This window comes from Rana temporaria, chromosome 7, assembly GCF_905171775.1.
Source record: "Rana temporaria chromosome 7, aRanTem1.1, whole genome shotgun sequence".
Taxonomy (NCBI): Eukaryota; Metazoa; Chordata; class Amphibia; order Anura; family Ranidae; genus Rana; species Rana temporaria.
The window spans coordinates 18,909,903-18,981,991 of record NC_053495.1 but is presented as its reverse complement, the minus strand read 5'-3'; the positions used below and the strand labels follow the sequence as shown (position 1 = coordinate 18,981,991).

Here is a 72,089-nt window from a genome sequence, read left to right as displayed (position 1 = left end):
TACGTCGTTTTCGCCGTAAGGCTGCTCCTGCTATTAGGAGGCGCAGCCAATGTTAAGTATGGACGTCGTTCCCGCGTCACGATTTCAAAAATTTGACGTCGTTTGCGTAAGTCGTCCGTGAATGGCGCTGGACGCCATTTACGTTCACGTCGATACCAATGACGTCCTTGCGACGTCAATTACCGCAATGCACGTCGGGAAATTTTAGGGACGGCGCATGCGCAGTACATTCGGCTCGGGAGCGCGCCTAATTTAAATTATCCACGCCCCCTACGGGATCATTTGAATTACGCGCGCTTACGCCTGCCCCTTTTGCGCTACGCCGCCGCAACTTTACAGGCAAGTGCTTTGTGAATCAAGCACTTGCCTGTAAAACTTGCGGCCGCGTAACATAAATGTCATACGTTACGCCTTAACTGTGTTAAGTTTGCATGTTCAGGGAGTGCTTGTGTGGGTTACCTCCAGGTACTTTTTTTAGCCATGATGGCCTCCTAACCTCCTAAGCGCTTTGAGTTCCCACTGAGAAAAACGCTATAGAAATACAAATTACATAGGTTAAACATATGCAGCCCAAGCCCTTCAATTACAAGAAATATTTCTCCCTTGTAATAATGGCCATATGCAACCGCAATTACTGTACAAGTTTATCTTTATCAATATAGGTGTCCACAAGACTAGAGCAGAATGAGATGACCACGGGGAGAAGAGAAGACTGATAAAGCAATGTATGAAAATGCCGTCTGACAAACCATCTCCTGGAACCACAGCGCCTGTTCTGCTACAGTGGCATATGATCAATATTGTTTATATGGGAAAATTGCGCTTAGTGATCTAATTGTAATTGATAATAGGTGACATAACAGCAGCACTCATAATTATGTACACACCATAAAAGCAAATAAATAAAGAAAAAATGTTGCGCTGTCAAAATAGTGATATATATTATAAAGTCTTTCCTCAATGTACTATCAGAGTATATGAACTCGTAATGCCTTGTAAACACGATCAGAATTTACGATGGAAAAAGTCAGACGTACTTTTTCCATCAGATATTCCGATCGTGTGTAGCCCCATCTGAGTTTTTTCATCGGAAATTCCGATGAATTCCATCGACGTTTAGATAAAGAACATGTTCTATATTACGTGCAATGTGGAATCTTCCTTCAAGAGAAGAGAAAATACATAAAAAGACTTACCGCATTTATCTGTCTATAGCGCGCACCGGCGTATAGCGCGCACCCCTAATCTAGAAGGAAAATTCCTGAAAAAAAAAATGAATTGCTTACAGTTTTGGTGTCTTGCCCGGCGTCCATCGGCGGCCTTGTTCAGTCCGGCGTCCGTATGCGGCCGTGCGCGGGGTCTGTCCAGCCTTCCTCGGGGCGTCTGTCCAGGTGTCCGTCTGCGGCTTCCTCGTGGCGTCCATCCAGGTGTCCGTCTGCGGCTTCCTCGCGGGGTTCGTCCAGGTGTCCGTCTGCGGCTTTCTCGTGGCGTCCATCCAGGTGTCCGTCTGCGGCTTCCTCGCGGGGTTCGTCCAGGTGTCCGTCCAGTCCTCCATCCGCACGTTGCCCGTGGTTGCGGCGGTGTTCGTTTTTGAATTAGGTGCCGAGCTGAGAGGAGCCGGATTTCCTGTTTGTTCGGCTTCTCTCGGCTCCTCTCGCGTGGCTGCGGGCGTTGCCGAGTGCGTAGTACACTCGGCTCGGCTCAGCTCCAGGCTGCGGCGCTCAGCGCCTAATTAAAAAAACAAACACCGCTGCAACAGTATCGGCGTATATCGCGCACCCACGATTTTCCCCTGATTTTCCCCTGCGTTCCCCCACGTTCCCGCTGAAAAAAATCCGCGGATATAATCCTAATCTCCGTGCAACACGAATAACCTTTCCATCTACCCTCTTTTTTTGTCCTAGCCTAATGTTACTCTCCCATTTGCCCTATGTTAATCCTAACCCACCCAACTTCCTTAGAATTTCCAATCTACCCTAACCTATCCGTTTTTCAACTGTCCCACTGTAATCCTAGCCCTGCCACCTGCCCTATCCTGATCCTAACCCTCCTATCTACCCCTCGACTATTGCTAACCTTCTATTTACCCAAACCTAAAATATACCCTTCCATCTGCCCTAGTCTAAACTTTTATCTACTCTAGTCTAATCCCAACCTTTCTATCTGCTGTAACCTAATCCCAACCTTTCTATCTGCTGTAACCTAATCCTAACCTTTCTATCTGCCCTGGTCTAATTTTACTTTCAAAGTATTTTATTTTCAAGAAATAAGAAATAATATAAAGACAATAAATCACAATAAATCTTAAAGCGGGAGTTCACCCATAAATGCTGTTTTTGCTGTTTTTACCCTTAGATTGAGGCTCATTTAGTCTAGGGGAATCGGCTAGTTGTTTTAAAATCCGAGCATTACTTACCGTTGTAGAGGGCGATCTTCTCCGTCGCTTCCGGGTATGGGGCTTCGGGACTGGGCGTTCCTTCTTGATTGACAGGCTTCCAAAAGGCTTCCGACGGTCGCATCCATCGCGTCAAGATGTTCCAAAAGTAGCCGAACGTCGGTGCGCAGGCGCAGCATAGAGCCGCACCGACGTTCGGCTTCTTTCGGCTACTCGTGACGCGATGGATGCGACCGTCGGAAGCCTGTCGGAAGACTGTCAATCAAGAAGGAACGCCCAGTCCCGAAGCCCCATACCCGTAAGTGGCGGAGAAGATTGCCCTCTACAACGGTAAGTAATGCTCGGATTTTAAAACAACTAGCCGATTCCCCTAGACAAAATGAGCATCCATCTAAGGGTAAAAACAGCATTTATGGGTGAACTCCCGCTTTAAGTAACAGAAAAATATCCAATATAACACATCTGTAATTCGCCAAAAAAATAGCTTATAAATATAATAAAACTAAAGGATAAACCTGTAAATAGGATCCTTAAACACGTTGCCCTGGTCGAATTTTAACCCACCTGTCCCAGCCCAATCCTAATTTACCATCTGACCTTGCTTACTTACCCTTTTAGCTACCAAAACCTAATCCATTCCTCACCATCTCCAGTAGCCTAATCCTAACCTGCCCATTTACTCTAAACCTAATCCTGGGTCTTCCATCTGTTCTAGCCTTTATTGTAGCCCTGTTATATAATTCCCACCAGCAATTTAGGTCTTCTTTTCCAAGGAAGGAACATCATTTACACACAAGGTGGGGTTTTTAATCACTTCATCATAAGCTGTGTGCTTTTAATGTTTGTAAAAACGAGTCTCTTCATAAGAATACTTTACTTTGTAATCCAATGCAAAGCATTATAACATTCACTTTAATAACTCTTCATAAACTAGATACACATACAAACAAAGACACGTACTATTAGCTTTCAGGGTTGAATAAGGAAATAGCACAATTTAATCTAATCAAATATCTGGAAAGCTTATAAAATGAACTTTGAATATCTTGGCTGGAGAATGATTACCAAAAATGTTTAAGAAGTTCCCATTTTACAGACAAGCTAAAAAAAGTTTTTGTTCAGTTTTCTTTTTTTATTGTAAGTCTAAATTTTCATAAACTGAAGTTACATTTTTATCTGTAAGACATTTTTAAGAAATTATTTAGGTAGATTCAAATCCTTCGCCTAACGGAGTCACCGGTAGCGGCGGAGACGATCGCGTGCGCTCCCCTCTGAGCCTGGGTGCCGAGTGAGGGGAAGATTACCTCCACTCGACTCCATAGCATTAGAGGGCGGAAGCAATGTCAAACGTCATTTCTGCCCAATGCTCCTTTTTATTTTTTTCAAATGAAATTTTTTGCTTTTTAGTGTAAATATGAGGTCTCAGGTGTTTTTGAGAGACAGAGAGAGAGAGCCAGAGAGAGAGAGACCCCTAACCTTGTCCCTGTCTGCAGTCCCTCCTGTTCCCACCTGTCCCAGTCCCTTGTCTGTAGGTAGGTGTGTGTGATGTCCAGTACCTTCCATGCCAGCAGTAGGAAGTTCATAATTGCCGTGTGGCGATGAGCAAGGCCCCATCATCCTGCTCACACCCTGAGGATGCCGCTGTTTGCTGCTTCGCTCCTGCTCCACTGGACCGGTACTCTCCATGACAAGGGGCTCAAGGGCAGCTGCCTCTTTTGCCCCACGTTAAAGACAGCCTTTTTTGGGATGGCTTGGCCCCCTATGTGTGTATGGGCCATCCTCCCCTGATGGTGGCCCTGCATACTGATACTGTAAGGGCTTACCTTGGTTGGAGTCCATAATGCAGAGTTGCAGGGATGGACTGGGACAAGATTTTGGCCCTGGACTTCATCCAGACTGGCCCATTTGACAGGTCTCTCCCATGGCGGCCGGACAACTCCCGCACCCCCCCGGCCACCCAAGCCCCATCTCCCCCTTCACTAGCCACTAGCCATTCTACTTTATTAGAGTAGGACGGCTGGTACAGGTACTCTTATAGGCAGTACCAGTGGGGAAGCTAGACATTATTTCACCCGGGGCAAAGAATCAGTTCAGTGCCCCCCCTTATGGGACAAGATTAGGCAGAAGTGAGAAACTCCCAGGCCATAGCTGTTAAGTCAGCTGTCTGTCCCCTCCCCCATGCTCCTCTATTGTCCCCCCTTCTCCTCTGGTCCTCCCCTTGCGTCTCTGTTCCCCCCCAGGTGAGCACTGCGGGGAGGGAGAGGAGGTGAGCGCTGCAGGAAGGGAGAGACAGAGGAACGGAGGGGGGAGGCGGTCCCCTGTCACTGAAGCCGGCCCACTGAGCCATCGGCCCACCGGGAAACTCCCTGTAGTCCCAATGGCCAGTCCATCCCTGCAGAGTTGTATGCTCTACCCTTGCAAATATACACAGCCCACGGTAACAAGGTAAGAAGCTACCTGGGCTGTGAGTCTGTGCACGGGGGCTTGACAGGAATTTGCCAAAGGATAGTCGGAGTAAAGCCGTAGTCAGGGATTCCAGAATTTAGAATAAACGATCAACATAGCCAGGGTCAGAAGCCAGAGTCAGTCTTGTAGCTGTAACTAGAACACAGGAATACAGGCACACAGGAACCTTTGGCAATGATAGAAACAGAATAATGAACTGACAAATCCCTCAGAGTGAGGCAGTGTTTAATGCCCTAGTTGATTAGGTAACCTGCCTCAGCTGAACCAGGAGAGACAGGCGCAGATTGCAAGGAGATCCAGACAAAGGCAATCAGCACATCATTCAAAACTAGCCTTTGCTGGAAAGCAGGCAGAATACCAAAGAACCAAAGCAGCAACAGAGAGGTCCTGGGTTCAATACCGCCCAGAGCCACCTGGGGCGAGACCACGCCCGGCCGCCTGCATGGCACAGCAGGAACTGTGACAGAACTGCACATCTTTTTGCAAACAGTTCTGTGACACAGCAAAAGGAGCAGGGCCAATGACAGTGGCTCTGTACACATGATAACTTTTCCCAACCATAGTATCACTGAATGTAAACAAAGGTTGCTGTTAGCAGCCATGCCTCATTTACTGGCTGGTAAATGAGACACTAGTGAGTACCAGTGCAATCCAGTAACAGTGCCAACAATAATAAAATCTATCCCTCCAATGTCATTACCCCTCTACTGTATATCAAACCCACCCTGTCTCTGATCTGACCTTTATATTAATCTCAGATATGTGGGTACAGTGAGAATGTGTAGCCCTATAGGCTTTTGGGTGATCTGAGAATGGTCTAAACAAGTGGTTCTTAACCACCAGGACATGGCCCACTGCCAGCTGTGGCCTCCCTCCTCCTGGACCGCCAGTTAGCTACTAATCCCCTAATATCCCCTAATATCTCGCATTGCCTTCCAGCTCCCATAGCAACACTTAACATTCCATTGATGCCCTCAGTGCCCCTCAACTTTTCACAGTGCTTCCTAGCTTACCTCAAAGCCTCCAGTCCCCTATGGTACCTCCAACAGCCTCCTGGCTAAATTGTTTCTCACACTCAGAGTCTTTATATATGTGAATGTGGGTTTATCAAGTAGAATGACACCTAGTTTGAGACACCTTAACCACTTAAAGACCTCAGGTGTTTTTCAGATTTGGTGTTTGCAAGACTAAAACATTTTTTTCTGCTAGAAAATTACTTAAAACCCCCAAACATTATATATATTTTTTTTCTAACACCCTAGAGAATAAAATGGCGGTCATTGCAATACTTTTTGTCACACCGTATTTGCGCAGCAGTCTTACAAGCGCACTTTTTTTGGAAAAAATTCACTTTTTTGAATTAAAAAATAAGACAACAATAAATTTGGCCCAATTTTTTTATATATTGTGAAAGATAATGTTACGCCGAGTAAAATGATACCCAACATGTCACGCTTTAAAATTGCGCCCGCTCGTGGCATGGCGTCAAACTTTTACCCTTAAAAATCTAGATAGGCGACGTTTAAAAAATTCTATAAGTTGCATTTTTTGAGCTACAGAGTAGCTCTAGGGCTATAATTATTGCTCTCGCTCTAACGATCGCGGCGATACCTCACTTGTGTGATTTGAACACCGTTTTCATATGCGGGCGCTACTCACGTATGCGTTCGCTTCTGCGCGCGAGCTCGTCAGGACGGGGCGCTTTAAAAAAAATTTTTTTTTGTTTTCTTATTTCATTTTATTGATTTTATTATTTTTTACACTAAAATATAAAAAAAAAAAAAAATGATCACTTTTATTCCTATTACAAGGAATGTAAACATCCCTTGTAATAGAAAAAAGCATGACAGGTCCTCTTATATATGAGATCTGGGGTCAAAAAGACCTCAGATCTCATAATTAGGCTTAAATGCAAAAAAAAAAAAAAAAAAAGGAAAATTTGTCATTTAAAAAAATGACAGAAAAAAAATTGTCTCTTTAAGAGGCTGGGCGGGACTGACGTTTTGACGTCACTTCCGCCCAGCAGAGCTATGAGGACGGGTGGGGGCCATCTTGCCCTCACTCAAGTCCTCACTCTCCTGGCGGCAGCATCGGATCTCCTCCGCCGCTACCGACGGCTCCGGTAAGCGGCGGAGGGCGCGGAAAAGCGGCGGGAGGGGGGGGGCCCCTCTCCCGCCACCGATAACGGCGATCTCGCGGCGAATCCGCCGCGGAGACCGCCGTTATCGTTTACACGGCCGCCAGCTGAAAACATGGATATCTCAGTTGTGGCAGCAGCTGCTGCCGTTACTGAGATATCCATGTTTAAAAAGAGGACGTATATATACAGTGGGGGGTCCTTAAGTGGTTTTTAAACAAGACCCCAAACTAGGTGTCATTCTACCAGATAAATACACATTCACCTATAGAAAGGCTCTGAGTGTGAGAAGCAAAATAGCCCCGAGCCAAATAAGGCATAATGACCCAAGTATTGTTATGATAAGCACTCTTTGCTCTTTTTTTTATGTAAAAGGCATGTACCTATGCAGAAAAAACTCAGAAAAATGTGTCCATTTGTGACACACAAGCACAAATCCTGTTTAGATAACTGGGGGGAAAATAATGAATTTCAGGAATTTTGTAGTTGTTCAACTGAATTTGTGACTTATTATTTACAATGTCTTTGTGGTTTACTATATGTAGAATACATTATAAGGACGATTAGAAGATGATTTGGGACCCATAGGAGACCCATAGAGTCCCTAGGCTCTGCATGTTGAAACATAATAAATGGAACTGTGATCTAAAGGTACAAGTGACTGAGGCAATTCCCCAGGGAGGATCCTTTGGTGAGAGATTCCAGAAATTATGTCATAGAGAGCTATTCTGGATCTTCGCTCTGGATACCCTTCACCCCAAGGGGTTAAATGAGGAACTAGAGTTCCGTACTATCCTCTAACTATGTCCTTAGTGGACAACAGCTATGTATAGCCCCTATCCTTATAGCCCATTTTGGGTTAATATTACATTGTAAATACACATGATAATGAATATGTTACATAGTATCCACAATACTATAGGAGATATTATGTTTTATATAAGTCCTTTTGGACTCTGTGTGTAAATTGTATAGTGGATCCGCTTTTTAAATTCTTTAACTATTTGTTATGGATTTACTGTTTTTATTGCTTTTTTATTGATTAAATTATGTTTACTTGTCAATATAATAATACAATAGGCTAAAATAGCCATCATAAGACAATATAGGGATATTTCAAAAATCACTACTTTAATTCAAATTAATTTATGAATGTGATGGCTTGCATGATTTTTTTTTTATATAATTCTTTATTCATGTATATATATATATATATATATATATATATATATATATATATATATATATATATATATATATTTATTTATTTATTTATTATATATATATATATATATATATATATATATATATATATATATATATATATATATATATATATATATATATATATATATGCACTTTACTGCTGCTAGTGCACAGAGATAGATCCATAGCAAATAAAGGGTTAATTCTATAGAAGTTGCTGTTCTGTCTCCCCCATTCTAATTCTGAGACAGCATAAAGATTTAAATCAATTTCTGATCCCCGTTGGGGCGATTAACATTAATATTTATCTTGTCTGGTGATGTAGACTAGCTATTGCTGTCCTGCTAAATTATATTGCCGACCATACTCAATATGGAATAAACTCCCCCAGCCAATCTGATCCTTTTTAAAGCCTTCTGTCATCCATAGGGTCAGGTTTGAGAAAGAAGGGTTGTACTTTGAAACATGTTACGACCCCCTTGCCACCTAGAGGTTACCACAAGGCAGCAGGCAGGGGCGGAGGACGCTGTCTATTGGCAGACTTCTGACAGTTGTCAGAGTCGGTCCCTCTGATGCCGGCCAGGAAAAAAGGAGCCGCCGCCCCTTCAGTACAGCCTTGTTAGGTTTCCATTCTGGTGCCCTCTACTTCCCAAGCTGATCTACAAGAATCTTTACTGTAAGTGTGCTATTTTTTTGGCTAATAAGCTGATTACTTTTATTCTGATGTGAATCCTGCGCTCCTGTCTTCTTGTCTGTAGAACTGCATTGGGTCATCCAGGATCCTCTCTGGAAGCTGCCTGACCTTACTACTCCAGGACCTTACTACTCCATGAACTTTGGTTTCTCTTATGACCCGATTGAAACTTATTGGTGCCATTTATATTGGATATTGAAAACTGGGACTTGTAGTGCGCTGTGGTGGTTTGTGCATTTTCTAATTTATTGAGCCATTTTGGACAAATGGACCTTCAGGCACGATAACGCCATTGCACTGTTGTTGCCCAACCTTTACAGACGAATAATTCTACACAAGAGGCAGTGCTAAGTAAATGTTTGCTATTTCTATAATATTGGCAGGAACTTAATGATCCTTAATCCCTTTCATTGCTAGTTATAAATCCTGCCATAGAATCGAATCCTTGCATACATATTGTGTAACACCCTAGCCAAAACCTTTGGCATTGGTAAACTTTTTAACCACATCGATATTAATTACTGGGAATACATTTTTCCAGTGAAGGGCTTGTCCAGTTGATAGCCCTTATATATGTGGATGTTGAAGGCTTCTGCAGGCAAGTGATCAAGATGAAGCATCACTTTGGTTTCATGCTGCTCCTTTGCTGTGGATGGCGTCTGTCTCATGCAGCCAAGACAAGTGAGTATAACAAGCAAAAGTATGTAGATACATTGAACAGGACGAATGGTAATGGGGGGGTTTGCTCCACTATGATAATCAGATGGGATGTACAATGGGATGTAGGCACAGTGTGGAGAGGGGGGTGCAGAAGTAGATGTAGGCACAATGGTGAGATGGGTAGTACAAGGGGGTGTAGGCACAGTAGTAGAGAATAAGAGGGGGTGTGCAGGCACAGTGGTGAGAAGAGATCAGTGTTGCCAACCTACCAGATTGAAATTTACTGACGCAACACCCAAAATTTACTGGAACAGCCAAGTTTATACTGGCATTTCCAAAAGTTACAGTTTTAAGTGCAAATTTGAGTATTTAGGCTACAAACAAATACAATATGCAATTAGCAATATGATTTAAGGTAGATAATAATGCAAAAAACATATTTCTTATTTTATTTTTGATAAAGTAAGTAAGTAGCTCAGGGACTGGAGAATGGAGGGCAAGAAATTAGAATGGGCGGCACACAGACATAAAATTGACTCTCCAGTAGTGACACTGACAGCAGTATGCAGCAGCACAGATGATGATAAGAGCTTCCCGACACAAAACGTCCCAGTGACAGTCTCTCTCCAAGCCTAGTGGTCCCTCCAGTCCACTCCATTCTAAACAGCACTGATGGTCCGGGTATCAGCCTGCCTTGCTCCCATACTGCAGACAAGGCTCTGGCCACTACGGCTTGGCTCCATTGCACTATGACATCACACAACATACCAAGGCACACCTCCACCAGAGCCACCTGATCACACTGTAGCAAGCAGTCGGATGGTCTCAGCCAACTCCAGACCAAGCCGAGCGTCACAGCCATATTTTTTACTGGCATTTTTTACTGGCAGGAGAAAATTGCCTGTTTTTTACTGGCTGCCAGTAAAAATACTGACGGTTGGCAACACTGGAAGGGATGTGCAGGCAGAGTGGTGACATGGGATTTGCAGGGCAATGCAGGCGAGGGGGTTAGAGGGAGTGTACAGGCATGGTGGCAGGAGACCCAACCCAAAGGTTGTTGTCAGTAAATCGTAAATTTAATAAAGGAGGGAAAGCTTGAGAGAGCGCAAACAGCTATATCGGCTTAAACCTGTCAACTAGGAGTACCAGTATGTACTAATATAAGTTTGTTTCTAAGTTTGTCTGCCTTGGAAGATAAGGTTTGAGATATCACTGGAACCTCGATTGTCAAGGAACCAGAGATCTGAAGGAGTCCAGACAGCGCAGTCTGTGATTGTGAGAAAGTTCTAGAAGAGATTACGTCCTAGTCAAAAGTGTGAGATCCAGTGTATTTTGGGGTTATCCTGATCCAGACCTCACCATTCTTCCCATATTACCATGTGCAATAAACTTGTTCTATATTTTATAATTTATTACAGTGAATGATGTCCATAATTCTGAGCAAACAACTGCAACTGAGATGCCAAGTAAGTAACATTTCTAATGTATCTGAAGATCAATATTCATGTGCAAATACTGAAGATCAGGTTAAAGTGATTGTCTCTTCTTTTGTTAAAAATAATAAACATATCATATTTACCTGCTCTGTGTAATGGTTTTGCACAGAGCAGCCCTGATCCTCTTCTTCTCGGGTCCCTCTTCGGCGCTCTTGGCCCTTTCCTCCTGTTAAGTGCTCCCACAGCAAACAGCTTTCTATTCAGCTTTCCATTCAGACACAGAGCTCAGGCCTGGCCCGCCCCCTCTCTCTCCTCATTAGCTCACTGAATTTGATTAACAGCAGTGGGAGCCAATGACAATGCGCTGCCATCTCAGACAATAAAGAGGGAGAGCCGAGACACTCCTGCAACATCGCTGGATGGAGATGTGGCTCAGCTAAGTATTGGGGGGGGAGTTGAGGGGGGATGCTGCACACCCTGTTAAGTGGGCAGGTAATTCCTGGGGAGGGAATGTCTTGCCTGGGGAGGAAGGGCAGGGCCAGGCTCAGCAGAGTGGTGGAGCAGACAGGCAGGAGGATTGGATGGCACCCCGGAAATGGAAGGAAAGCATACCAAATTTTTAGCCATGATGACATTGGCTTCTTCTTCTTCTTTAACATCTGCATCCTCAATGGGCTCATGTTTGAGGTAGGAGTATCCCCTCACCCGCAGAAATTCCATGAACCCCTTCCCCAGCCTGCATTTTGTTGGAGGGGGGGTCTATGCGGTGTCCTGCACAAGGTTCCCCACAGCACACTGTGGCATGTGTGCAGATTGCTAATGTGTCCATCCTAGGGTGACCACGTGTCCCAGATTGCCCGGGACAGTCTCGCATTTTGCAGGTCTGTCCTGGGCACATTCATTCCAGGACAATACAGTGTCCCGGAATGAAACTGGCACAGCCACCCCCGCGGGCCAATCTGATGCCCCCAAAAAAGGCCGCCACATCACCGCTTTACTCACTGACAGTACTTGTCCTGGCCGGGAATGCCTGGAAGAGCACAATCCTGCCCTCTACTTGTGATTGGAGAAATCATAAATCCCGCCTCTTGTGTCCAATCACTGTGCTGTGATTTGTTACAGCACAAGCTGATTTTTGGGAAGGGAGGGTGTCCCTGAATGGTAGTTTGGAAATGTGGTCACCCTAGTCCATCCACGTTCCTGGCTCCTAAGCGTCCCCACGCTGGAGAGTAGCATTGGCCAGCTTGAGTGTCAGATCTTCTGCCTCTACTCACACATTACTGACCTGGCACATCTGATCCTCATAACTTATATTATATGATTACTGCCTCAATCCTCTCATTGTATATATATATATATATAAATATATATATGCCATCTTGTAAAATTGGGCACACAGCCAGACAGGACATGGGATGGCGGAGGAGGACATGGTATGAAGCAGATGGGACTGGAGGAAAAGGAGGTCATGGGATGGAGGCAATGGGACTGGAGGAGGACATGGAATGAAGGTGATGGGATTGGAGGAGGACATGGGATGGAGGAGATGGGATTGGAGGAGGACAGGGGATGGAGGAGATGGGATTGGAGGAGGACAGGGGATGGAGGAGATGGGATTGGAGGAGGACAGGGGATGGAGGAGATGGGATTGGAGGAGGACAGGGGATGGAGGAGATGGGATTGGAGGAGGACAAGGGATGGAGGAGATGGGATTGGAGGAGGAGGACATGAGATTGAGAAAGAGGACACAGGATGGGTGGAGATGGGACTGCAGGATGAGGATGTGGGGTGGAAGAGATAGGACTGGAGGAGGAAGAGGGCATGGGATGGAGAACATGGAATGGAGGAAACAGGACTGGAGGAGGAAGAGGACATGGTATGGAGGAGGAGGAGGAAATGGGATGGGGGAGATGGGACTGGAGGAAAAGTAGGAGGATAGGACATGGGACTGGAGGAGGAGGACATGGGATGGAAGAGATGGGACTGGAGGAGGAGGAGGAGGAGGAGGAGGAGGACATTGGATGGAAGAGATGGAATTGGAGGAGGAGATGGGACTAGAGAAAGAGGACATGGGATAGACAGATAGACAGAGGATATATTAAGTTTTAAGTGTGTTAAAATGGGCTGTAAAATTTCTGAAGGCTGCCCTTGGAGTGGAAAAATGTTAGAAACCATTGCAAAGTTTTTATTCCTGCCAGCATCCGTGCTGGGGAGACGTCACATCCTTTCTTCCATACTGACACCACAAGTGACAGGATGTCGCCAAAACAGGAAGTGAGGATAATTCCCTTCATCAGACAAAAAAAAAAATTCAAGAATGCTGACCCTTTTCACCACCAAAACTGAACAAAAAAGATTTGGCTGGAGTTGGTATTTTAGTATATTTTTACATGTTTGACATGTGATCTTTATATGAAGATTTACAGATAAAAAGCTAACATTTTAGTAGAATTAACATTTTAGAAAATTGTTTGCTTTTGTCAATGACTTAAATACAGACCATAGAATTACATCAAATGTTTTTTTTTTTTTATCTCTGCAGATACAACTTTTTCACTTCCTGTTGAAACCCGGAGATGTATTTCCAGACCAGGTTCAGTATTTTCCATGTTACCATAATAACAATAAAAATCGAGGTTGAAGATGGGTCAGCACTAGTAATAAGGAAATCTACAACTACATTATTTTAAAAGAAAAAGAAAACTATAAAAACAGATTTCACAAAACAGTTCACATCACCACTCCACATTTCCCGAGTCCTCCTATCACCATATACCAGGGGCGGACTGACCATTTGGTCACTCGGGCACTGCCCGAGGACACAATGCCACTAGGGGGCCCCATCAGGGTTGCCAGCCTCAGTAAAACTAGGGACAGTATGTAAAAATCGGTGTTTTTAAAAAAAATCCCAAGATTATAGCTGCCCCGCCTCTAAAGTACCTTTTCAGTGCGTGTGTGTGTGTATACTGTGTGTATATATTGTGTGTCTGTATACTGTGTATGTATACTGTATGTGTGTGTATACTGTGTGGCCCCATAATCTCCTATTTCCTGGGGCCCCATAATCTCCTATTGCCCGAGGGCCCCATGAGTTGTCAGTCCTCCCCTGCCCACAAGTGCTTATTTTTTTTCCACTACTATTCTGTTTGTGTGTTAATCAGTATATTGTGGATAATAATTAAATAATCCCATCTCAGGTAGTCCAAGATATAATTTATAAGTCATCCTATGCCCCTAGTGGACATAGGATGATTTTAGACATAAGATGGTTCGGGGGTGTCCCGGGTGAGTCTGTCACATTTCTCCCCCATCAAACGTCGACTAACAAGGTCCCAGACCTCCACCTGGTCTGGACATGTGTTAGTCGGACAAAGTGAACTCACATAGTCTGTCCGCATGACCTCCAATTTTGGCTGCAAGGAGTAGTTGACACCAGTAGGTGTGGGGTAGAGGTCATTGACTCTCTGTTCGGCTGCCAGCTCTTCAGCTGGGTGGTTTTTTTTTTGAAGCTGTAGAGACACTGTATGTGCTAGGCAGGGGCCAGCGGCGCTCTGCCCTTTTGCCAGCACTTCTGCTGGGGACTCCACATCATCCGCTCCAGCTAACCGTTGGGGAAGGAGGCTGGATTCCACCATACCCAAACTGTGTAGCTGCCATTGGGGAGGTGATCTGGCTGCTTCCTTTTCCGTTCCCTCATCTGGCTGCTGGGACAACATGTCTGTGGTAACAGTATGTGTCCCAGCATGATGAATGAATCTCACTCTTACAATTAACCCGTTGAGTTCAGAATCAACAACCTGTAAATAGTTCTTACAGATATCCTGGAATATATTGTGGATATTAATTAAATAATCCCATCTCAGGTAGTCCAAGGTATCATTTCTAAGTCATCCTATGCCCCTAGTGGACATAGGATGATTTTAGACATAAGATGGTTCGGGGATGTCCCAGGTGAGTCTGTCACAGACCCGTTCTGGATATTCATGGTGTGCTGGTGAAATACTTTTGCTTGGAAACGCATTAAAAAAAAGGGCAAAAATGGATATGCATTTTTATTGTGTTTTTGCTACAGAGCAATGTGAAAGCAGCCTGGAAGGCATAAAACACAGAGAAGCCAGCTTGCTCAATAGCAGTGAAAATATAATTAAAGGGGTTGTAAAGGTAATTTTTTTCCCCTAAATAGCTTCCTTTACCTTAGTGCAGTCCTCCTTCACTTACCTCATCCTTTCATTTTGCTTTTAAATGTAATTATTTCTTCTGAGAAATCCTCACTTCCTGTTCTTCTGTCTGTAACTCCACACAGTAATGCGAGGCTTTCTCCCTAATGTGGAGAACGCCTCTTGAGGAGGAGGGGGCGAGCAGGAGTGTCAGGACGCCCACTAACACACAGCTCCTTTCTCTATCTGCAAAGTTGAGAGTGTCCTGACTTGCCTGCTCGCCCCCCTCAAGAGGCTTTCTCCACACCAGGGAGAAAGCCTTGCATTACTGTGTGGAGTTACAGACAGAAGAACAGGAAGTGAGGATTTCTCAGAAGAAATAAGGACATTTAAAATCAAAATGGAAGGATGAGGTAAGTGAAGGAGGACTGCACTAAGGTAAAGGAAGCTATTTAGAGAAAATATTTTTTACCTTTACAACCCCTTTAATGTCATGCAATTGAGTACTTGAAACTGTAGCAAAAAATTTAATTTTACTACTAAAATGCAAGTCTACTTTGCACTTTCCTTTTGTAAAATCCCTATGAATTGGTAGCTCTTGAGCTGGTCATACACATGGGAATTTTGAATCAATTTCAACCACTTTTCATCAACTTGTCAATTGTGAAGTCAAAACTGAGCTTCAATACACCTTATTGTAAGATCGAATTGTAAATGGCGGCACTTTTTGTGAAAGCGGTCCATCCAAAACAGTTATTTTATGTCTTTGATTGCTTTGTAATTTTAAAAACAAAAATGTAATTGGAAGTTCAATTGTTCTATCAAATTTTTTACATGTAAAAAGAAAGGGCAAAGGTTAACACTGAACCAAAATTCTCTAATATTTTTTTTCCTCTTTTTAAGGAAATGGGCAAAGGACGTTCATAGCTGTGCTTATGGCCAGTGGTTTTTCAAATTCAATAGCTGATCTGTATATTGTCACATGCGATAAAGCTGCTACGGTAACAGTCACAGTTCCTTATTCAAGTTTTAGCAAGACGGTTAATGTTTCAAGGAACAGCAGTGCTGGGGTGACCTTGAGCTCCTCTTATACGGTGACTGAAGCATACGTGACTAACAAGGCTGTGCTGGTGACTTCAGATGTTGAAGTGTCCGTCTTTCTATATCACCATGCTTCTGGTCATGGTGATGCCATGGCTCTTCTTCCATTAGAAGACCTGGGGACTGAATATTTCATACCTAGTTTATCGCAATCTGGATCATATAAAGAGTTTGCTGTGGCCAATGGTCTTCAAGAGAATGTTCAGTTGACTATAACAGTTTCAGGACATATCGCATATAATGGAGCAAATTACTATACTGGTCATAACATCTCCGTGACACTTGGAAGGCAGCAAGTTATCCAGTTTTATAGCTCCACTGACCTTACTGGAACCAGAGTCCTGTCTACTGCTCCAGTTGCTGTTTTTAGTGGTCATAATTACTATTATGGTCCCTCTGGAAGTTATGACCCAATCTTTGAACAGATCCATCCTGTGCGGAATTGGGGAACATTCTTTGCCATCTTCCCATTGTTTAACCACACTCGAGACATTGTAGATATAATATCTGCAAATGCAGATACTGTGGTGAATGTCACAGATCTAGGGAAGACAACCCAGCACAGTCTACAGAGAGGATCCCGTGTTCAGCTAACTTTAAAAAATGAGATTACAGTGAAGTCTTCCAAACCCATCATGATCTCTTATGTCTTCCAAGAGTCAAAGTCATGGACCTTTGTGTCAGCCTACAACCCTTTTTTGACCACTGTTCCTCCATCGTTACTGGGATTAAACTACTATCAATTTTATACAAAAAATATCTACTACAGCTTCCTCATGATCATATCCCAAACTTCCTCTGTCTCTGGGTTCTACCTGGACCAGAAGCCCCTTAGCTCATACAGTTATTGGGTGAAGGAGTCTGGCGGATTCTGGGCCTGGGAGGTCTCTTTGGGTAAAAGTGAAGGAAGACATGAAATATTCCACAAGTACTTCACGTTTACGATCTATGTTTATGGTGTTGAAAGTTATACGTCTTTTGGATATTCAATGGGCCAGGAGACCCTCCATCCAGGTAAGATATATATTTTTTGCCAGATACTTGATTCAGGGACAACTAGACATGTGCGTTCCCGTTCGTAACAAATGGATTTTCGTACGAATTTGTTAGTATTCGTACATTCGGATCAATTTGAACATCCAAAAAGCTGAAAGAACCAAAATACGAAAATTATGGAATTACGAATAAGCAAAATAACGAACAAGCGAAAATACGAACGTACGATTGGACAAACTTACTAAATTCCGAAACACCGAAACAGCAAAAGAACGAAAATGACATCTATAACTAACAATTTGCATTCCGTATTTTAAATCCTTTGTCTGTTCGTATTTTCATCCGTATGTTCGTATTTTCATTTGTGTGTTTTGTAAATCCGTTTCTTTGTCTAGCTAGCTATGGCTAAGCACTGAGCTACAGTGCGAAACGCGTCAGCTCTTGTTCTAATTTTTGCTGTGGCATGTATTTTTTGTGACCTATTTTAATAGATGGAAAGTTTTTGGAGTGCAGCTGTCCAAGTTCCCTTTCGTATTTTTGCATTTCCATTGCATTGCCGGCACCCATGATTTGGATTCAGTGAGGAGGCTGTTTGGCTACATCTGAGTGGTTATTTTTTCTTTCTACCGTTTCTTTGTCTGTTCGTAAATTTGTATACTCATATCGTTCTTTCGAATGGGCGCTGGGCAGTGTAGTTAGTGAGTGATTATCTTACTTAATATCTTAGCCAATCAGCTTATCTCTTTTGTGCTGAGTCACATTGGACAGTGTAAAGCCTCGTACACACGATCGGACTTCAAACAAACTTTTCTGTGGATTTTTGTCCGAAGGGAGTTGGCCGGACTTTTGAAACCTAAAAAAGTTTGTCCGATGGAGCATACACACGGTCGGAAAACGCTCATTTCGAAGTTTGTTGGCAAAAAGTCCGACCGTGTGTACAGGGCTTAAGAGAAAGTCTATCTTCATATGGATTAGCCGCGTGTTGAAAATGAAACTAAAATACGAGATTGCGAATGACGGCGCCGCAATGTATTTACAAAAGTACAAAATTCCCAATCCATTAAACGAAAATTATTATCTAACAAAATTACGAATTTCGAATCAACGAAAATAAATTTGACAGAATTACAAATCATTCAGTATAAACGAAAATAAAACTGTTACGAAAATACGAACGGGTCCGAATAGGAAAACTTGCGTCTTCTAATATAATTTTTTTTTGCTTTCCAGCATCACTACAATGTCTCTCACGTGGAGCTGAGTACAGACTTCCATATAATTTATTGGCTGCAGCCAACCTTAAAGTACTCGATATTCACCTTGAAGATCCTCAGTGCCAAGGACACCTGGAAGGGAGGGAAGTACTTTTAAAAATACCATTCACTCAATGTGGATCCACTCTTCAGGTGAGAATTTGAACCCCCTGCAATAACTGAATTATGCGCATAGAGAGGGAAGCTAACGAAAGACACATCTGTGTCTATGTGAGGCGTACGTTCGGGAATTCGCGTATCTAGCTAATTTGCATACTCAACGGGGAAAACGACAGAGGCGACACCTAGCGGCGAAAAAAAAAATGCATTTAAGATCCGACAGCGTAAGAGCCTTACGCCTGTCGGATCTAATGGATATCTATGCGTAACTGATTCTAAGAATCAGTCGCATAGATACGACGGCCCAGATTAGGACTTACGACGGCGTACATGGCGTTGCTCTGTCGTAAGCCCTTTGAGAATCTGGGCCTTTATTTTTACATGTGTCACATAGGGCATGCTGCAAAGTGCACATACACTATATTACCAAAATTATTGGGACGCCTGTCTTTACATGCACATGAACTTTTTTTTTCATAAAATATTTATTAGGAATAAGAGAAGAAAATATATTTTAGAACCACTAGAAGCAGTACATAAATGAAAACATATTTTGTAACCTCTACATACGTTATTGAAGAGAACATAAGATCATAAGTATAGAACATTTGACGGTGCGTCTTGTCAAGAATGAGCAGCCGGTCCATCGTTAACTAGAAAGGCACCTCAATTTAATCATTTGGGGAGTCGTCTAAGGGGGACACAAGTATCTCTGGGAGATGGATGGGGATGAACTGTTTAGCGAGTGGATCCCATATTCCATGGCTTTGGGATGGGGATTTTGTATTATTTTAGAGAACCATTTCCATCAATGGGTGAAATAAATTAGGATGTTGAGGAACTAATGTGTATACTTGGGTATTTATGGTGAGCGAGTTGATGCTGAGATTTAGGGCGGGGTTGGCGTATGCCAACAGGAGTAGGGGAACCTGGAATGTGGTAAAAAAAGAACCAGTGTGCATCCATATAACATAATGTAGTCAGTATTATAAGTGAGGACATTGTATGTCAGAGGGGATATTAGATAGACAAGAATGGTGATGTGGGGAAGAGGGTATAGTAGGAAAGGTAGGAGGAAAGGGAAGGGGTGAAGGACCATCTCTCGCTCCCTACAACGGATTATATGGGGAGAGAGGCTGGTCGTCTCTATTTTAGGCAGTGGAAGTGATAGGTTAGGCGTTTATAGGAAATGGAGATCTTTAAACCATAGGATCCATATAGGTATTTATTGACTTCAGATAACTATGAGGTCCCGTTAAGGGCTTGGGATGGCGGATTGCTTAGTTTGCTTAATTCTGCAGTGGTTTGGAAGTGGGTCCAACAGGCCCATTTGGTAGAAAATTTGGTGGGGGTGTCTAATCAAGCGTTTCATCGCCGCTATTTTATTTATCTTTGCTAACCATTCTTTGATTGACGGAGATTGGGGGGAGCCCCAATGAAATGGAACACATTGTTTTGCAGCATTGACCATGTGCATTACTAGTGATTTGAAATATATGCTATGTGGGAGAGTGGAGTGATGAGGGGAATAGTCTAGATCAGGGGTGCCCAACCTTTTGAAGAGCGAGGGCCACTTAAGCAACTTGGTAACCAGTCACGGGCCACAATGATCGGCCACAGGTCACGGCTATTCTATAGGCTATTCTATAGGCCCTCCAATCTGCCAAGATGGAAGGGGACAAATTCCCTTTTTTTTTTTAGAGGATCGGATTGGAGGTAGGCGGACTTAAACAGACAAAAGTCTGTTTACATCTGCCGCTTTGTAGAGGTGATTTAAGGGTCCGATTGGGTCGGGCCGATCGTGTGAAAAGGGCACAAGACTGCTTTCACACTGATGTGCTGTGGTTTACCCTCACTGCGGGTGCAGCGTAGTGCACCTATGTCTATCATGCAGGTTAGCTGAACTGTGCCGTAGGCTAAGCCTGTGGCCAAAGCCGGCGCTGAACAGGAAGCATTGGCTTATGGGGCTCCGCTCCGCAGCCTTTTTCTTCCTCTACCTCCAGCTTTATTCACAACACTGATGCTGTGGTATGACGGGTCGGCAACCTGCGATCTGGACTTGCCAACTCACCGTTCCAGAGCGGGAGGTCGCGGGCCACATCAGAGGGCTCCACGGGCCACATGTGGCCCCCGGGCCACTGGTTGGCCACCTCTGGTCTAAAGTGTGCACCCAATAAGTTGTTTTGTTTCTTTTTCTTTCTTCCTTTTTTTTTTTTACAGCATGATGAGAATGGGAAGTCATACTATAAAAACACCATCTATGGAACCGTCCCCAACACCGACGTCCATCGTATTGAGGTCCCAGTGAAGTGCGAATTGGACAGCAACCAGACAATCAACTTCAACCTGGTCCCGCAAATTGCTAGTTCTGTTTCTCGAGGAGGCAACTTCAACATCTCACTGAAACTCTACAAGAGCGACAGCTTCACTCATCCAATTACAGAGTTCCCAGTTGAAGTTGACCTTCACAGTATCCTTTATGTGGAGTTGGTGGTTGAGTCACATGACAAGGATCTGCAGATACTTGCCGAACATGTCAAATCATCTCCATTATTAAATAGCTCAGAGAAATCCTACAACATCATCAAGCATGGGTGAGAATTACGTATTTTAAGATCGGAAAGGTACAGGTTACAGCCTAATTTAAGGACTGGGGTACCTGGGGCCCAAATGAGGAAACAAAATTGAGGGCCCATTCTGGGGAAAGGCTGTGGGAAGTGGGTGTGGCTTAATAAAAGGTTGGTATGGTTAATAGGTACAGTTTATTCTTAACATTCTGCAATAAAATAATTATCCATGTTAATCCAAGATAAGAGATTGGGGGAACTGGTATCACCAAGACAGAAAGAATAAAGAAGGAAAATAATCTGGGCTCAAATCAAAGGCCATCCATCATGTTGCACCATGCACAGCCACCATGGCCCAAAAGGAAAGCAAAATGCAAACAGTAGTCTCTACATTCCAAGAGGAAAAGCCTTGTATAGGAATGAATTTAAAGATGCTTTACTATTCTTAATCTTAGCCAACACATTCATGGTTTTTAGCCGTCACCTATGGCTATGAGTAAAAGTCTTTTTATGTTATTTTAAGTTATTTTAACCACTTAAAGCGGAGGTTCACCCATAGCGCACACTTTTTAGCCTTAGATTCCTGCTCGTTTTGTCTAGGGGAATCGGCTATTGGTTTTAAAATATGATCCGTACTTACCCGTTTACGAGATGCATCCTCTCCGTCGCTTCCGGGTATGGGCTGCGGCACTGGGCGTTCCTTTTTGATTGACAGTCTTCCGAGAGGCTTCCGACGGTCGCATCCATCGCGTCACGATTTTCCGAAAGAAGCCGAACGTCGGTGCGCAGGCGCAGTATAGAGCCGCACCGATGTTCGGCTTCTTTCGGCTACGAGTGACGCGATGGATGCGACCGTCGGAAGCCTCTCGGAAGACTGTCAATCAAGAAGGAACGCCCGCTCCTGAAGACCCATACCCGGAAGCGACGGAAGAAGATGCATCTCGAAAACGGGTAAGTACGGATCATGTTTTAAAACCAATAGCCGATTCCCCTAGACAAAACGAGCAGGAATCTAAGGCTAAAATAGAAACAAAAACCGAATTGGGTGAACTCCCGCTTTAAGACCCGGACCATTATGCAGGTAAAAGACCTGGCCCCTTTTTGCGATTCGGCACTGCGTCGCTTTAACTAACAATTGTGCGGTCGTGCGACGTGACTCCCAAACAAAATTGGCGTCCTTTTTTTCCCACAAATAGAGCTTTCTTTTGGTGGTATTTCATCACCTCTGCGGTTTTTATTTTTTGCGCTATTATCAAGAATAGAGCAACAATTTAAAAAAAAAACAACAATATTTTTTACTTTTTGCTATAATAAATATCCCCCAAAAATATATTTAAAAAAAAATGTTTTCCTCAGTTTAGGCCGATACGTATTCTTCTACATATTTTTGTTAAAAAAAAAATCGCAATAAGCATTTATTGATTGGTTTGCGCAAAAGTTATAGCGTTTACAAAATAGGGATAGTTTTATGGCATTTTTATTAATATTTTTTTTTTACTAGCAATGGCGGTGATCAGCGATTTTCGTGACTGTGACATTATGGCAGACACATCGGACACTTTTGACACATTTTTGGGACCATTGTCATTTTCACAGCGAAAAGGGCTATAAAAATGCACTGATTACTGTGAGAATGACAATGGCAGTGAAGGGGTTAACCACTAGGGGGCGCTAATGGGTAAAGTGTGTCCTGTTGTGTTTTTTTTTACTGTAGGGGGGCGTGGCTGGATGTGGGACATCACTGATCGTCTGTTCCCTGTGACAGGGAACAGACGATCAGTGACAAGCTACGGAGAAGAACGGGGAAGGTTTGTTTACACTCACCTCTCCCCGTTCTTCAGCTCCTGTGACCCGATTGTGGGACACCGGCGGCGATTGGGTCCGCGGATCCCGCGTGCGCGGTCACGGAGCTCAGGACAAGGTCGCACGCGACCCACGGCTGGGCTCTTAAAGGCGACGTACCTGTACGTTCCTGTGCCCAGCTGTGCCCTTCTGCCGACGTATATCGGCGTGAAGGGGTCCTCAAGTGGTTAAGTTCCTTTTTGATCCAGTGCTCCATTCCCAGAGTCTATTTTCTTGGTTTATTACCATTGAAATTTTATGAAAAGCCAAAGAATAATATATTTATGTTTTTTGTGATTTTTTTCCCAGGTGTCTCCAGGACTCCACCTTGCAGACCTATCCGACTACAGACAGGCGATTGCAGAGATTCAGCTTCCACGTGTTCAAGTTTAAAGATGTCCCGGGAGTTTATCTCTCCTGCGATGTTGTCATCTGCCACAATCGAACTTCTGCTAACCGCTGTGCTCAAGGCTGCCTTTCTCCAAGACAAAAGCGTCATATTCACAACTCAGATTCAGCCAGTTTGGCTGTGGGTCCCATCCTCCTCAGTAAGTAAAATCAATTTTCCTAATTCCTCTCCCTATCTTTATTCTGTGTTGCCATAAAGCTGAACTCCAGTTGTGATTTTTTATTGCTTAGTTACATTGGTTCAGCTTGGACCCAGGGTTCAAGTCCTGGGGAAAAAAAAGTGTGGGAACTCACCCAAGATCTCCCCCCATACCTCAAAAACAAAATGTGTGTATATATAAATACACACACACACACACACAAGGGGTTGCTGATAAGTATTGAGCCTTACCCAGGTATGCAATATTCATACTTATATTTCTCCAACAAGGGCTTGAGATGGGAACGGCGTTACTGTACATTTTCCACAGCAGGAACGCCGTTCCCTTTATGCTGTGGCTGTAGCAGTGCTGATCCTAGGAGGCTCAGGTGAGAATTGAACTAGGTAGGTTTACTGGCCAATTTGTCTATATTCAATGGTGCAAAAATCAACTACCTATGATTTTAACTTATTTTTCTTTGAACATGACAGCGCCTCCCAAAAAATTAAATGTGAAAGAGCATAGGACCATAATCAAGTTCCTGTTTCTTCAAGGGAAAGGCCACTGTCACCCAAAGTTTGTAACATTTTATCATGGATCTGCTTCGCACCTTTCCCTTGGAGAAACAGGAACTTGATTATGGTCCTATGCCCTTCCACATTGAATTTTGAGGTACTGCCATGTTCACTTTGGGCCTGAAAAAGAAAGATAAGTTAAAATAATAGGTAGTTGATTTTGCACCATTGAATATAGACAAACTACGCATGCGGTTTCTTTGCTGCGCTAGCTCACTGGGACAGGGGTGCTTTAAAAAAAATTAACTTTTTTTTCTTATTTATTATTTATTTTTATTTTTTTACATGTCACTTGTCACTTAACCACTTAAGACCCGGACCATTATGCAGCTAAAGGACCTTGCTCCATTTTGCGATTTGGCACTGCGTCGCTTTAACTGACAATTGCGTCGTGCGACGTGGCTACCAAACAAAATTAGCGTCCTTTTTTTCCCACAAATAGAGCTTTCTTTTGGTGGTATTTGATCACCTCTACGGTTTTTATTTTTTGCGCTAAAAACAAAAATTGAGCGTCATTTTTGAAAAAGATTCAATATTTTTTACTTTTTGCTATAATAAATATCCCCAAAAAAGATATAAAAAAAAACATTTTTTTTCCTCAGTTTAGGCCGATACGTATTCTTCTACATATCTTTGGTTAAAAAATCGCAATAAGCGTTTAACGATTGGTTTACGGAAAAATGTATAGCGTCTACAAAATAGGGGATAGTTTTATGGCATTTTTATTAATAATTTTTTTTTACTACTAATGGCGGCGATCAGTCAGACACATCGGACAATTTTGACACATTTTTGGGACCATTGTCATTTTCACAGCAAAAAGTGCTGTAAAAATGCAGAGATTACTGTGAAAATGACAATTGCAGTTTAGGAGTTAACCACTAGGAGGCGAGGTAGAGGTTAATTGTGACCTCATATGTGTTTCTAACTGTAGGGGAGCGGGGCTGGACGTGTGATGTCAGTGATCGTCTTTCCCTATATCAGGTAACAGACGATCAGTGACACAGCTACTGTGAAGAACTGGGAAGGTTTGTTTACACTCACCTCCCCCCGTTCTTCAGCTCCTGTGACCGATCGCGGGACAACGGCGGCGATTGGGTCCCGCGGCCGCGGTCATGGAGCGTCGGACCGGGTCGCGGGCACGCCTTTGTACTTCAAAGTATTTAGATTGCCAAAAACTGTGATTTTGAATACTGTAATTTTTTTTAAATCGTGCGCCATTGGCAGCTGAGTAAACCGGAAGTGACGATGTGACGTGACTTCCGTGTTTTTACATAGGAGACTGCAACAATGCCGTTTCCTGGTTTGTTCCAGTCTCAACCTAGCCGGCGGAAGTGCCGGATCGCGCATCGGGTCTCCCGGTGGCACATGAGGCCCGGGAAGAGAGGCAGGAGGGGGACATTCTCTCCTGCTCCTTTAGGATAGCAGCCTAGCGGCTTTTAGCCACATTGGTTGTTATCCCTAAAGAGCCAACCGACGGCTCTAAAAAAAAGTACCAGGGTGATGCCTGCAGATGCAGGTGTTACCCCTTAAACCCGAGGCCGCATACGGTCGGTGCTAAGGGGGTAAAAACCCAAATGTGGACAGCAGTAAAAATCCTTTAACCCTTCACCCTTCTATACTAAAGAAAAAATGTGTTGGACTTACACCTTAAATTAATAATGTTCTCTCTTTCCACAGATAAAAGTAAGCCCAGTCCAGGAGTGCCATCCTCGCTTTTTGTGGCCGCGGTCTGTGTTGTCGGGGTCCTGGCAGTGACTGGCCTCGTGGTACAGAGACGTTACTATAAGAAGCAGCAATACATAAAGTTACACAACTGCTATGAGTGACCGAGCCCTGAAGGGGCCACTAAATCCTGGGATGGGACAAGGACTGCGCAGGAAGGGCAATGGGCAATGTGCCAATGTATGCCTTTGCTTTTGTGTCTTTGATAATTTGTTTGGAATTCATTATTTTATGATCACAATTTATTTATACAATTTCTAAGAGAATGTATTATTACATTCATCTAATCACAAAAATGCAAAAAAAAAAAAAAGGACACTATATTAAAAATGGGAGATTATGTGAATAAAGATTATGGATATAAATATTTTAAAAAAATAATAATAATGTTGCTATTAACAAATGGACTTATGATTCGCAACTGCCAAAATGTACTCTTGTTTGCTTACATTTTGTTTCTAGTCATCTCTAGGAATATGAGACCTTGCAGTACCAGCAAGTGATCACTAGGAGGCTTATCACCATCGGGATAATGGTCATTGTCCCCATTTCACTAATAATATTGTAAAAATATCAAAGCATAATCGTAAGATGATCATGCATCAGTAGATTGTAGTTATGAATGTAATGCAATTAAATTGAATTCTAATAAAAATAAATCATAGCATAAAAATAACTTGTTGTCTGTGTACTAATACATTATTACTAATAATATAGACCTTTTATAAACCTGTGTCATTTAAAGTGTCTTGTTTTTTTGTTTTTTTTTCCCCCTCTATCATTTGTCATTCACCTAATTACACTCTTGGGGAGTATTCATAAAAATAATAGATTTTTGAAAAAGATTGCTGTTCATGCATCAAAACTGCAAAATGGGTCAAAACTAAATGCTCTAAAGCCCCATACACACTATTAGCCAGATTCAGATACAATGGCGTATCTTTTGGCCGGCGTAGCGCATCCCATTTGCACTACGCCGACGTAACATAGTGAGGCAAGTACAGTATTCACAAAGCACTTGCTACAAAAGTTACGTCGGCGTAGCGCAAATGGGCCGGCGTAACCCCGCCTAATTCAAAGTAGGCATGTAGTGGGCGGGCTACATTTAAATTAACCGTGACCCCATGTAAATGAGGGCCATTCGCACGGCGCATGCGCGCGCATGCTCAGAATCACGTCGCAAATACTCCCTACAAAACGACGTTGGCTCAATGCTTTTGACGTGAACGTAACCTATGCCCAGCCCCATTCACGTACACTTACGCAAACAACGTAAAATACAACGGCTGTTCCGTCGTCCATACCTTGCATGGGCTGCGCCATCTTTTTGGTGGTTTATCCTTACGCCGGCGTATGTCTTACGTAAACGGCGTAGCTTACTGCGACGGGCGTACGTACGTTCGTGAATCGGCATATCTAGGTCATTTACATATTCGATGCGGAAATCCACGTACACGCCCCTAGCGGCCAGCGTAAATATGCACATAAGATACGATGGCATAGGAGACTTACGTCGGTCGTATCTTAGCAACAGTGAGGCGTATCTCATTTTAAGAATGCGCGCAAAGATACAACAGCGCGCATTTTGACTTATGACGGCGTATCTACTGATACGCCGTCGTAAGTCTTTCTGAATCCGGCTATTTTCTTCCGATTTTTCTCATTAGATTTACCAAAACCGTATAATATGAGGTCAAACCTTAATGGCGCGTGCACACGGCCGTTTTTAATGTCCTAGAAAAAAACAATGTTTTTCTCGACGTGATTCTTGTCAAGCCTGCCTTGCCTACACACGATCGTGAAAAAAAAAATGCTCTAGCAAAGCGCGGTGACGTACAATACGTACGACGGCACTATAAAGGGAAAGTTCCATTCGGATGGCGCCACCCTTTGGGCTGCTTTTGCTGATTTTGTATTAGTAAAAGTTTGGTGAGAGACGTTTCGCACTTTTCAGTCTTCGTGCTTTTCAGTCTGTTACAGCGTGATGAATGTGCTATCTCCATTACAAACGCTAGTTTTACCAGAACGAGCGCTCCCGTCTCATAACTTGCTTCTGAGCATGCACGTTTTTTTTCACGTCGTTAAAGCCCACACACAACCGTTTTTCACAACGTTAACCACTTTAATACAGGGCTTTAAAACCCACCTCCATACCGTGCCTATACATGTACAAATCATCATTCTTTTGTTAGAAAATGACTCAGAACCCACAAACATTATATATGTTTTTTTAGCAGACACCATAGGGAATAAAATGGCGGTCATTGCAACTTTTTATCTTGCACGGTATTTGCGCAATAATTTTTCAAATGCCTTTTTTTTGGAAAGAAAATTGTTTCATGAATTAAAAAATAACAAAACAGTAAAGTTAGCCCAATTTTTTTGTAAAATATGAAAGATGATGTTACGCCGAGTAAATAGATACCTAACATGTCATGCTTTAAAATTGTGCACACTCATGGAATGGCGCCAAACTTTATTACTTAAAAACCTCCATAGGCAACGCTTTAAATTTTTTACAGGATACCATTTAAGAGTTACAGAGGAGGTCTAGTGTTAGAATTGTTGCACACGCTCTAACGCACGCGCGATACCTCACATGTGTGGTTTGAACGACGTTTACATACGTGGGCGGGACTTACGTGTGTGTTCGCTTCTGAGTGCGAGCTACCGGGGACAGGGGCGGTTTTATTTTTTTTATTTTATTTATTTATTTTTTATATTACTTATTTATTTTTTACACTTTTTTTTACATTTTTTTTTCGATCGCTTTTATTCTTATTACAATAAATGGAAACATCCCTTGTAATAGGAATAGTGTGTGACAGGTCCTCTTTAAGGAGAGATGCGGGGTCAATAAGACTCCACATCTCTCCTCCAGGCTGGAGAGAATGAGATCGTGAAAAAAAATTCACAAATCTCATTCTTACTAGCTGCAATTGCAGTTTGTTTACTTACGGGTACCCGGGCGTGACGTCATCACATTGCGCCCGGGCCTCCAACGGTCATAGAGATGACTGGTGACCATCTGGTCACCAGTCATCTCTATGCCTCCCATTCGGCTCATGGCGATCATCTCTCCGGGCCCCCGATGGCACGGGAGAGCCTGGAGAAGCATCGGATGGCGGCGGGATGTCCCCTCCCGCCACCTATAAGAATGATTAAGCGGCGGAACCGCCGCTATGATCGTTCTTATGGTGCGCAGGATCGCCGCCAGAAGAAAATGATATCTGAATGATGCAGGCATCATTCAGATATCAATAATCAAGCAGATATCCCCGCACAAAGTACAGGACGTAATATGATGTCCACCCGGGATAACAGATCCCCTTTTTGGACGTCATATGAAGGCGTGTGGTTTTGAAGTGGTTAAAAAAAACGATGCGAAAATTTAGAGCATGTTCTAAATTTTTAATGCCCATTTTTCACGTAGAGAAAAATGCTCTGGAGCCCACACACAATCGTTTTTAATGATCATTTTAAAAAATTGCATTTTTCACGCCATGAAAAATGGTCGTGTGTACGCGTCATAAGAGTTTCAATTTGTATGCAATCAGGCAGGCCCTTGCACTATATGTATTTTGCTTTTCAATGTCCTTATTTCTTCTGAGAAATCCTCACTTCCTGTTCCTGTAACTCCACACAGTAATGTGAGGCTTTCTCCCTGGTGTGGAGTGTCGTGTCAAGTCAGGACGCCCACTAACACACAGCTCCTTTCTCTATCTGTAACGTAGAGAGCGTACTGACTCTCCTGTATTCCAAGGGAGGGGGCGAGCATGACACTCCACACCAGGGAGAAAGCCTCGCATTACTGTGTGGAGTTACAAACAGAAGAACAGGAAGTGAGGATTTCTCAGAAGAAATAAGGACATTTAAAAGCAAAATGGAAGGATGAGGTAAGTGAAATAGGACTGCACTAAGGTAAAGGATTTAGGAAAAAAAACTGTACCTTTACAACCCCTTTAACATTTTTAGCTAAACAATGTTTTAATTATGGTCATCCACATTAAATTGATAAAGCACAGTTGTCTTTAACCACTTTAAAATCGCACGTCGTCATATGACGTCCAAAAAGGGGATTTGTTAAAACCCCGGGTGGACGTCATATCACGTCCTGTATTTTGTGCGGGGATATCTGAATGATGCCTGCACCTAGAGGCATCATTCAGATATCATTTTCTTTCGGCGGCGATCCTGCGCACCATAAGAATGATCATAGCGGCGGTTCCGCCGATTGATCATTCTTATAGGCGGCGGGAGGGGACATCCCACCTCCTGCTTCTCCGGGTTCTCCTGTCCCATCGGGGGCCCGGAGAGATGATCGCCGTCCGCCGGATGTGCAGCATAGAGATGACTGGTGACCAGATGGTCACCAGTCATCTCTATGACCGTCGGAGGCCCAGGTGCGATGTGATGACGTCACGCCCGGGTACCCGTAAGTAAACAAACCGCAATTGCGGCTAGTAAGAATGAGATCTGTGATTTTTTTTCAGTCTCATTCTTTCCAGCCTGGAGGAGAGATGTGCGGTCTTATTGACCCCACATCTCTCCTTAAAGAGGACCTGTCACACACTATTCCTATTACAAGGGATGTTTACATTCCTTGTAATAGGAATAAAAGCAATCTAAAAAAAAATGTTAAAAAAAGTGTAAAAAAAAAAAATGAAAACGCCCCTGTCCCCGGTAGCTCACGCTCAGAAGCGAACGCACACGTAAGTCCCGGCCACGTATGTAAACGTCCTTCAAACCACACATGTGAGGTGTCGCCGCGTGCGTTATAGCGTGTGCAACAATTCTAGCACTAGACCTCCTCTGTAACCTGTAAACATTTTAGAGCGTCGCCTATGGAGATTTTTAAGTAACGAAGTTTGGCGCCATTCCATGAGTGTGCGCAATTTTAAAGCATGACATGTTGGGTATCTATTTACCCGGTGTAACATCATCTTTCATATTTTACAAAAAAATTGGGCTAACTTTACTGTTTTGTTATTTTTTTATTCATGAAACCATTTTTTTACAAAAAGGCGTTTGAAAAATGATTGCGCAAATACCGTGAAAGATAAAAATTTGCAATGACTGCCATTTTATTCTCAGGGTGTCTGCTAAAAAAACATATATAATGTTTGGGGGTTCTGAGTAATTTTCTAGCAAAAGAATGATGCTTTGTACATGTAGGAGAGACGTGCAAGAATAGGCCCGGCACTAGACCTCCTCTGTAACTCTAAACTGGCAACCTGTAAACATTTTAAAGCGTCGCCTATGGAGATTTTTAAGTAACGAAGTTTGGCGCCATTCCATGAGTGTGTGCAATTTTAAAGCGTGACGTGTTAGGTCTCTATTTACTCGGCGTAACATCATCTTTCATATTTTACAAAAAAATTGGGCTAACTTTACTGTTTTGTTATTTTTTAATTCATGAAACCATTTTTTTACAAAAAGGCGTTTGAAAAATGATTGCGCAAATACCGTGCAAGATAAAAAGTTGCAATGACCGCCAATTTTATTCCCTAGGGTGTCTGCTAAAAAAACATATATAATGTTTGGGGGTTCTGAGTAATTTTCTAGCAAAAGAATGATGATTTGTACATGTTGAAAAAAAAAAATTGTATATGTAGGAGAGAAGTGCCAGAATAGGCCTGGTATGGAGGTGGGTATTAAAGCCCGGTATTGAAGGGGTTAAAAATAATACAGCTTCACATGGATTTTTTGAGAACACCAGTTAAACACAATAATATTATCTTGAACATCATTAAAGCGGTTCTCCACCCTAAAGTGGAGTCCCGCTGATCGGAACCCTCCCCCCCTCCGGTGTCACATTTGACACCTTTCAGGGGGAGGGGGGGTGCAGATACCTGTCTAAAGACAGGTATTTGCACCCACTTCCGGCCCGGCATTCACGGGCAAAAGACGGGCATTCCGTCACATCCCGTCACCCCCCCCCCCGTTGTGTGCTGGGAACACTCGGCTCCCAGCACACAGCGGGAGCCAATCGGCGGGCGCGGCGCGACTCGCGCATGCGCCGTAGGGAACCGGGCAGTGAAGCTGGAGCGCTTCACTTCCTGGTTCCCTCAGCGTGGATGGCGGGGGGAGCAGCAGAGAGACGAGCTATCGCTCGTCCTCTGCTGCGATCGGCGCTGGACTCCAGGACAGGTAAGTGTCCTAATATTAAAAGTCAGCAGCTGCAGTATTTGTAGCTGCTGGCTTTTAATATTTTTTTTCCCATGACACATCCGCTTTAAAATCATGTCCTACGTAAGTATTTCAAAGAGTGGTTTGATGATTCTATAATAGGTATGCTGGAAATCAAGGACAGGATCAGACGATTATGTGCTCTTCATTCAAACATATCCTGTTGTCATCAATATTATTTGCAAACCTTGGAGAGAAGGACAAATAATTCCAAGGACAGAAAAATTCTTGTCATGTGCAGCTGAACAATAGGAGTCAGTGCATTAGCAATTCATGAATATACAAAAGATGTTGACGGCATACAAGTTACTAAAAAATCTATCACGTTTCTTTAAAATATATATTGAAACCCGAATATATAAAGTTACATAGTTACATAGTATACAGTATCTCACAAAAGTGAGTACACTCCTCATTTTTGTAAATATTTTATTCTATCTTTTCATGTGACAACACTGAAGAAATGACACTTTGCTACAATGTTGTGTAGTGAGTGTACAGATTGTATAACAGTGTAAGTTTCTGTCCCCTCAAAATAACTCAACACACAGCCATCAAAAGTATGTCGGTATCGGACATATCAGGGACAGATGTAAAAAAAACACCAATTTTTACATACTTACCCTGGTTTTACTGGGCCAGATTCACAACTGAGATACTACGGCGTTTCTCCTGAAACGCCATCGTATCTCTGTTTCTATCTATGCGGCTGATTCATAGAATCAGATACGCATAGATAGCCATAAGATCCGACAGGTGTAATTGTTTTACACTGTCGGATCTTAGGATGCAATACCGCGACCGCCGCTGGGGGGAGTTTGCGTCGTAAACCAGCGTCGGGTATGCAAATTAGGAGTTACGGCGTATCCACGACGTTTTTTCGCGTTCGCTACGTCGTCCGTAGTCAAGTTTCCCGTCGCAGAGTTACACTTTGTTTTTGGTGCCTTAACTTTAGTCAGCAAGCGTATTGCTGTCTAAAGTATGGCCGTCGTTCCCGCGTCAAAATTTAAAAATCAACGTCGTTTGCGTAAGCCGTCCGGGAATACGGAAGTACGCTACGCGCGTCGCCGTTCAAAAAAATGACGTCACGGCGGGAGTTCGGAAACGGAGCATGCGCGGTAGGTCCGGCGTGGGAGCGCACCTAATTTAAATGGCACACGCCCATTTAAATTGGCCCGCCTTACGCCGGAAGCCGCGGGCGTAGTTTACATCGTAAGTGCTTGGTGAATCAGGCACTTGCAATGAAAAATTGCGGCGGTGTAACTTATCTAGGATAAGTTACGCCGCCGCGATTCTACGTAAATCTGGCCCACTGTGCCTGGAAACCCTGATGGGGCCCCCTAATGGCATGGGGCCCTCGGGCAGTGCCCGAGTTCCGAAATGGTCAGTCCGCCCCTGCACATAGGTAAGAGCAAGTTGGTTAAAATATCCTCATAACAAATTAAGACTAACCTGGAAAAAGCTGTCAGTTGGAATTTACTGTATATAATGCATTTTTATAAAACGGCCACACAAGTTTACGAATGCCAAAAATGGCTACTGCACATCCTTGAAAACCTTCAGTTCAACCAAGCGAAGGTTTTTTGTTTTTATTTTATTTTTTAAGCCGAGGAGTGCCAAAATAGGCAGTGCTTAGTAACCACCGCTCTGGGCTATCTCATGGTCATCGAATACTTTATAAGCAGAAGGATTACTAATTTTCGTCAAAACCGTTGTTTTTTCATCTGTAAGAATATATAGATTAGTACTTTGTACATGCTCTTCCTGGACCGTATGTCGCGGTCTCAAATGTAGTTACAATAGTGCGTAGAATATGTAAAATGTTTGCTTGATGCGTCACTGATAACATTCAAAAAGCGCTGGAAGTCAAATGACACTCGACCACAAGGCTGACATGAATAAAACAGACTCTGCATGGTAGAAACGCTAAGGAATCCCAAGGGTACGTGGTAAGAGTTTAGGATTGTTCATTCCAAATGATCTGTCTTTAAAATGATCTCTTTTTAACTAGATACACTGAGAGGAGCTTTAAATTAAAAGGTAACTGTTTTTTTTAAATGGCCAAATTATTATTTGTCAAAGGACAGTAACGTCTAGTAACTGTCCAGTCGATTGGTCAGTAACGGCAGAAATTAACGTTTTTGGACAATTTTTGTCCCATGTGTACCTAGCTTAACCACTAAACCCCCAGACCATATTGCTGGTCAAAGACCAGAGCACTTTTGGCGATTCAGCACTGCGTCACTTTAACTGACAATTGTGCGGTCGTGCGACGTGGCTCCCAAACAACATTGGCGTCCTTTTTTCCCCACAAATAGAGCTTTCTTTTGGTGGTATTTTATCACCTCTGCGGTTTTTAGTTTTTGCGCTATAAACAAAAATAAAGCGACAATTTAAAAAAATATATATATTTTTTACGTTTTGCCATAATAAATATCCCCCCAAAATATATAAAAAAATGTTTTTTTCCTCAGTTTAGGCCGATACGTATTCTTCTACATATTTTTCGTAAAAAAAAAAATCGCAATAAACGTTTATTGAATGGTTTGCGCAAAAGTTATAGCGTTTACAAAATAGGGGGTAGTTTTATGACATTTTTATTAATATTTTTTTTTTACTAGTAATGGCGGCGATCAGCGATTTTTTTTCGGTACTGCGACATTATGGCGGACACTTCGGACACTTTTGACACATTTTTGGGACCATTGGCATTTTTATAGCGATCAGTGCTATAAAATGCATTGGATTACTATAAAAATGCCACTGGCAGGGAAGGAGTTAACACTAGGAGGAGGGGAAGGGGTTGAGTATGTTCCCTGGGTGTGTTCTAACTGTAGGGGGGGTGGCCTCACTAGGGGAAATGACTGATTGCTGTTCATACATTGTATGAACAGACGGTCAGGCTTTTCTCCCCTGACAGGACCGGGTCCCCGCTCTGTAACGAGCAATCGTGGGTGCCCGGCGGCGATCGCGCCGCCGGGCACGCGCATGGAGTCAGGGCCCCTAGTGGCCACTTTGAGAGCCGACGTAGAGCTACGGGCTCTCGCGCAGGGGAGCCAACCTGCTGCCGTAGAACTGCGGCGGCTGGTCGGCAAGTAGTTAAAGGAGTTGTAAAGAAATTGTTTTTTTCACCTTAATGCAATCTATGCATTAAGGTGAAAAAACATCTGGTGCTGCCGCCCCCCACCCCCCCCGAGCCCCCGTTATACTTACCTGACCCCTCGAAAGTCCCGCGCGGTCCCGATATCCTCTCCGCCGCTCAGCCTGGCCGCTGATTGGCTAGAGCGGATGGATTGAGAGCAGCGCAGCCATTGGCTGGCGCTGCTGTCAATCACATCCAGTGACGCGGCGCACCCAGGGGCGGGGCCGAGTGACACAGTGAGCGGCTATGGCCGCTCGCTGTATCGCGGTAGCGCGCCCGAAATTAGTGACCACCTACGACGGCTTACGCCGAGGAAACCCATCGCAGTTTGGGAGGCAAGTGCTTTATGAATTCGGTGCTTGCCTCTCTGCGCAACGTTTTTGGATACGCTACGCCGGCATAAATATGAGCCAATGTATGTGAATCCGGGCCATTGTGTTTAATTTTGTTTTTAGAGTACAGTAGATATTCCAGGCTGTTTGGATGGTTTCTCTGGAATCCTTTAGTGCTAGGGTGTCAAGATACTATCTTGTTGTGAGACGTTACCAGTGCTCTTTGTTCAAGTGACCCCGAGCAACCTCTGCAGGAGCCCTGGTTGAGAAAGCCTGCTATAGAATAAGCATGACCACAGAAATGAAACCACTGCAATATCATCCAACTGATAAAATCAAACATGGCCGCCTAAAGATCATATATACATAAAAGTCCAGAGTGATTGCTGTTGCTAATCTGCTTCCTCTCCATCTTGGTGGACATGCTCAAATACAGGAACTGAAGCTACTTTTGGGTCAATTCAGTATAATATTCGTAACAGGGCTTTATTTGACGCATTTTATCATTAAAAAAAAAGATCCAGGGAATTTCCAATTGCCTCTTGGGGCATCAGAAAGAACCCCACCCCCCTCCCCCATTGAACAAGTTGGACCATTCTTTATTGGGGTTTTCTTTGCCTTCCTCAGGATCAACTGTGGGTACAGGATTGTGTATATGGAGGTTTTTTAACCAGATTAACTGACTCAGTATGTGTTATAATTTTAATTTCTGCACTAAAATTTTCGATAAAAGTCAGCTCTTAAAGATCACACAGGGCTAGATTCACATGGATTAGCGGATCTTTAGATCCGCGTAATCTATGTGATTTACGATCCGCCGGTGCACTTTTGCGAGGCGAGTGCTGTATTCACAAAGCACTTACCTCCAAAATTGCACCGTCGGATCGTAACTCCCCAAATTCAAATGCAAATTCCACGGCTAGGGGGAGTGTACAATTTAAATCAGGCGCGTTCCCGCGCCAATTTAACAGCGCATGCGCCGCCGGCGAAATTTCCCAGTGCGCATGCTCCAAATGACGCCGCTAGGACGTCATTGTTTTCGGCGGCTACGTAAATTCCGGCCATCCGTATTCCCGATCGACTTACGCAAACGACGTAAAAATTTGAATCTCGGCGCGGGAACGACGGCCATACTTAACATTAGCTACCCCTCATATAGCAGGGGTAACTATCCGCCGGAAAAAGCCGAACGCAAACGACGTAAAAAAAATCGACGGGCGGGCGTTCGGACTTGAATCGGCGGTTCTCCTCATTTGCATATCCGGCGCGTAAAAAAACACGACGACACCTAGCGGCCGGCGGTAGATTGCAGCCTAAGATCCGACTGGTGTAAGGCACTTACACCAGTCGGATCTAAGGGAGATCTATGCGGAACTGATTCTTATGAATCAGTCGCATAGATCCAACCGTCGGATCTCAGAGATACGACGGCGGATCAGGAGATCCGCCGTCGTATCTCTTCATGAATCTGGCCCACTGTGTTTAACACCAAAAAAAATAAAAAAACGCCAACACATTAGCCATGATTAAGCACTGACCGCAGTGTGAAACGCGTAGGATGCTATCTCCATTGTTTTGCTGTACTTTGTAGTGCATTTGTCATTTTTTTTTAATAAAGACAACCCAAGGCTTTTTTTGGAAGTGCGGCTGTCCATTCTTCTAGCCTTTATAATTTGCCAACACATTCTAGCTGCCATTATCCTTACATAAGGATTCTATTGAGGAGAACAGAAAACGAAGCCACTCAAGGTCACCACATATAATAACACATCAAGAGAATTCAATTGTCCAACCAGGCATTTTTATTTGAAAATGATCTTTAGAGTTATGTAAAAAATAACACATCCTGCTTAATATTGGTAAATAGTTAAAAAGAGTATGCAAACACACATATATTTATTTATTGATAAACAGTATATATATATATATATATATATATATATATATATATATATATATATATATATATGTGTGTGTGTACTGTACACGTGTATTTGTATGTACATACGCCAAGGACATTACGGGGGAAAAGACCTGACATAGTAAATTGCACGTGTCCCTGTGTGTATCTATTTAATTATTTTTTTTACTTTTTCATGCCATTTTTTTTATATTATTACATAGGGTTTACATTGATTACCATGAAAGGTTTGCATTTAACAATTTAACACTGTAATAATAATAATAAAAAAAATATATATATATATATATATATATATATATATATATATATATATATATATATATATATATATATATATAAAATGCATATGCACACACATGCATACATTTTTATTATTGTCAAGACAGGTTTCTATATAGTAATTATTTAATAGTAAATTCATGTTTTCTATTACTAAAATGCTAAAATGGGTAATGGAAAATACTTTACTGGGTATAGATCTATAGATTGTAAAATCCCTGTGTATCTATTTACATTTTTTTTCCTACATTTTCATGACATTTTATTATATTGTTATTTACATTCATTATGCACTTTTTTTATATATGATTACCATGACAGGTTTGCAATTAGCACTGTCATTTTATATATATACTGTATATATATATATATATATATATATATATATATATATATATATATATATATATACATATATATATATATATATATATATAAAATTTTATTACAGTGCTAATTGCAAACCTGTCATGGTAATCATATATAAAAAAAGTGCATAATGAATGTAAATAACAATATAATAAAATGTCATGAAAATGTAGGAAAAAAAATGTAAATAGATACACAGGGATTTTACAATCTATAGATCTATACCCAGTAAAGTATTTTCCTTTACCCATTTTAGTAATAGAAAACATGAATTTACTATTAAATAATTACTATATAGAAACCTGTCATGACAATAATAAAAATGTATGCATGTGTGTGTATATGCATTATATATATATATATATATATATATATATATATATATATATATATATATATATATGTTTTTTATTATTATTATTATTATTATTAATAAACACAGCACTGTACTTTGTGTGGACTGATTGTAGTGATAGATGGGGGGGGGGGGGGGGTTTAATTCACTTTTTATTGGTTTATCAATGCATATGCAGAATTAAAATTACATATGTAGATTGTTACCATACTGGCAGAAAATTATATATATATATATATATATATATATATATATATATATATATATATATATATATATATATAATGGTAGATTTTCTTCCAGTATGGTAACAATCTACATATGTAATTTCAATTCTGCATATGCATTGGTAAACCAATAAAAAGTGAATTAAATCCCCTCCCCCCCCCCCATCTATCACTACAATCAGTCCACACAAAGTACAGTGCTGTGTTTCTTCTATCTCCATTCCCATCACTGTCTGGGTGACCACACTCCCAGTAACCTTGCTGGTGAGAACTGGGAGTCCCAGGACCAAAGCAGAGTGCAGAACAAGTGCAGTCTGCTTGTGGGCGGGTCCGCCCGTCTCCCTCCCTGTGATTGGCGGGCGTTGCGCACCTTTGTGCTCCTCTTTATCTCTGGGTGAGTCATGGAAGTCGGTGAGGGTGAGCGGAGCTTTAAAACGGCTCCGCAGTACGGAGAGAGGCAGCCAGCGGCAGACTTTACACGGCTCCAGTCCGGTGATCTCCTTCATCTGCTCCTCCATCGGCTCCTCGCCTGAGCAAGCCTTGACCTCCCCCGCGGATATCACCTCCTGCCAAGCCTTCATTATTATGAGAAAACTGACCTGTCTGCCGTTTCTCCTGGGCTCTGTTTTCCTACTTCTGGAGTGCGGGGACACTGCTGTCATCACAGGGGTGAGTGCAGATCTGTGTGCCTTTACCTGTTATTGAACCCTCAATGTTCTATAGAGCAGTATATTGCAGGACTTTAGTTTGCTCCTTGCTTTCAGTCTGCAGCCTGTCACTTGTGAACATTCTGTCTTTGAAGTTTCTACATTTCCATCCTGAGGGTGGCTCTAACTCCTTCTTAGGTTCTCAAGGAGCCACCCCAATCTCCGTGCTGCGCATGTGCATTGGTGTTTTGGCACTAAAAATGGGGGGTTAGTCATGCGACCTTAAAGTGATTGTAAATCGTATTTTTTCTTAAAGCGGGAGTTCACCCAAAAAATTATTTTTAACATTAGATTGAGGCTAATTACGGGAAGCAGAAACGGGTATTTTTTTTAAAATCAATGCCGTACTTACCGTTGTAGAGATAGATGTTCTCCCGCCGCTTCCGGGTATGGGCTGCGGGACTGGGCGTTCCTATTTGATTGACAGCCTTCCGACGGTCGCATACAGCGCGTCACCAGTTGCCGAAAGAAGCCGAACGTCGGTGCGGCTCTATACGGCGCCTGCGCACCGACGTTCGGCTACTTTCGGAAACTCGTGACGCGCTGTATGCGACGGTCGGAAGGCTGTCAATCAAATAGGAACGCCCAGTCCCGCAGCCCATACCCGGAAGCGGCGGGAGAACATCTATCTCTACAACGGTAAGTACGGCATTGATTTTAAAAAAAATACCCGTTTCTGCTCCCCTTAATTAGCCTAATGTTAAAAATGTATATTTTGGGTGAACCTCTACTTTAAAATAAAAATGTAGTTGTACTGACCTGCTTTGTGCTATGGCAGCCCCATTTCTCCTTTTCTGGGGTCCCCCCCGTCCGCCGCCGTCCACTTCTCCACTTCAGCGTGTGCACCCATAAGCAAGCCGCCTCTTGCTATGGGGGCACACATGTGGGTGCACTCCCAAGGCTGGCTGTGTGTGTCCACAGACACACACAACGCAGCTCAGCTACACCCCCCTGCTCCCTCCTGTCAAGATTTGATTGGCAGCCACAGGAGCCAATGGCTCCCACTGTTATGTGTGCAGCCTGTGAGAGGGGGGAGAGGATGGCATAGCAATGGATCAATACCAGGCTCAGGTAAGTGTTAGAAAGAGGGATGGGGGGGAAGAGGCAGTAGAAGGTTTTATTTTATTTTTTTACCTTAAAGTGATACTAAAGTCTCTTTTTTTTTTATTTAAAATGAATAAACATGTTGGGCCAGACTCACAGAGATCTGCGGCGTTACACCGCCGCAAGTTTTCAGCGCAAGTGCCTGATTCACCAAGCACTTGCGTGTAAACTTACGGCAGGGTAACGTAAAGCCGTCCGGCGCAAGCCCGCCTAATTCAAATGGGGCGTGTACCATTTAAATTAGGCGCGTTCCCGCGCCGAACGTACTGCGCATGCGCCGTCCCTAAAATTTCTCGACGTGCATTGCGCTAAATGACGTCGCAAGGACGTCATTGGTTTCGACGTTAACGTAAATGGCGTCCAGCGCCATTCACGGACGACTTACGCCAAAGACGTGAAATTTAAAAATTCGACGCGGGAACGACGGCCATACTTAACATTGGTTAGACCACCTAGAGGGCATGCTTAGTTTTACGCGACGCATCTCTACGGAAACGACATAAATTTAGATCGACGGGCAAAGCGGACGTTCGTGAATCGCCGTAAATAGTCATTTGCATATTCGACGCCGACCGCAATGGAATCGGCATCTAGCGGCCGGCCTAGAATTGCAGCCTAAGATCCGAAGGCGTACGAAGCCGTAAGCCTGACGGATCTTAGCCAAATGCCATCGTATCTTGTTTGTGAATTACAAATTAAGATACGATGCGGCAAACTTGAAAGTACGCCGGAGTCTCAGCAGATACTCCGGCGTACTTTTTCCTGTGAATCTGGCCCGTTATACTTAACTGCTCTGTGTAATGGTTTTGCACAAAGCAGCCCCAATCCTCCTCTTCTCAGGTCCTTCGCCGGCGCTCCTGGCCCCTCCCTTCTTTTGAGTGCCCCCATAGCAAGCAGCTTGCTATAGGGCACCCGAGCTGAGCCACTGCTCTGTGTGTCCACCCAGACAGGGAGCCACGGTTCGGCCCCACCCCCTCTCTCCTCATTGGCTCCCTGACTTTGATTGGCGGCAGCAGGGGCCAATAGCGCCCCACTGCTTTCTCAGCCAATGGGGGGGGGGGGGGTCCCGGACAGCCAAGACTCTCGTGCAACATCGCTGGATCAAGATGGGGCTCAGGTAAGTATGAGGGTGCTGCACACAGAAGTTTGTTTTATCTTAATGCATAGAATGCATTAAGATAAAAAAAAAAAAAACCTTCTGCCTTTACAACCACTTTAATGCAGAGAATGTATTAGGGTAAAAAAAATACTTTTAGAGACACTTTAAAGGGGTGTTCCGCCTAAAAAAAAAAGTATTAAAAGTCAGCAGCTCCCAATTCTGCAGCTGCTGACTTTTAATAATCGGACACGTACCTGTCCCAGGGTCCAGCGATGCGGGGGAATGAAGCCCCGTTTGTCACCCCCTCCTCTCCGCCGCGCCGGCATTGTCACTGTGGGTGCCCGGCTGTGGCGTAACATAATCTTTCATATTTTACAAAAAAATTGGGCTAACTTTACTGTTTTGTTATTTTTTTAATTCATGAAACAACTTTTTTCCCAAAAAAAATGGCGTTTAAAAAATTATTGCGCAAATACCGTGCAAGATAAAACGTTGCAATGACCGTCATTTTATTCCCTAGGGTGTCTGCTAAAAAAACATATATAACGTTTGGGGGTTCTGAGTAATTTTCTAGCAAAAGAACGATGATTTGTACATGTAGGAGAGAAGTGCCAGAATAGACCCGGTATTGAGGTGGGTATAAAAGCCCGGTATTGAAGGGGTTAAGAACCAAAACATGTCATGTCTTCCATAGGGGGGTCTTATTATAAAAAAATCATATCCCACAAGTGTGCAGTAATCGCCTCCCTTGTGTTATTTCATGCTGTGTCTATGTAGATGTATCATTTTCTTGTACTTTATGTCAGGGCTGGCCTGGGACAAAAATTTGGCCCTGGACTTCATCCAGACCGGCCCACTTTGACAAGTCTCTCCCATGGCGACCGGACAACTCCCGATTGTCCTCTTCTGGGGTCCCACAGCGGCTCTCCATGCAAGAGCTAACCCCCTCTGGGAAGCGTTTTCCCAAGGGGGTTACCTTGCGGGCACACTCCCGAGTAATACACTAGGCAGCCATAGCCGCCAAGTGTATGACTCAGCCCCGCCCCCCCGGCAAGCCACGTCATTAATTTGATTGACAGCAGCGGGAGTCACTGGCTGCGCTGCTGTCAATCTAACCAATAAACAGCCGACAAACCGCTTGGAAAGTGACGCGGGAACGAGCCCACGGAAGTTCGGGGCTCAGGTAAGTAAAACGGGGGGCCGGAGAGTACAAGGTGAAAAAACACAAAGCTTTACAACCACTTTTAATGCAGGGCTTGACAAACCCCAGGCACCAGGTCGCCATGGCCACTAGGAATTGGGTCCTGGCATCTGGGCATTTGTAAACCGTCTGCATCATTGTCAGCCGTCCACTTTATTACTGTGCTATAGCCAAAAAACGCCTACAGTGCAAATCTGTTGTTGTGGGAGGGTGTCCATGGATGTCCTCAAGGAAACCACATCCCCTGCACACCCCCAGGGGCACACATCCAGTGGTAAAGGGCCAATCACCGTCCTTTAACATGTGATCAGCTGTGCCCAATCACAGCTGATCACAATGGCCCAGATTCAAGAAGCAATTGCACCCGTGTAACCATAGGTTACGCAGCGCAATTGCTGACTTGCTCCGGCGTTACGAATGCTCCTGATTCAGGAACATCGTAACGCCGACTGCAGCCTAAAATCTGCGTGGCATAAGGCTCTTATGCCACGCAGATTTTAGGCTGCATTCTTGCGATGACCGCTAGGGGGCGCTCCCATTGTGCTCAGTGTATAGTATGCAAATTGCATACTAACACCGATTCACAATGTTGCGCGGGCCCTGCGTACGCAAGTTACGTAGTTTCCGTACGGCGTCTTTAGCGTAAGGCTGCCACTTCTAATAGTAGGGGCAGCCAATGCTAAAGTATACACGCCGTTCCCGCGTCGTGAAATTTGAATTTCACGTTGTTTGCGTAAGTGATTCGTGAATGGCGCTGGACGCCATTCACGTTCACTTTGAAGCAAATGACGTCCTTGCGACGTCATTTGCCGCAATGCACGTCAGGAAAGTTTCCTGACGGAGCATGCGCTCGGCGCGGGAGCGCGCCTAATTTAAATGATTCCCGCCCCCTACGGGATCATTTACATTAGGCGCCTTACGCAGGGCAATTTTAAAGAGCGCACACGCAATTTACGGAGCTACTGCTCCGTGAATTGCGCGCAGCGCAGATAATTTGCGGGGGCGCAGGGCAAAAACGCTGCCCTGTGCCTCCGTAAAAAAAGGTCAAATTCTAGCTGAATCTGGGCCAATGTAAACAAACTTGCCCGTTATCAGCAGTACTTTCCTCACGCAGTGTCACAACCGGCAAGTGTTACAGGGGACATGTACACAGATAGTTAGAGCACTGATCATCAGTGCCCTAATGATCAGTGCAGCCCCATTAGTTCCCATCAGTTCTGCCTATCAGCGCAGCCTATCAGTGCCCATCAATGCCACCTCATCAGGGCCCATCAGTGCAGTCTATAAGTGCCCATCAGTGCCACCTCATCGAGGCCCATCAGTGCAGCCCCCTCAGTACACATCCATGACAGAAAAAAATAACTTATCTGACATTTTTTATAACAGAACCCAAAAAAAAAGTTATTTTTTTCAAATTTTTTATGTATTTTTTTTGTTTGTTTAGCAAAAAATAAAAACCCAGCGGTGATTAAATACCGCCAAAACAAATCTCTATTTCTGTGAAAAAGGGGGATGCTCAATCTTAAATTCCCGGGCCTATTTCTTGTCCCAGTCTGGGCCTGGCCCCAGGACTGAGCAATTTCTTTTGCCCGGCGCCCTGGAAGTGCAGTTCCGGGCACCAGGGAGCCGATTTAAAAAAAACTGGCTCGTAACTTTTTTAGCTTGCTCTTATGCCGCGTACACACGATCATCGTACCTATGCTGCACCTGTTTCCCGGTTCCTCTATGCTGAGGACCGAGTGATTGAACATTGCCGATCGCTCAGTTTACATGGTTTTCTGTCAGTCACAGCTCTCTCCTCATCTCCTTCCTCGCTCATTGGAGCGCTGAGCTGTGGAGGAGGCGGAGTGGGCCGTCTCAAGCTCTCAGCGGATCGCTGAGACCCTGAGACGGGTGTCTGTCCAGGAACCTGGTGGATCCAGACTCCGTGGTCGGAATGACGCGGTGCCTGGACTGACATTGGTGACGTCAGCAGAGAGTGGACTTCAAAACGTATTGCACTCTTGTGATCCATAGGAGAAGTCTAGCCAAAATGAGATTTGGCTGGACTTCTCCTTTAAGATAAAATAAACCCCTTGTGCATGCAACCCCCCTAAATACTTACCTGAGCCTGATCTTGACCTAGCGATGTGTATGAGAGTGGAGGTTCTCTCCGCTCTCTGCACCCTCATTGGCTCAGACACAGCAGTGGGATCCATTGGCTCTTGCTTCTGTCAATCACAGCCAGTTAGAAGGGATCGGGGGGTGTGCCGAGCAGTGATCTGTATGGAAGCTTGCTATGGAAGCACTCAGTGGGAGGAGGGGCCAGAAGCGCCGTCTGGGGACCCTTGATGAGGAGGATGCTCAGAGCAGGTAAATATAACATGTTTTTTTGTTGTTTTTATTTATCCTTTACAATCACTTTAAAGTGACATTTAACTGGACTTCCAGACTCCCCTGCAAGAAGAACCACTAAGGCCCCATGCACACGAGACGCAGATGCAAACTCATCTTAACACACGTTTTCAAAAGCAAAAACCGGCGTATAAAACGCCCGTTTTGCCACGAATTTCGCAGCGTTTTACTGCGTTTTACCGCGTTTGCGTTTATAAGCGTTTGGTTAAGAAACACCATAAGACCTAAGCTCAAAAAACAGTATTATTTAACCATTTCAGTCATTTTGTGAGACCAGAGTGAGTAGCAGCTGAGAGAGCAGCAGTGTACTTGTATTTAGCGTGTCACTTGCCACATCACCTGCCACAAGCTGCGGATTGTCCACTTGCCACGTCCCCTGCCACAAGTTGTGAATTGTCCACTTGCCACGTCATCTGCCACGTCACCTGGGCACGCCACCTGCCACAAGTTGTGGATTGTCCACTTGCCACGTCACCTGCCACAAGTTGTGGATTGTCCACTTGCCACGTCACCTGCCACAAGTTGTGGATTGTCCACAATGCAATGCAAGCAATTACATTTTTTTAATGTTTTTTTTTATGTTTTTTCATCATTTGCCATAATTTTTTAGATTTCTAATGTAAAAAAATAGGTCACCTTTAAAAACGCCTATAAACGAAATCGCGTTTTGCTGCGTTTTGCCACGTTTATCGTCTGAACCCATTTGTTTGCTTCTGAAAAAACGAGCATAAACGCAACTGCCGAAAAACACAGAAAAACGTGACTGTGTGCATGGACACATAGGATAACATTGAATGTGTTCAGGGGCAGTTGAAAAAGCTGTCCAAATGCCTCTGAACTCGAGTTTACCAGCGTCTCGTGTGCATGGGACCTAACCATGGTTGTGGAGAAGAGGCCCTTGTTCTCATACCCTCATCAACATGGAGGCAAGGTGCTTTGTCAGGGGGATCTATCAAGGCAGCCATGTTGAGGGCATTATGGTTCAGGAGGCTGGTTTGCTGCTTTTGGAATAAAAGACTATAAATTGAAATAGACAAGACATGTATGGTAAAGTTTGTATTAGTAATAATTCAGTTTAGAGAAAATATCATTTAAAAAGATGATTTAGTGTCTATTGGTTGGAGGAAGTATTTGTATTCTCCACTGAGATGAAAAAAAAAATGTAATTTACAATGTAAAGCCCAAATCCTATTTATTTCAATGGTCTCCAGCAGCTGCGGAAATAAAAAAAATAAACAGTCCTGGCTGCAATACTCACCTCCTCTCAGGCACTGTACGTGGCTCTAATTATTTCCACCACTAGATGTCCTCAGTCTTCCAGGCTTGATCACGCCCAGCATCATGCAACTGGGATGACTAATAAGCGCAGGTTCACACCAGAATGGGTTGTGGGAAAGGTGCCTTCCGTACAGAGCTAGGACAAGGAGTGGGCATGTGGGGCGGATTAGTCCTGGGAGGAGGGTAAGTATGCAGATTAGTGCTCAGTTTTTTTTTATGGGGCGTTCAAGTGTGATTTCAGCCTATTCAAATTAATGCACAGAAATCGCACATCACTGTGTTATCCTGATGTGAATCATCAGAGCCAAGGTCTTCTTGTGTTTGTAGTACCTCATGCCTCAATGATGCAGAGAGTGCTGATCTTTGCATCATTACACTGTGTGTGGGGGGTTTCATCGTGAACCCTCTAAAGCACAGGTGTCAAACACAAAGCCCGTGGCCCGAATCCGGCCCTCCAGGCCATTTTATGTGGCCCTCACACCTCTCCTGCAGCTGCAGCAAAGCTCCAGCCCTCCTCTGGTCCTCCTCCAGACCGTAAGTTTTTGCTTTGAAGCAATACATCCAGCCTCTTCCCAGCAGCAGCATAAGGAAAGGGGGTGCACTGTGATGTAAGGGAGAGTGGAGGACTCAACTTCGGATGGTGGGGTGGCTCTTGAGACATCTAATTTAAGGGGAGGGGATGCGCTGGACATCTAATCGTACAGATACAACCGGCCCGTTTGAGGGCAATAAATGCTGATGTGGCCCACAATGAAATTGAATTTGACACCCTTGCTCTAAGGCATGGGTGCTCAACCTGTGGCCCTCCAGCTGTTGCAGAACTACAAGTCCCATGAGGCACTTCAAAGCTGATAGTTACAAGCCTGACTCCCAAAGGCCGAGGCATGGTGGGAATTGTAGTTGGGCAACAGCTGGAGGGCCACAGGTTGAGCACCCATGCCTTAGAGCAAGGGTCTCAAATTCAATTTCATTGTGGGCACCCATGCTCTAAGGGGTAGGCACACCTTAGAGGGTTCACAATGACACCCCCCACACACAGTGTAATGATGCAAAGATCGTCACTCTTTGCATCATTGAGCTATAAAGGACTCTGCATGTCATGTGACTGACCGGAAGATGTCATGTGACTGACCTGAAGATGTCATGTGCCTGATCTGAAGATGTCATGTGACTGACCTGAAGATGTCATGTGCCTGACCTGAAGATGTCATGTGACTGACCTGAAGATGTCATGTGTCTGACCTGAAGATGTCATGTGACTGACCTGAAGATGTCATGTGCCTGACCTGAAGATGTCATGTGACTGACCTGAAGATGTCATGTGCCTTACCTGAAGATGTTATGTGACTGACCTGAAGATGTCATGTGACTGACCTGAAGATGTCATGTGACTGACCTGAAGATGTCATGTGACTGACCTGAAGATGTTATGTGACTGACCTGAAGATGTCATGTGACTGACCTGAAGATGTCATGTGCCTGACCTGAAGATGTTATGTGACTGACCTGAAGATGTCACGTGACTGTCCAGAAGATGTTATGTGCCTGACCTGAAGATGTTATGTGACTGACCTGAAGATGTCATGTGCCTGACCTGAAGATGTTATGTGACTGACCTGAAGATGTCATGTGACTGACCTGAAGATGTCATGTGAATGACCTGAAGATGTCATGTGACTGACCTGAAGACGCCTTAATACAGTAAAGGTAAGTATAAAAATAAATAAATAAATACAATACACTCAAAGCTCACATTTGTGCTTTAAAATGTAATAACATAGGTATGTCTTACTCACAGAATACAATTACACGCCATCAATTTAGATTTCTGGTTAAAGGCCTTGACCGCTCCTTACAATCAGTTTTGAAGCATCAGACACTGATTGAATGTGCACAATACTGTTCATTGTGGTATTGCGGGAAGCTTTTCATTTTTATTTAACAATCACACTTTTACGGTATTACAAGGACTTTTCCTAATGGCATTCCACGGAAGTTTGTTGCTTCTATTATGCATTTCAAGAATGTGACACCAGTGAAATTAAGTTTGTACATATTGTTATATTCATAGGCTTGTGAAAGGGATCTTCAGTGCGGAGGAGAGATGTGTTGCGCAGTGAGCCTTTGGATACGAGGCCTTCGTATGTGTACTCCGCTTGGCAATGAGGGTGAAGATTGTCATCCATTAAGTCATAGAGTAAGTCCTTGCTGATAATAACTGTTACGAATGTTGCAGCTGTGGAAATGGAAAGGTCCACATTATTATTCTGTATGTTCCCTGAACAAAATAGAATGTTGGGAGGGTGCCAAACACCTGCATTTGTTGGTTCAGATCCATCCTTTTGCATTTATGGCAAACGGAATATTATGACTTGCTTTTTTATGCTGTCATAGCCAGTGGCGTCTCCAGCTTTCATATTTAGGGGGGGCACAAGGGGGGGGGGGGCAGAGACAAAAGTAGGGGGGCCAACTTTAAAATGCAATTATATATATATATATATATATATATATATATATATATATATATATATATATCCTGGGGCCTTTTACTACGATCCCACAACGGGCCCTTTCACATGTTCTGCAGTGAGCTCCCTTCCTACTATACTGGGGCCCCCCAGAGTGGCAGAAAATAAGAGATATATGTCACCAGCACACCAAGAAAATATAAGGGTCCAAAGCAGTGTTGCAAAGGTTGTCTTGCCACCGGGCCCTGGTGTTCTGCCACTGTGGGGTTCCCCAGCTGTCCTGTCCTGTCCCTGCTATTGACAACGCTGGTCTGGCTTCTGTCTCCTTGGCAGCGGCAGCAGTCTATTTGGACCTAGTGCTGGTGACATTATGGGTGCATGCAGGGGAAGGCTGGCACTATTGGTTATAGAGAGCCGAGCCCTCAGCTGGTCACCTAGCAGCAGTATTGCAGGGGAAGGAGCAGACCAGGCGGCTGTGTGAGCGCTCGCATTATGCAGTGTCAGCGAGCAGAGGGAGGGGGGAGGAATCCCCCGCAGGAGCTGACTGGGGATGCTCTCCCTCTCAGGAGAGACTGTGTTACTCCAGCGGCAAATCATTTTTTTTTTGGGGGGGGCACATGGTGGGGCACAGCATAATGTTGGGGGGGTCAGGGCCCCCTCTGCCCCCCCCAGGGACGCCATTGATCATAGCAAATGACTAGGTTGTTTAAAGTGTTATTAAAGTAGAAATATACGCAAAACTTTTTTGGGGCTAGAGCAGGGGTGCCCAATCAGCGGCCCGAGGGCCATATGTGGCCCGCGGATCCCTCTGATGTGGCCCGCGGCCTCCTGCTTTGGGATAGCAGGTTCGCAAGCCCAGATCGCAGGTTGATGACCCATGTGAAAGCAGCCTTAGGTCCATTTTCACATGATTGGTTCATCCCACACAGACCCTCTATTCATCTCTATGGAGCGGAAGATGTAAACGGACTTGTGTCCATTTGCACCCACCTACCTCCAATCCAATCCACAAAAACAAAAAACAGAAGGGGATCTGTCCCCTTCCATTTGTTGGATCGTATGGGAGGGCCCACAGAGTAGAGTGGGCTGTGTCCGTGTCTGCTCTGCATATAAAGAGCGGACACGGATTCTGTCCACTTATTGTGGCCCGCGACCAGTTACCAAGTTGCTTATGTGGCCCTCGCTCTTCAAAAGGTTGGGCTCCCCTGGGCTAGAGTAAGGAAAGGTTGTAACTCTTTTAAGGTTTTATTTTTATCATCTGTGTTCCATTTGGAAGATTTCCCTTCATTTCCTATCCCATAGCCAGAGAAAATCCCTCTCTAGTAAGAGAATCCCTGGTTGTCACCAGAATTAGTGTCTCCGTTGAAAGATATCCTGTTGTGGGGAGAACCCAACATTTGGGACTTTCTTTCCTTTCATCAGGGCCACAAACCAAACCTGTATTACAGATTATATTATGGTTGTGAAACAAGGGTGGGTTGCCCTGGTTAAAGTAGAGTTGTATGTCTGGGCTTTATTCTCATGGATGCATTCTGAAACCTCAAGGTTCTTCCATGGCGGTGGTCTCTAAACTGCAGCCCAATGACACCAATGATGAATCACTATTCCTCCCACTGATACCAATGATGAATCACTATTCCTCCCACTGATGCCAATGATGAATCACTATTCCTCCCATTGACGCCAATGATGGGTCACTATTCCTCCTATTGACGCCAATGATGGGTCACTATTCCTCCTATTGACGCCAATGATGGGACACTATTCCTCCTATTGACGCCAATGATGGGTCACTATTCCTCCCACTGATACCAATGATGAATCACTATTCCTTCCATTGACATCAATGATGGGTCACTATTCCTCCCACTGATACCAATGATGAATCACTATTCCTTCCATTGACGCCAATGATGGGTCACTATTCCTCCCACTGATACCAATGATGAATCACTATTCCTTCCATTGACATCAATGATGGGGCACCATTCCTCCCACTGATACCAATCATGGAGCATTGTTAACTCCCACTGGTGCCAGTACATTTTCTAGAGTATTAAACAGAAGACACGGCAGGCTGAAGAATTTTGTTTTCTAATTTACAATGAAGCCTATAGCCTTCTTTTTGGCACCAGATCAGAGCTGACATAGTGATAACGTGATTATGTTCAGACAGAACCAGGGCTTTTTTTCAGGGGGAACTTGGGGGAACTCAGTTCCACCACCTCTGGCTCAGACCCTTTGGTGACTGCTCACCACAATCACTTGTAAACACAGAAGTCTGGTTTCTGTGTTTACAAGTGACAGCTCTGCACTCTGAACTCTACACTCTGTATGTAATACAATCCTGGTATTTAATGCCCCTTTAAGACCCTTCTACTGTTTTTGAAATCTAAACTGGGTCGTGGTTGAGTTCCTGCACCTATTTTCTGAGAAAAAAAGCTCTGGACGGGGCACAAGCTGTCAGCTTGGATTGAGAGATATAAACCACACAAACGGATTGGTTAACTAAAACTGGAGAGTGCAGAATCTGGTGTAGCTAAGCACTGGCAGCCAATCAGCTTCTAACTTCAGCTTGTTCAATAAAGCTTTGACAAAGAAAAAACCTGGAAGCTGATTAGTTTCTATGCAGAGCTGCACCAGATTTTGCACTCTCTAATTTTAATAAGTCCACCCCAAAGTGTCGGCTTCTGGCTCTCAAAGTTGTGGGTGTTTATAAATGTATCTCCAGCACAAGATATCATACTGCAGAACATATATACAGGGCCGCCATCAGGGGGTACAGGCAGTACACCTGTAAGTGGCTGGAGGTCCCCAGGGGCACGGATGGCAACCGCCTTTTTTTATTTATTTATTTTTTGTAAGGGACCAGAGGTCCCCAGGGCCTTGGATGGCAACCCCCCCCACCCTTTTTTTAATCTAAGATTATTATTATTATTATTATTATTTATATATATATATATATATTTTTTTTTTTATTATTATTATTGTTTTTATTAAAGTGCCCAGAGGTCCCCAGGGGCCCGGTGGTCCACTGGGCCCCGGATATCAACCCCCTTTTTTTTTATTAAAAAAGGTGTTTTATATATTTATTTTTTATTTTATTAAAGGGCCCAGAGGTCCCCAGGGCCCCAGATGGCTACCCCCCTTTTGTTATATACTTTTTATATACTTTTTTTTTTTTGTAAGAAGCCCAGAGGTCCCCAGGGCAACCCCCCCAATTCGCGGCACCCCCGCTTCTCAATTCGCGGCAGCCCCCCCGGTTTTTATTTTATTTTATTAAAGGGCCCAGAGGTCCCCAGGGCCCTAGATGGCTACCCCCCTTGTTTTATAATTTTTTTATATACTTTTTTTTTATTTTTATTTTGTAAGAAGCCCAGAGGTCCCCAGGGCAACCCCCCCCCCCAATTCGTGGCACCCCCTTTTCAACTTGCTGCAGCCCCCCGGTTCTCAAATTGAGGAAGCCGCCACCCCCCCCCCCCCTGGTTCTCTGCTCCAAGGGGCCCATGTCTGAAGCTGTGTAAGAGGCCCCATAATTCCTCATGGCGGCCCTGCATATATATACAGATTGTGGCATAGAGGGGGTTAAAAAAAGGCCCACAAACTGCCTATCCCTAACTATTTCATGTAATTTTTTTTTTTCTTTAGATTCCATATTTTGGCAAAAGAATGGTTGACACGTGTCCATGCCTGCCAGACCTAGCCTGTACGAAGTTGGAAGATGGGAGATACCAGTGCTTGCCATATCTAAAAGTCAAAAATTATTATTATTAGAGGATTTCAAGAAAAGATATTGCGAAGGTTTCAGTTATGCTCACAAACACACAGCAATTTATACTCGCAGATTATATTCATGAAACATTTTTTAAAGCTAAATTCCAAAAAGCTGAAAATTTTAGCTCTTGTTTCCCTTGGCTTCCAATCAGAATTTCGGTTTCATTATTTTCATTAACATATGACCCTCAGATTGAAAAATTGTCCAAATGGCACCACATCCCAATAACAAAGATACTGAACAAAAAACACTTCTGGGTTCCTGAAGAAGCTTAACTGCAAAATGCGTTGTCCTGAACTACTCTCACGGTATGGTTTGTATACAAGATGGTTATAACATACAAAACCAATGAAGCCCTACAATTGTGAGCGTTGATGCACAGAGGCAAAACATACACTCTAAAGTATAGGTGTTACATGTTGCAACAGGCTGCCAATCTACGTTTATTCTACTTTTTATTTAATATTTTAATTATTTGTATGAAATAAAAATTGTGAAGATGTTTTATCTATAATGTTGTGCTATTATGCGGTGGGGCACCTTGAAAATTCAAAAATGTTGTTCAAAAAAGTGTTTAGTAGACATGTGCATTCGTTTTCGTCTGAATGCATTTTCGTCCAAAGTTCGGGTATTTTCGTTATCATTTTAACAATCGAAAAGGAACGTGCAGAATCCGAAATCCAAAAGATCCGGCATAAAAAAAAAATGCTTTATTTTCGTTTTCGTTGCTTCAACAGTTCAATATAGATAGGAGATTCGACATGACGGTCACAATAGCAATCTGTGTCTATCGAACCTGTGGTCAGGCCCGGATTTACTCCCTTTGCCACCCCAAGGCCGGGTCCTTCAAAGACGCCCCCCCCCCCCCAGGGCCGGATTTACTCCCTTTTCCGCCCCAAGGCCAGGTCCTTCAATGCCGCCCCCGCCTGCGCAGTACAGGGGGGACATTATCCGCCGGGGGACTTTTTCGGCAGGACACTGAGAAGCGGGGGGGTGTTGTTGCTAAAAATGACATTGAGCATTGGGGGGTGCTGCTGCCGAAAATGACAAAATTACATAGAGAACCGGGAGGGGGGTTGCTGCTGCCAAGAACTATCTCACCTCCTCTTCCATCTGTTTTTTCTCCTCTTACCATCCGCATGACAGGGGGGAACTCCCAATATGAAAGTAAAAAGTGTCCTCTCCTCTCAGCCGCAGTGCCGCCCCTGCACCCACTGCCGCCCCGAGGCCTGGCCTTGTTGGCCTTGTCTAGAATCCGGCCCTGCCCCCCCCCCCCATGTGATAGAAATTAGGTAAAAAGAATATAATTATATTAAACCCCCTCCCACCAAAAAAAAAACTAATATTACTTGTGATTTGCAACAGTGGTGGTTGGGTGGGGATAGGATCAGTGGCAACGGTGAGGGAGAGATGGGATGAGTGGCAGCGGTGGTGGGGGGATGGGATGAGTGGCAATAGTGGTGGTAGAGGGGTGGGATCAGTGGTAGGGGGGATTGAATGGGATGAGTGGCAGAGGTGGTGGGGGGAATAGGATCAGTGGCAAGGGTGGAGGTTGGGAGGCATTGGATGAAATGAGTGGCAGCGGTGGTGGGAGGATGGGATCAGTGGTGAGGGTGGTGGTTGGGGCAGATGGGTTGGGATGAGTGGTAGTGGTGGGGGGTGGGATCATTGGCAGGGATGGTGGTTGCTGGATGGGATCAGTGGTGGTGGTGTGGGTGGCGTGGTAGGAAGCTGTCAGTGGGGTACAGGGGGATGATGATGATAATGATGGGGGTAGGGTGGTTTGATGCTAGAGGTGGGCTACAGGGGGATGTTGATGACAGGAGGCAGGGTGGTAGGATGTCAGAGGTGGGGGTATAGGGATGATGATGATAGTGGGTGAGGTGGTTAATCTGGCAGAGGAATACAGGGGGATGGATATTACAGGGGGTGCAATGGTAAGAAACTGGCAATGGGGTACAGATGGGATGATGATGGTGAAGGTAGGTATTGCAGCAAAAGCTGGCTTTGCTCTTTGACTATTTATATTTATCTTGTTATATTTTTCTGGTTCTGCTTTAAGTTTAGCTTCAAAATGTGTGACTTTTAAGAAGTTACCGTTGACTAATTTCCCAGTTCAGAGACTGTTTTCCAGATCGGTGCGTCCTTTTCTTTTATAGTAATGCTTCTGTATCACCAAGGCCATCCCTGACAGCATAGCAATGACAGCAATGACAGCCACAAGCACTGAAGACGGGACTGTATGCGGGGTTTGGCTGTTCTGAAGGGGTTCTCCTGTAGAAGAAGAGTTGAGGGAAACTTTAAAAACAGTTCTTACTGACATTGTATAGACAATCAAGCTTATTCAATAAAGCAGTGCAAATAACTAATGACGATGGGCAAACCAAAGCAACCAATCAAAATGTATTTTATTTTATTCAGATCAGTGAAAGACTAAAGACTTGTGTCGAAGGGATCTGGGAAAGGTCGGGGTTTTAGAGTGAGGAGAGTCACTAAGTGGAGATGAACTTTTAAAGTTCATAGGTTAGGGTTGAGGTTGAGACTTAAGGCTAGGGTTGAGAATAAGGGTTATGGTTAGGGTTGAGACTTAGGGTTAGGTTTGAGAATTAAGGTTAGGGTTGAGACTTAGGGTTAGGGTTGAGACTTAGGCCGAGTACTCACGAGCAGACATGTCCGATGAAACCGGTCCGCGGACCGTTTTCATCGGACATGTCTGCCCGGGGACTTCTGTTCGATGGCTGTACACACCATCGAACAGAGGTCCGCGCGTAAACAATACGCGGGGCGTGTCCGCGGTGTCGCCGCGACGATGACGCGGCGACGTGGGCGGCCTGCCTTTAAAATGCTTCCACGCATGCGTCGAAGTCATTCGACGCATGCGAGGGATGGCGGGCGGCCGGACATGTACGGTAGGTCTGTACAGACGACCGTACATGTCGGGGGGACAGGTTTCCAGCGGACTGTTTTAAAGCAAGTCCAGGAAACAGTTGTCCGCTGGAAACCTGTCCGATCCGCCCGAAAATGGTCCGCTCGGGCCTACACACGGCCAAACATGTCTGCTGAAACTGGTCTGCGGACCAGTTTCAGCAGACATGTTTGGTCGTGAGTACGGGGCCTGAGGGTTAGGGTTGAGAATTAAGGTTAGGGTTAGAGAGTTAGGGTTGAAAATTAGGGTTAGGGTTGAGAATTAGGGTTAGGGTTGAAAATTAGGGTTAGGGTTGAGAATTAGGGTTAGGATTGAGAATTTGGGTTAGGGTTAGGGTTGAGAATTAGGGTTGAAAATCAGGGTTTGGGTTGAGAATTAGGGTTAGGATTGAGAATTTGGGTTAGGGTTAGGGTTGAAAATCAGGGTTTGGGTTGAGAATTAGGGTTAGGGTTCAGGTTTGTTTGCTTTTTTTTATTTCCAGACAAGTTAAAAAAAAATGTAAACAAAACTGCTTAAAGCAACTGCAGGACAAATGCACATGTTAAGGTGGAGTTCCACCCTAAAAATTAACTTTCTATTAACAACTTGCCTTTAATGTAAAAAAAAAAAAAGTTCCTGGTCCTAGGTGGTTCAACTTCCTGTCCTAGGACCCCATTGCCTCCTAGGAAATGATGAGACTCATTTCCCAGGAGTCTCTGGGCATTACTGTGCCTAAAAATCGCCCAGCATGCATCTCCTAAAAACCAGGAAAAAATGGGAACTGGGCTTCAGTTGCCCACACATATGATGGATACGGCCACAACATGAGCTGGAGGATATAAGGCAAGTGTTTGCAATGATTTCTGGAATGATTGGGGAGCTATTAACTCATGTATTTGAGTCGAACATGAGTTTGACTCGAATACGAAGCTCATGACTATGGTCAAAGGCGATTATCAATTTGATCCCACTAACCATTGGAAAATTGAACGAACATTCAGAAAACAAAACATTTTTAAGAAATTCTACTGGTGTATGGCCAGCTTAACTTTATGTACATTGAGATCTGAATTTGTAGAATCCTGAATCTATATCAGTCACTGGTTTATGACTCTGCTTGCTTTAGGTTGGACATAAGAGGTAGACATATCTCCCCAAGAAAAATAGTAGAACAGATATTCCCCAGTGGTCTTTCATAAATAATATTAACCGCTTGCCAACTGCCTAGCGTACATTTACGTAGGCAGAATGGCGCGGGCAGGCAAAGCAACCTACAGATACGTTGCTTTGAATCTGCCGCCTAGCAGGCGCGCACACCCGCCACGGGCTCCGTGACCATGCCCGCGGGAGCCACGGACTCGATCTCCGTCGGTGTCCCACGATCGTGTCCCAGAGACGCAGAACGGAGGATGCCTTTGTGAACAATGCATTTCCCTTTTCTGCCTAGTGACAGGACACCGATCTACTGCTCCCTGTCATCGGGAGCAGTGATCAATGTTGTGTCACATGTAGCCCTGCCTCCTCACAGTTAGAATCACTCTCTAGGACACACTTAACCCATTCCTCGTCTGCTACTGGTTAACCCCTTCCCTGCCAGTGTCATTTACACAGTAATCAGCGCATTTTTATAACACTGATCGCTGTTTAAATAACAATGGTCCCAAAATAGTGTCCAATGTGTCCGCTGCAATTTTGCAGTCACGATAAAAATCGCTGTTTGCCACCACTACTAGTAAAATGAAATAATAATAATAAAAATTCCATAAATCTATCCCCTATTTTGTAGACGCTAAAACTTTCGCGCAAACCAATCAATATACGCTTATTGCGATTTTCTTTAAACCAAAAATATGTAGAAAAATACATATCGGCCTAAACTGCAGAAAAACATTTTTTTTATATATTTTTGGGGAATATTTATTATAGCAAAAAGTAAAAAATATTGGGGCAGATTCACGTAGAAATCTGTTACGCTGCGGCGGCGTAACGTATCCCATTTACGTTACACCGCCGCAGGTTTACAGCGTAAGTGCCTGATTCACAAAGCACTTACCTGTAAACTTGCGGCGGCGTAGCGTAAATCCGCTCGGCGCAAGCCCACCTCATTCAAATGGGGCGGGCACCATTTAATTTTTTTTTCAAAATTGTCGCTCTTTTTTTGTTTATAGCGCAAAAAATAAAAACCGCAGAGGTGATCAAATACCACCAGAAGAAAGCTCTATTTGTGGGAAAAAAAGGACCTCAATTTTGTTTGGGTACAACATCGCCCGACCGCGCAATTGTCATATTAAATCGACGCAGTGCCGAATCGAAAAAAAAAATGGCGCGGTCATTCGGCAGCCAATTCTTTCGGGGCTGAAGTGGTTAAGTGACACTCAAAAATTGGATATCACTTGTTTATATCAAGCCCTTGACAATAATCCTCATGGCAAGAAGATCTTGAGTAACACCATTCTCCCCAGAAGATGAATTGGACACTCTATCAGCTTGACCCGAAGGTCTGATAGAAGCTAAATTAAAATCTTTCTGAGAATTTACAAGGCAGCAGAACTTTTTGTTTTTTTGATCAGAACTAAATTCCATGCAATCCTCTTAGCCCCAATGCATCTCTCCAACATAAATGAAAATAACAATATTTAGAAGAGGACACAATAGGACAGCTCACCACCAGATTGAAAAACAACAGGTCCTTGAGATAACCTGGCCGATCCCAGATGAACCTTGGAGTTATAAACCTCACGTTTGTGCCTTCCGGTGAGGCAGCCTTGAGTACAACGGTTTGGGGTGGTCTCATTGCGACAGACGATGATGTTACAGGACAAATAGACTTGTCCAAAATTATAGAACTTGAAAACGTGTAGACTGAAGCGTTGCATTCTTGGGCTGGGAACCTGATACATTTGTAAAGTAGAATCCACAGGACACCTAAAGGTAGAAAAAGCGAAAAAAGGTTAGGGTACCTTTAAATATCTTGATATTACCTAACCCCTTGCTGACCATATACTGTGTATTTATACATCAGCAAGGTGGCTCTCTTGTGCAAAATCACATACCTGTATGCATAGGTGTGCGCAGCCTATGGCATTGGGGTGTGCACAGGGCCGCCATCAGGAATTATGAGGCCCCTTACACAGCTTCAGGCATGGGCCCCCTGAACCGGGGGAGGGGGGGTGCTGCCGCCTCAAATTGAGAAGTGGGGGGGCTGCCGCGAATTGAGAAGCGGGGGGCCGTGAATTGAGAAGTGGGGGGCCGTGAATTAAGAAGCGGGGGGTGCTGCCACCGCAAATTGAGGTTGGGGGGCTTTGGGTGCTGACGAACAAAAAAATAAAAAGAGGGGGGGGTTGCCCTGGGGACCTCTGGGCCCTTTATAAAAATATATATATATATAAAAAAAAAATATATATATATATATAAAAAAAGGGGGGGTTGCCTCTGGGCCCCTTAATAAATAGAAAAAAGATAAATAAATAAAAATATATATAAAAAACATTTTTATAAAAAAAAAAAGATGGGTTGCCATCCAGGGCCCTGGGGACCTCCGGGCCCCTGACAAAAAAAAAAGAGGGGGTTGCCATCCGGGCCCCTTACAGGTGTACTGCCTGTACCCCCCTGATGGTGTGCACCCCAAAACCTAAACACACACTACAGATCGCTCAAGGGGTTTCATTCAGAAAGGGAAGGGGCTGGTAAATTACATATTTACTGGCCCCTTCCCCACTCCTAAAACATCCCAGGAGCAACAGCTGATAGGAGAGGAGGGAAGCTGGCAGCGCTGCGGGGGGGGGGGGGGGGGAGATGGGAGCCAGGGCAGTAGGGGGAATCTGTGCTGCACAGGGTGATTAGGGTGTGCCTGGGCACACGCCTATGCCTGTACGTGATTCTGCACTCCAGGTCTGGAGCCACCGGAGACCCCCTCCCGCTGTGATAGGACACGATGTTCCGCCGGGACCCACCGATTGTCCGGGACACAGGCAGAATGGCAATTTATTGTTGATGAAAGAGAACTTAGGCTGAGTTCCCACTTATGCGGATTGGATGTGGGTTTCCCCGCATTCAATTTGCATGGCAAGGGAGCATGAACGTCTCTCACTGGAGCTGGTTCACACATCTCTGGGGTGGCTGCGGAGCGCACAGCAGAAGTGGCCTGTACGTCATTGGCTCCGTTTCTGGCAAAAATTCGGACCTAATTTGGACCTGAAACGTTAATGGGGATGCACCGGACCCAGGGCCGGTACAAGTGGTGGGCGGAAGGGGCCAGATGCCCTGGGCGGAGCAATTTATTGTAGGAATAGGGGCGTAGTGCTGGCAGTGTGCTGTTAAACTTTCTGGGCAACAAGTGACTACCGACAGCCACACCTAAAACACTGCAGAGCTGCGCCTGCTTGCAAAAATGTGCAGAGTGCGCTCCTGCACCCCGGTACAAGCAAAGGACCCGACATTCCCTTCCCTGTCAGGCAGAGCTGCGGAGTAATCTCTGCCCAACAGGCGAGTCCCAGTCTCAGCGTGACGTGACGTGACGTCACCGAGAGGCCGGCCGGGAGGAGAGCGAGTGCATTTAGGAGCATTCTAATTGGTCAACGCCATCACATGGGCAATGCTGACCAATCAGAACCCGCATAGCCCGTCCTGTCACCATGAGCGAAGAGGAGAGAAAGCCGCAGGGATTTCAAATCCCCAGACCAGTACAGTGGCGATACAAGCTGTCAGTGCGGGGGATCGCTGGACTCCAGGTTAGCAGGACTGGGGGGGAGGGGATGGGAAGGGGGCCCAGTGAAAGTTCACCTTACAGATTTTCTGTAAGGTAAACTTACACTTTAACCATTTGCTGACCCGCCGTAGTACATATACTGCGACAGGGCTGCAGTATTGTATTGTTGTATTGTTGTATTGTTTTAAGTGTTTTCTGGTTTTGAAAAGACACTGGGCCAAATTCAGAAAGAGATACGACGACGTATTTCCTGATACGCCGTCCAGCCGGTGGTATCTATGCCACTGATTCAGAGAATCCGTTACGCGTAGATATCCCTAAGGCTGCACATCTAGATGGACGAAATCGCGGTAAAAATAGCGGCGTTTTGTACCGCGATTTGCGGCGACAAAACGCCGGTATTGTCCGCCTAGATGTGCCCCAAGATGACCCCCTCTATGGAGATGATTCCCATCTCCTAGCCGAACGCTCGAAGACGCCTGAAAAAAAGGCCCGGGACCTTTTTTCACGCGGCAGGCGACAGGCGTCCGGCGTTCGGCGTGGAGATGTGAACCATCTCCATAGAGGGACATCTGTTTTCAGCCCTCTGGCGGCAGCGGCGTAGCGCTACAGGCGTAAAAACGCCTAGGTGTGAATGCAGTCTAAGATCTGCCAGGTGTAAGTGTTTTACACCGTCGGATCTTAGGCTGCAATTCCAGGCTGGCCGCTAGGTGCCGCTTCCGTATTTTTACGCGAGGAATATGCAAATGAGGATTTACACTGAGTCAGAAACGAACGTCCTCCCGGCGTTTTTTTTTTTTACGTAGTTTGCGTTCAGCTTTTTCCGGTGTATAGTTACCCCTGCTATATGAGGCGTATCCTATGTTAAGTATGTCCATCGTTCCCGCGCCGTGTTTTGAAATTTTACGTCGTTTGCGTAAGTCGTTCGCGAATACGGATGGACATAATTTACGTTCACGTCGAAACCAATGACGTCCTTGCGACGTCATTTAGAGCAATGCACACTGGGATATGTACACGGACGGCGCATGCGCCATTCGTAAAAAACCTCGATCACGTCAGGTCAACACACATTAACATAAAACACGCCCCCCCTTCCACATTTGAATTACGCGGCCTTACGCCGCAAAAGATACGTTACGCCGCCGTAACTAAGGGCGCAAGTTCCTTCTGAATAAAGAACTCTCGCCTAAAGTTAGAGCGGCGTAACGTATCTTACGCCGGGCGGACAGATACACTGATGTATCTGAATCCAGCCCAGTGCCTCTTTCTGTATACCGGAGGGGGGGGGCGCAGTTTGCCATCTTCGCCCTGGGCACAAGATGGCCTTGTCCCGGCAGTGACCGACCCCCTGCTGTGCCCCGCGGCCCCACATGGGGTATAACATTTGTATCAGTTACCCTTGTTGGATGACATTGTAATTCTCCTGTGTGTTCTCTAGTGATGGAGAAGCTTTGCAGTTTTCTACAAATATCTGAAAGCCTTCATCATCAGACTGCACTTCAAACTCCACATATAGCCAACCATGGAGGTCAACCTCGTAAGGAAATGTTGTGATTGGATCTGTGAAGGCTTCACTCTGGTAGAGCTTCAGGGAGATGAGATATTGACCCTGGGAAACCACATCGGTAACTTGAGGAAGAAAACTAAAACCAAAAGTCTCGTTGGTCGCCATTTCACATCTCAACGGGATTTCAATCCGATGGACTTCAGTTCCTGGGACTGTTCCATAGACAGTATTGACATGCACTATCTTTTCATCTTCATTCTGCATGGAAAGATATTACATTCATTTCTCCAAAAAAATAGAAAATTGGTATAGTAACCAATTATGCAGAAGTATTTTTAAAAGGTACTAGCCCCATTACCAAGGAGGCCATGGTGGGACTTTTATATAAATATAAAGCTGGATCTGTTTTGCGCATTGCATTGACTATGATTCCAGCAGTCAACCTGCATATCAGACTGATAAAAAAACTCTTCAGCCAATTATCTAGTAGATTTTTACTTCCAAGGTTCATGGCTCTTTGAGATATAACTACTAGTTTATGAATGATAATGGCACTGTAAGGCTCATTCATATAAACTGGAAAAACCAAAAGAAGAAGAATAAACTGCAAACGTGGTCGTAAAAAAAAAAACTGGGACAAGGATATAAGGGTGAACATAGGAATGATTATCTGAAATTGATTAGAGTTCTTTGTAAACCTTATTAAGACACTGAATTGAATAATTAAATACATGTAAAAGATTGAATCCCTGTTGATTTACTACACAAAATAGTTCAGTTATTGAAAATTCCTGTAAATCAAAGTCTCAAAAATTGGATGTAAGTCAAAGATAAAACCATGCAGCTCACCAATACTTTGGATCCACATCTGTTGAAAGGAACATTAATAACCACAAAATTCCCTTCCAGGGTTCCCTGACATGTGGGCTCTTCGAGGTGGACATCGGACACACTTAATTTGGCTTTGGTGACCAGGCTGAGTGGCAGATAGAATTCGCCTCCGTGTGGTAAGCAGTTCAATACAGGTGGACCTACTGGCTCGTCTGTTTAGTAGGAAAAAAAAACTAAAATATTAGCCAAAAGTAAATATGTGACGATCAATTTTTACTCAGCAGTTGATGCTTTGAGTATGTGTGCACAATTAAGATCAGACTCGTGCTATGTCTGTTATATTCTAGTCTTGATCATGGATTAGAGAAAGGATACTCCTGCACTATCACTAAAGGTAAAAATCAATGGCCCAGATTCAGGTACATCTGCGCAATATTTGCGGAGGCGCAAGGCAACGATTTTGCCCTGCGCCCCCGCAAATATTTTGCTTTGCCCGCGATTCACGGAGCAGTAGCTCCGTGAATTGCGCGGGCGCGCCGGCAAAATTGCCCGGCGTAAACGCGCGTAATGTAAATGATCCCGCCGGGGGCGGGAATCATTTAAATTAGGCACGCTCCCGCACCGAGCGTACTTTCCCGACGTGCATTGCGGCAAATGACGTCGCAAGGACGTCATTTGCTTCTAAGTGAACGTGAATGGTGTCCAGCGCCATTCACGAATCACTTACGCAAACGACGTGAAATTCAAATTTCATGAGCGGGAAGGGTGGCTATACTTTAGCATTGGCTGCGCCTACTATGAGTAGGCGCAGCCTTATGCTAAAGTCGCCGTACGGAAACTCCGTACCTTGCGTGCGCAGGGCCCGCGCAACTTTTGTGAATCGGTGTTAGTATGCAATTTGCATACTATACACAGATCACAATGGCCGCGCCCCCTAGCGGCCAACGCACGAATGCACCCAAAGATATGAAGGCATAAGGAGGCTTATGCCTGTCATATCTTAGGCTGCAGTCGGTGTAACGAGGTTCCTGAATCAGGAGCACTCGTTACACCGGAGCAAGTAAGCACTTGCGCCGCGCAACCTATGGTTGCGCGGGCGCAAGTGCTTCTTGAATCTGGGCCAATATATGCAACTGCTGCAAACACCAATAGGTGAATCTGGGACCAAAACTGCACAACATATATGAATGGTGCTGTGCTGTTGTAAGTGTTGAAGCTAAAAAATAATATATAATAATAAATAAAAAATAATATAATACTGAAATGGAACACAAGATGGCAGTATAACTCCAATATAAACTAAAAACTGCATATAACTTCTGAAGTGCAATGGTGATGCAAAACTACAAAATCAAACAGTGCTTAAAGTGGAGTTCAAACGACATGTTCAATTTATAAAAAAAAAAGGTCAGAACATTACAATAAAATTAAGTTATATAATTGAGTCATGTCCCTTTTCGATTTGCTTGTGGGCATGTGAAGCAAACAAGCATCCAGTTCCGGGGACATTGTGCTGCTGCTGAACCAGCATGCACCGCCCGTTCTCTCTCCGTTCTCGTGCAGTAATGCGCCGTAGCGGCGCTGTAAAGTATACAGGTTGCAATAACAACGGGCGGCGGCGGTGGAAAGAAGTGATGAAAGGAGCCTTGGCGATGAAGGAGGAAGATTTCAAAGGAACCGCATTAGATAACCCCCTTGGAGAAAAGCTCTCCAGAGGGGGTTACCTTGCAGGCGTGTTCCCGAGTCGGTGTCCATAGATGCCAAGTGTATGACTCGCCCCCCGGCGCCACTGTCATTGGATTTGATTGACAGCAGCAGCCAATGGCTTCTAAATCCGTTAATCTTGTTGGTGACTAGTCAATCCCAACTAAAAAAAATATTTTTCCTTTACACATATTTAAAAAAAATGAATTACCTGGATATTTGGTCTCCTGTCCCATCGAATATCCATCGGAAACGCGAACTTCTAACCCATAGAAATATATTATGAATGCCGAGTACCTATGATAGACTTCATGTTGTCCGTCAACCTTTCCTAAAGAGACTTCCCAACTTCTAAATCCATTAATCTTGTTGGTGACTACTCTATCCCAACTAAAAAAAAAAAAAAAAATCCTCTACACATTGTGACAGGAGTCACTTTGGTTGGGGGGGGGGGGAGTTTGTGGAACTCAGCTTACCTTGGAGAGCTCTGGAAACTCAGTGTCCAGCTCCTCCGGACCCTCTTATGTGTAAATCACCCTTTGTCTCTAATAGGGGTACAGGGTGAATGAGAACCCACTCTAATCTGTACTAGACAGACTCTCTTTATAGCCACACTGGAACCTTGTATATATGTATATATTGTGTGTTGTCTCATGCTTTTGGGCTCCTTTGCTGAGATCGTTCAGGGTGTGGTTGTATTCCATTGTTTTATTGTCTCTGTCACTGCGGGGGGGGGGGGGGGGGGGGGGGTGATTCCTCCAACTGCTCTCTTTGCTGATTGGACAGTTTACCCCGCCCTGAATTCCAAAGGGGGGGGGTGTTATGGTCCTGAGTGGGATATCTGTTGTGTCCATGTGTCATAATAAATCAGTTTGTTGTTTGCCACTCTACACTGTGTTACGGCTGGTGACTGGGGGGGGGGGGGGGGGGGTAAAGAGTCTTGGATAGTGGTGGTTCGGGACAGAGGAAGCATTGACGGCGGACATAGTCCTGTTGAGGACAAGGGTTTGTCACACATATTTATAAAAAAAATTACCTGGATATTTGGTCTCCTGTCCCATTGAATATCCATAGGAAACGCGGACTTCTAGCCCATAGACATAAATGATGAATGCCGAGTACCTATGATAGACTTCGTGTTGTCCGTCAACCTTTCCTAAAGAGACTTCCCAACTTCGAAATCCGTTTATCTCGTTGGTGGTGAACATATATTGATCCAGAGGTTTATTATCGAGGTAGAACCCAGTGTCTGAAGTTGCTTTGGACACAATCGTGATGTAGTTGTCATAAAAAGCTTCTGTGACAAATTTATAGTATTTTCTGCTTAGCTGAATGGGAGGCACAATGACTAGAAAAGGGTCGTATTCACCTGGATATGTCCTGTCTTGGAAAAGATATGAAACCATGACAGGTTGTGATGCAGTCACAATAGCACTCTTCTCCAAAAAGAAATTGACATGGGATCCTGGCTGGAGGCTGTACTCAGTTTGGTTAACATTCACTATGGTGTCCGGCAGTGCAGCCACTATATCAATAATGTCTTTTGAATTATTGGCCAATGGAAACAACACGAAGGATGTTCCCCAGTTCTGCACAGGTTCAAGTTGTTCGAATATGAAATCGCATTTTGTGGTGGGACCATAATGACATTTGTTACCACTGAAAACGGCTACCGGTGTTGAGGACACCACCTTGGTGCCGGTTAACTCGCTGAAAGTTTGAAAGTGGATGGCTTGCTGGGGCTGGAGAAAAACTGAGAAGGTGTCTCCAGGATGGTAAGACTGTCCATCGAAATCCACAGATCCTGTGAATGTAATGTTCACGCTGGCGGTAGTGCTTGCACCGTTAGCCACGGCAAATTGGTTATAAGACCCTGGACCAGGCGTGAAGATATAGTACTCTGTACCCAGGTCTTCAACGGGGAGAACAAGACCAGCGTCAACCGTGTAGTTTAATGTATTGAAGGCAAATACGGATAAATCGGCATCTGATGTCACCTTCACAACTTTGGAAGAGATTTGATTTCTATAAATCATGTACTGAGAGTCCAAGGTCACTGGGATGGTGCTGTTTCTTTCGATGGACACTGTCTGGTAGAAATGAGGGTCTGATACACTCACATTGACTACAGCCGCTTTATCATAAGTGGTAAGATACAGAATCAAGTATGCGCCGCTGTCTGGAGAGAAGTTTTCCATAAATAATGCCACAAACTCTTTTTGAGCATAACCTGATGAAATGCAAAAAACAAAAATAGTAGAAGTAGTAATCTACACAAAATAGCTCTTCATAAGTAAATGTGTTATAAGGGAAAACTTGCGCGCTACTATGTTCTAATTTTTAAGCAAATTTAAACCATTAGGCCTCGTACACACGATCGGTTAAACAGAGGACAACAGTCTGATGGACCATTTTCATCGGTCAAAACCGATCGTGTGTGGGCCCCATAGGTTATTTAACCATCGGTTAAAAAAAAGCCAACTTGCTTTAAATCTAACCGATGGATTCCTAACCGATGGGAAAAAAACGATCGTTAGTAGGCACAACCATCAGTTAAAAATCCACGCATGCTCAGAATCAAGTCGACGCATGCTTGGAAGCATTGAACTTCATTTTTTTCAGCACGTCGTTGTGTTTTACGTCACCGCGTTCTGACACAATCGTTTTTTTAACCAGTCAGCTTCATCGGTTAACCGATGAAAACGGTCCATCGGTCCGTTCTCATCAGATAGACTGATCGTGTGTACGCGGCATAAGCCTCCAGTGAATATAGTGAAAATAAACTCAGAAAAAAAATATATATATATATATATAGGCCCAGATTCACGTAGGGCGGCGTAACTTTGTGTGGGCGTAGCGTATCTTATTTACGCTACGCCGCCGCAACTTAGAGAGGCAAGTGCAGTATTCACAAAGCACTTGCGTCCTAAGTTATGGTGGCGTATCGTAAATGGGCCGGCGTAAGCGCGCGTAATTCAAAGTAGGCTGTAGTGGGTGTGTTGTATGGTAATGAATTGTGACCTCACGTAAATTACGTGCCTAGCGATTGGCGCATGCGCCGTCCGTGAACGTATCCCAGTGCGCATGCTCAAAATCACGTCGCAAATAGTCAATGCTTTCGACGTGAACGTAACCTACGCCCAGCCCCATTCTGAATCGGCTTACGCAAACGACATAAACGACATGAAATTCGACGGCTGTCCCGACGTCCATACTTAACATTGGCTGCGCCAACTTTTTGGTGAATAGGAGTATCTTGCTCATTTGCATATTCTCTGCGTAAATCGCCGTACATGCCCCTAGCGGCCAGCGTAAATATGCAGCTAAGATACGCCGGTCGTATCTTAGCAACAGAGAAGCGTATGTCAATTTGAGCATACGCTTAAAGATACGACGGCGCGGATTCGGACTTACGACAGCGTATCTACTGATACGCCGTCGTAAGTCTTTGTGAATCCGGGCCATAGTACATGTATAGTGGCCGTGAATTAGCTGCAATCACATAGTAGTGTACTCAAAAGACACTGCGTAATAAATGTAAAAGAAAAAGATGGGAATGGTGCTCTTATTCAATAATGTGCCATAAAGTAATATACTCAAAGAATGAATATGATGAGTATCCAAACATACAAATAAATAAATGTGAAAAAAGTCCAACCAAAGCCCAATGGTAGGAGTCCATATAAAAGGTACAAATCTCATAAGGATAACTTGATAGAAGAAATAACAGGGATAGCCCTGAGGAAGCCACGTGACCAGTGGCGCAACGCCTTGTGATGTCATTCCCGGTTGTGTTTTATGGAAGTACGGTGAGGAGGCGAGTTTGTCACTACTCCCATTGCTTTTTACTGCAGAGTTTACCCTTACTTGATGTAAGCAGTTACTTTTACTAAATAAATTAACTTTTTTATTTGGCAATATTGCACTATGGCTGTTTTTTGTTTCCCTTGAGTGCCATTTATACAAGAAGCGTCATTCCTTGGAGCAAGCTGTTTCCTCTATATATGGAATTACCCAAGATGGTTTGATGCCAAGTCTTGGACGTAGTACTTTGTCTTCGCCTGGAACCTGGATGCCATTACAGATCCATCAGCAGGATTCCTTATCCCTCTATCTAATGGGCCTTGTTTGACCCTTGGGTCATTGTTGGAGGTGAGCGGCCAATTCATAAATTTAACAGTCGATGTTTGGATTGATGTTTTATCTGTTTTTTCTTCTATCAAGTTATCCCTATGAGATTTTTACCTTTATTTGAACTGACTCCTACCATTGGGCTTTAGTTGGACTTTTTTTCACATTTATTTATTTGTATGTTTGGATACTCATCATATTCATTCTTTGAGTATATTACTTTAAGGCACATTATTGAATAAGCGCACCATTCCCATCCTTTTCTTTTCTCTTCATAAATAAAGTTGTACATATTGGGGTTTTGTGGGCTGCCAATATTTTTCCTTCAGTGATAGCCATAACTTTCCATAGATATTGTGACAGGGGTCACTTTGGGTGGGGGGCATTTATGAATTTCTAGGGTTCTAGATAAATAACTGTCCAAACTACCAATGCAGAACTAATTTTCTGAACTAATTTTATTACACTATACCCCAATGATTCCTACCAGCAAGCCAGTTTTTACCTGAGTAGGCTAACAAAGTTGTTCTAATAGTAGGGTGACCAGACATCCCCAGTTTCAGGGGACAGTCCCCTGATTGAGGACACTGTCCCCGGACCAAGTCTGTCCCTGGTTTTGTCCCCAGATTGGCTTTAATAGGGGACAGGGGCAATTTCAAAGACAGTCAGTGCAGAATTAAAATAAAAAAAATTGAATTACACACAATTGCCTACTAGCATAGGGGGGTTGTGTTGTTTCCATTATCTGTGCCCCTTTCTGATGATCATGTGCTGGTCGGAGCAGAGGGAATATTTCTTCAGCTCCGCTTGCATGTTCTTCTGCCTAGGCTCAAATCCTGGCCAGCCACCTGCCTATCTATTTTCCTTTCCCTGGCAGAGTGATCTTCCTCCGCTCCCCACCCAGTAGTAGCCGGGGCCCGGAGAGTAAGACTTGAGAGGCTGTGAGGCGGGCGGCGATGGCCAGAGAGTCGCTGATTGTTGCCATTACTAGTAAAAAAAAAATATGTCCCCGGATTTCATTTTAAAAATCTGGTCACCTTACTGGAGTATGTCTGGGGGTCTTTCTAACAGACTCTCTGACAGAAGCCCTCTCTGTGTCCATCAGAGAGGCCCCCCTCCAGGTCCCAATAAAGTACTCTGCTTCTCTTCCTGTATTTTGTTTATTGTTAAGAGATCATGTAAGGATCCCAGGGTAATGAAGACTTCGTGGGGGAGCATTTCTGTGGTTGAGTCATTGCCATAGAAACATTCGTAAAGGGGAGGAGTTAGTAAAACGACCACGCTCATGTGGGGGGCGCCAGAAATATTTCTGCACCCAGGCGCCTGTGACCCTAGGATCGGCCCTGATTATCAGTAGGAGGTCAGACATGCATTTTTTTTTGCATTTCTATTTGTACAGTATAGGTTTCCTTTAAAACTTTTTGACTAAGCTGAGAACATTAAAAATGGTCTCCAAAGCCCTCTCCTGTACTGTGAATGTTGGCTTTGTCTTGGCTGTTCCCCACAAAATTATTTTTATCTGCAAGTACTTTGAATGGATCAAGTCATGAACACACCAGACTCACCAGAGCTCAGGAGTCCCATCAGGAGGAACAGGAAAGCATTTCTCCCAACCGTTACTCTTTCAAGGCCCATTGTCTCCTCTGTCTGCAGTTATTGCCATTGAGGCTTGAGGGACATTTTATAAAGCTTCTTATCTTCCCCAATGACAATAAATTTTACTGAATGTTCTACACTTTAATAGCCCTTTCTTTGTCAATTATGTAACACAGGTGGATTTGAACCTGCCGATCAATATGTAGTGCCTGACACATTTGATATTGGGTTAATAAATCACCAAAAACCAATAATAGAACTGCTTTCTTTATGTAACCATAACTCAAAGGTGTGTGCATATGGCAGTGGTGGTGGGAATAGTGGGAGTAATGTAGCCAAAAAACAAGGATACAAGGACATTGGGCCTAATCCACAGCCAGCCGGTGTAACTTAAATATTCGGATTTAAGTTACACCGCCGGAAAATTTCTACCTAAGTGCCCGATCCACAAAGCACTTACCTAGAAATTTTCGGCTGTGTAACTTAAATCCGGCCGGCGCAAGGCGTTCCTAATTTAATGGGGCGAGTCCCATTTAAATTAGGCGCGCTCCCGCGCCGGACGTACTGCGCATGCTCACGACGTCATTTTTCCGACGTGCTTTGCGCGGTTTTACGTTGCGCCGGGTTTTGAGAATCGCGACGGGCGTAAAAAAAAAAATACGAGTTGCGGCGGGAAAAAAAAAAAAAAGACGGCGACGCGGGATAGAAGGGTCTACTTTTACAAGGCCTAAACAGTTTAGGCCTTGTAAAAGCAGCCCTAATATTGCGACGGCAAACTAATACTTACGGAGAAAAAACGAAGCGTAAAAGCTTCGTGGATCTCCGTAAGTGCTAATTTGCATACCCGAAGCGGCATTTCGACGAGAAATGCCCCCAGCGGCGGATGCGGTACTGCATCCTAAGATCCGACAGTGTAAGTCCCTTACACATGTCGGATCTTCTGCCTATCTATTGGAAACTGATACTGTGGATCAGTTCCATAGATAGAAACAGGGATACGACGGCGTATCAGTAGATACGCCGGCGTATCCCTTTTGTGGATTACCCCCAATGTGTCATCATTTATTACCAAATGTATGAATACAAAAAAAAAACTGGTGTCCACTGAAGTTATTGGGCCGGATCAGATAGGAGAGTCCGGCCGTCGTATCTATGCGCCTGATTCAGAGAATCAGTTACACATAGATATCCCTAAGATCCGACAGGTGTAAGTGTCTTACACCGTCGTATCTTAGGCTGCATTATCACGCTGGCCGCTAGGTGGCGCTTCCGTATAGTTGCGCGAGGAATATGCAAATTAGGTAGTTACGCCGATTCACAAACGTACGTCCGCCCGGCGCATTTTTTTACGTCGTTTACGTTAGGCTTTTTCCGGCGTAAAGTTACCCCTGGGTCTATGAGGCGTACGCAATGTTAAGTATGGACGTTGTTCCTGCGTTGAATTTTGAAAATTTTACGTCGTTTGCGTAAGTCGTTCTCGAATAGGGCTGTACGTAAGTTACGCTCACGTCTAAAGCAATGACGATTTGCGGCGTAATTTCGAGCATTGCGGACTGGGATTTTTTCACGAACGGCGCATGCGCCATTCGTAAAAAACGTCAAATACGTAGGGTCACAATTCATTTAAATAAAACACGCCCACATCATCCACATTTGAATTACGCGGGCTTACGCCGGAGCACATACGTTACGCCGCCGTAACTTAGGGCGCAAGTTCTTTCAGAATACGGAACTTGCACCCTAATTTACGGCGAGAAAATTCTGAGATATCTGAGATACGTTACGCCGGCAGAAAGAAACGCCGAGCTACGTAAATCCGAGCCATTGTTTTTAACCACTTTAACCCCCCCCCCCCTTCATGACAAGGCCATTTTTTGCGATACCCTTTTGCGTTATTTTAACTGACAATTACGCGGTCGAGCGACAATGTACCCAAATAATACATTGTTGTACCCAATTTTAATTAGTAAAACTGCTATAGGG

At 44.2% G+C, this 72,089-nt stretch overlaps 3 protein-coding genes and 1 long non-coding RNA gene across 4 annotated transcripts in view; 3 read left to right on the top strand and 1 right to left on the bottom strand.

Moving 5' to 3' along the window:
• Positions 1-882, top strand: part of LOC120944806 — a 12,102-nt gene extending 11,220 nt beyond the window's left edge. The window contains exon 4 of the long non-coding RNA XR_005750474.1: positions 663-882. This is a non-coding gene — a long non-coding RNA (uncharacterized LOC120944806). The remainder of the gene's footprint in view (positions 1-662) is intronic.
• A 9,817-nt stretch (positions 883-10,699) lies between these two features.
• On the top strand, positions 10,700-26,133 carry LOC120945125. The gene is made up of 7 exons (XM_040359003.1): positions 10,700-11,024; positions 13,537-13,587; positions 16,055-17,266; positions 18,479-18,654; positions 20,842-21,215; positions 23,340-23,578; positions 25,834-26,133. Exons 1-7 carry the CDS (start codon positions 11,018-11,020, stop codon positions 25,980-25,982), a joined length of 2,208 nt encoding a protein of 735 aa, XP_040214937.1. The 5' UTR covers positions 10,700-11,017; the 3' UTR covers positions 25,983-26,133.
• A 12,890-nt stretch (positions 26,134-39,023) lies between these two features.
• On the top strand, positions 39,024-53,236 carry LOC120945124 (toxin MIT1-like). The gene is made up of 3 exons (XM_040359002.1): positions 39,024-39,364; positions 48,550-48,675; positions 52,595-53,236. The coding sequence occupies exons 1-3, from the start codon at positions 39,281-39,283 to the stop codon at positions 52,718-52,720; spliced, it is 336 nt and encodes a 111-aa protein (XP_040214936.1). The 5' UTR covers positions 39,024-39,280; the 3' UTR covers positions 52,721-53,236.
• LOC120945123 (IgGFc-binding protein-like) lies at positions 48,228-70,182 on the bottom strand. Its single transcript, XM_040359001.1, has 7 exons — positions 70,076-70,182; positions 65,416-66,609; positions 62,694-62,887; positions 61,735-62,102; positions 58,292-58,551; positions 54,819-54,995; positions 48,228-48,714 (listed from the first exon to the last, which is right to left on the bottom strand). Exons 1-6 carry the CDS (start codon positions 70,143-70,145, stop codon positions 54,838-54,840), a joined length of 2,244 nt encoding a protein of 747 aa, XP_040214935.1. The 5' UTR covers positions 70,146-70,182; the 3' UTR covers positions 48,228-48,714; positions 54,819-54,837.
• Positions 70,183-72,089: the final 1,907 nt, after the last annotated feature.

Excerpts from the sequence above, each read along its gene's own strand:
- LOC120945124 (XM_040359002.1), top strand. The coding sequence starts at position 39,281 with ATGAGAAAACTGACCTGTCTGCCGTTTCTCCTGGGCTCTGTTTTCCTA. Across the intron at positions 39,365-48,549 it reads ACACTGCTGTCATCACAGGG|GCTTGTGAAAGGGATCTTCA; the intron begins GTGAGTGCAGAT and ends TTATATTCATAG. Across the intron at positions 48,676-52,594 it reads GTCATCCATTAAGTCATAGA|ATTCCATATTTTGGCAAAAG; the intron begins GTAAGTCCTTGC and ends TTTTTTCTTTAG.
- LOC120945125 (XM_040359003.1), top strand. Across the intron at positions 17,267-18,478 it reads CCAGGAGACCCTCCATCCAG|CATCACTACAATGTCTCTCA; the intron begins GTAAGATATATA and ends TTTGCTTTCCAG. Across the intron at positions 21,216-23,339 it reads TACAACATCATCAAGCATGG|GTGTCTCCAGGACTCCACCT; the intron begins GTGAGAATTACG and ends TTTTTTTCCCAG.
- LOC120945123 (XM_040359001.1), bottom strand. The coding sequence starts at position 70,145 with ATGGGCCTTGAAAGAGTAACGGTTGGGAGAAATGCTTTCCTGTTCCTC. Across the intron at positions 62,888-65,415 it reads ACAGGAGACCAAATATCCAG|ACGAGCCAGTAGGTCCACCT; the intron begins GTAATTTTTTTT and ends CCTACTAAACAG. Across the intron at positions 62,103-62,693 it reads GATGTGGATCCAAAGTATTG|AATGAAGATGAAAAGATAGT; the intron begins GTGAGCTGCATG and ends CTTTCCATGCAG.